Source organism: Bombina bombina, chromosome 4 (assembly GCF_027579735.1).
Source record: "Bombina bombina isolate aBomBom1 chromosome 4, aBomBom1.pri, whole genome shotgun sequence".
NCBI lineage: Eukaryota > Metazoa > Chordata > Amphibia > Anura > Bombinatoridae > Bombina > Bombina bombina.
In genome coordinates this window covers 405,878,221-405,950,309 of record NC_069502.1, presented here as the reverse complement: position 1 = coordinate 405,950,309, position 72,089 = coordinate 405,878,221, and positions in this window count along the sequence as shown.

Below are 72,089 nucleotides of genomic sequence, written 5' to 3'. Positions count from 1 at the left end.
GATGTATGTAGGGTCGAGCGGACATGATTCGCTGTAGCGAATCATGTCTGCTTGACCTCGCTAAATGCCGACAGCATATGCTGTTGGCATTTAACATTGCACAAGCATTTCTTGTGGACCAGAAACGATCGGGTTCGGAAGCAGCATCCACGGCTTGTTAAATTGACCCATTGGCCTCAACAGAGGAGAGATAAGAGATTTTTAATAGGGTACAGCAAAATAATGAAGGAACATTAAACAGCTCTTATTTTTGTGTAAAAATAGTCCTTTATACCACACTCCTAGAGAAGCCCAAAAGCAAATTATATTACATAGGTTTTCCAAATGCTGCAAATTGCTTTAACCAGCAATTTGGTTTGCAGCATTTTCAGATTATAGATTTGCTTTGTGGTCTCCTAGGAAGTGTGGAACAAACACAATTTTACACAAAAGCAAGAGGTTATTGAAGGGACAGTAAACACATTGAGATCTTTAGATAAAATATTTAGCTATGCATAATAAAACAACTTTGAAATATATTGTCATTATTTATTTTGCCCCCCATTTTCAAGTATTTTAGCAGCCAGTTGCCTTCTTAGGGCTAAATCTGCTACATATCTGTCCATGATTAGCTTTATAAGATAACAACTGCAAAACAATTAATTTTATACTAATTGTATGACCATGGCTAGCCTTGTTGTCTGCAGGCTAAAGCCCAGATTGGCTCCTCCAAATATGGCAAATAGTGGGTGGAGTTTGACTATTGAAAACTAATTCCAGTAAAAAGGATTTTAATGTCCCTTTAATGTCCTTTTAATCTTTTTACTTTAACAGCAATTCTTGATTGGCTCCTCTAAACAAGGCAGATGTTCTTTCCCTATTAATATGTACAAGACATTCATATTTGTAAGCAACATTTTCCAGACCTTTCATTACAATCTCCTAACTATGGGCTTGATTACAAGTGGCACTCTAATTTATTGTGCGCCCAAAAACGGCAAATTCACCCGTTTGCGAGAGTGCGATAAATAACCAGCCATTACAAGAAATTGGTTTTTGCTACCGTGAACTCATGGTAGCAATTGGCGCTCTGAAAATTAACGAGAGATCAGAACTCTGGTTAATTTTCAAAATGTGCCCCAATTGGCCCCAAACTTTAGTTTGAGGTTGTGTTTAAATAAAAATAAAACATAGCATATTTATTTTATTTATTTTTAAAAAATGCATGAAACAGTTTTATGGGGTTAAATGTGGTGAGTGTGGGGTATTAGAAAAAAAGCGGCACTGAAAAGTGCCTTTACATTGCAGTCTATGGGAACTTTGTGTTCCCTGTAAATATATATACACTCAACTGCCACTTTATTAGGTACACCTTGCTATTACCAGGTTGTACCCCCTTTTGCCTTTAGAACTGCCTTAATTGTTCGTGGCATAGATTCAACAAGGTGTTGGAAACATTCCTCAGAGATTTTGGGTCATATTGACATGCAGTTGCTGCAGATTTATCGACTGCACATCCATGATGCAAATCTCCCGTTTCACCACATCCCAAAGGTGCTCTATTGGATGGAGATCTGGTGACTGTGGAGGCCATTGGAGTACAGTGAACTCATTGTCATGTTCAAGAAAGCAGTTTGAGATGATTTGAGCTTTGTGACATGGTGCATTATCCTGCTGGAAGTAGCCAACAGAAGATGGGTACACTGTAGTCATAAAGGGATGGACATGGTCCGCAACAATACTCAGGTAGGTCGTGGCTTTTAGACAATGCTCAATTGGTACTAAGGGACCCAAAGTGTGCCAAGAAAATATCCCCAACACCATTACACCACCACCACCAGCTTGAACCGTTGATACAAGGCAGGATGGATCCATGCTTTCATGTTGTTTATGCCAAATTCTGACCCTAGCATCTGAATGTTGCAGCTGATAATGAGACTCATCAGACCAGGCAACGTTTTTACAATCTTCTATTGTCCAATTTTGGTGAGCCTGTGTGAATTGTAGCCTCGGTTTCCTGTCCTTAGCGGACAGGAGTGGCACCCGGTTAGGTCTTCTGCTGCTGTAGCCCATCTGCATCAAGGTTCAATGTGTTGTGCATTCAGAAATGGTATTCTGCATACGTTGGTTGTAATGAGTGGTTATTTGAGTTACTGTTGCCTTTCTATCATCTGGAACCAGTCTGCCCATTCTCCTCTGACCTCTGACATCAACAAGACATTTTCGTCCAAACAACTGCCACACACTGGATATTTTCTCTTTTTCAGACCATTCTCTGTAAACCCTGGAGATGGTTGTGTGTGAAAATTCCAGTAGATCAGCAGTTTTTTAAATACTCAGACCAGCCCGTCTGGCACCAACAAGTATGCTATGTTCAAAGTCACTTAATCCTCATTCTTCCCCATTCTGATGCTCGGTTTGAACTTCAGCAAGTCGTCTACACCACTTCTAGATGGCTAAATGCATTGAGTTGCTGCCATGTGATTGGCTGATTAGCAATTTGTGTTACCAAGCAATCGAACAGGTGTACTTAATAAAGTGGCCGGTGATTGTATATATACACGGCATGAGAACGAGGCTCCTGTTCGAGCCTATGGAAGCAAGCTCTATTGAGCGCATAGCTTCCTAGCAATGTGAACTCAAGGTCAGGTTTGCATTTCTGGCCACTTAAAATACCAGCACACAATTGCGTGCGCTGGTATTACGAGTGGAGCACAAATATTTTGTACCTTGTATTTATGCCTCTGTAGACTGTCCCCGTTATTTCAGTTCTTTTTACAGACTTCCATTTTAGCCAATCAGTGCCCTCTCATATGTAACTCCATGGGTGAGAGCACAATGTTATCTATATGGCACACATGAACTAACACCCTCTGTGAAAAACTGTCAAATGCATTGAGATAAGATGCGGCCTTTAAGGGCTGAGAAATTAGCATATGAGCCTACCTTGGTTTAGCGTTCAACTAAGAATACCAAAAGAACAAAACAAATTTGATGATAAAAGTGAATTGGAAAGTTGTTTAAAGTTGCATACCCTATCTGCATCATGATCGTTTTATTTTGACTAGACGGTCCCTTTAATAATCTATTACCTTTTTTGGGAATGCTATTAATATTTTCAAATGTTCTAGTTTTGTCATGCCAATGGCATTTGTGACGAACCAAGGTTATCCAACCCTGCGCCAGTCACTTATTTGGCACAGAAAGGGTTTTCAGCCCCCTTTTCTGTCACCTATAGGTCACAATCTAGCCACACCAGGCAAGCTTGTGATTCAGTTTAGTGGGTGCAAGAGTTAATTCGCATTCCCTTAATCTGTACTAGACGTAAGAGAAATGCCCTACACTCCTTTGTAATGCCACCCACAATAAACTATAAATCCTATAGCTCAAATGCTGCCACCACTTAAAATTTATTAAAGGGAAAATCTTAAGGAAAACCCCAGACTTTACACATTAACTCTAGAAATACAATTTAGCAGAAAATAACCTAAAATTATACAGTTCTAATATTCCAGTCTCTTTCAGTAACGTGGTTCAATTATTAGACAAAGGCCAAACTTAATAAAGGAATTATTTATTATGCCAAAAATATTATGCACAATGCATTATTAATAAAAAGTTGTTACAAATAAAATTACACACGCAAACAGTATTTTAAAATAAAAAGGAGAAAAACAGAATTGAATACTTTCCTAGTCTTCAAGATCTGCGCCAGGGGCTGGCATGAAAATGATGGCTCCTTACTTCTGTACAGCAGCTCCCCTTGTAAGAATGACAATCTTATTGTTAAAAAATAAGAATCTTAAACCTACTTCTCAGAGATCATGTTGCTTAACCACACCCTCCTGGGCGGGCTAAGAAACCCCACTGTCTTTACAAACTTCAATAGACTAAATTTCTCGCCTGAATTTATACAATCCATTATCATTCCTGCTAGGTAAGAAATTTCTATATTTACATATTTAGAACCTCTTAGTTTTATTGGGAGAACCAGTTTGATATCAAATATGCCATAGGTTGTCATATTTACCTGCCGTTAAGGTTATAACACTTTTAACCCACATATGTACATAATATACCAATGTCCTGTCAGTGACCTGGTCAGTTTTTGTAATGAAGGGCCTGTTTTGCATCATGCATTCTATTGACAGCTTAAGCCATAAACTTTATCCTGTGTATCTCTGTGACTAAGAGCTTCAGTGATTTTATGACTCAATGCATACACACTAGCATTTGGTGGCTAGTTAGAGGGTTCTGGCACTTCAAAGAAAATACAAACACAATTCTTCTTGAAAACAAATAACTGTTTTGAGTGCAAGCTGCACAAAGTTAACTCCTTAGGAGCTGAATCCTGAGATATTTGTGACAGCATTATGTCAGCCTTTGTTTGCAGATGTTTTTCTGGTGACTTCTATTTTTGTTTGATGATCCAGTATTCTGATATTACTAAGACTGTACAAGCCCATGAGTTTTCCTTCTTCATGCTTATTTCCCCCTCAGCTAAGTGTTATATGAGGTCTAGCTGGAGCATCATAACTTCTATTACTATCACCAACCAAATATGTATGTGCAATTTGTTTTTCATTTAGCTTAGAAGCTAGTTTGTTGTCGACTTTATGCTTCCAAAGCCCTTTAAGTTTTAACTGTATCTTTTAATGTACATGACGAGAGCAATAAAATAATGTTTAACTATAATGTGAAGGAGAAATTTATATTTATTAGTGGCTGCCACTATAATGGCCTTACAAGACTGTTATTGGCTTTCAAACCTTTAAATAATGCCAGCTGTTACTTAGAGGAAGTCATATGAGACTGTGTTTTATTGATCCTTTTTGTTCATTTGTTTTCCTCTTTTAATTTTATGCTTTATCCTTTTAGTACAATGCAATCCCAGCAAAAATTTCCAAACGTTTGCTTGCTGCGTATTATCTTAAAATATCTACTCTTGTTATTTTAGGACTAAAATAGTACAGAATATCATCTGATGTACGCGTCACATAACAAAAATCAATTTAGTTTCAGACAGTATGAATAAGTGATCCTAAAACAGTTCTCAACTTTGCTCAGCTATATATTGCCTGGTGTGTTTGTAGCTTTAGTCTCTCCAAGTCTGTCTATAAATCTTCTCAATCCCTGTTTCAGGGATAAATAATCAAAGTTTCTGGTATTTTGACCAAAGAGTGCTATTGCCATTTTTAAATGAGTGGTAGAAGAGTATAGTCAAAGAAGGCTGCACAGACAATCATCTTTTTAAAATATGACCTAAATCGTGAACATGTAACAAACCCCATTAATGTTACTTATGTATGGGTTAATTTCAATAGGCTTTGGCCTAATTTCTTGTGCAGCTACAACTCACCTCAACTATTGTTCTCGTTTTGTTACATCTTTTGGAAACTGGCTATGCATCTTACTTAGGGCCAAATTATGAGTGGAGCGCAAACGTTGGTGCCCAAGCGATAAAGGGTTTATCGCAGGGGTTTGCACTAGTCAGGCTTAACGTCAGTTGAAAGTAAACGCGATCGCTTGAGCACAATCACGATTTACAATAGAATGATTACCGTGACTTCAGAGCTCTGGTTAACTGTTTTGCAAAACAAAACAAACAAAAGTTGCACAAAAATACATTACTAAGTACACATACACTCATAATAATGTCATTTAATAAAAATGATTAAAAAATAAAGACGTGTCAAAGATATAAGGCAAAGGGCTTTAACATAGAGATACATACATATACATGTCTAAATATGTATATGTATATATATATATATATATATATATATATATATATATATATATGTACATATGTATTTACAGACATATATACACATACAAAAAAAAAAATCCCTTATAGTTAAATCAGAGAGGTAAGGGTAAGCAAACAATAACCCAGATCCCTCCTATAGTAGTATATACATAAGGGAGGGCAGTGCCTAGTGCCTATATATTGAATTACTAGAGAAAAGGAAGAAGAAGGAAGCACTATTGTGGAACACTTGGATATTGTTGGGGTGATAAGTTGTACCATAACAAAGAGAGAAGATGGGGCTAACCAGTTAAATAATTAAAACTTAACTTTTACTCATAATGTATAAAAAGGTCAATACACAGACATTTAAAAACAACTAAAAAACATATAAAGATGACTGCTCCCTGAGTGTATGAAGGGATACTATAAAATACCAACCCGGTTATCCCAGAAAAAGGAGCATACCGGCAGATATACGGAGGAAGTTCACAAATGTTTAGCGACAATATTTAACTATTAAATCTTCAGCCAAAACAGCTGTTACCTATTTAAGGGACATAAAACCCATTTTTTTTTCTTTCATGATTTAGATAGAACATAACATTTTTAACAACTTTCTAATTTACTTCTATTATAAAATTGTCTTAGTTTTCTTGTTATCCTTTGTGGAAAAGCACAAATGTAAGCTCATGAGTGTGCACGTGTCTGTAGCACTATAAAGCAGCAGTTTTGCAACAATGTTATACATTAGCAGGAGCATTAGATGGCAGCATTATTTCCTGTCGTGTAGTGCTTCAGGCATATGCACGCTACCTACCTAGGTATCTCTTCAAAAAAGAATAACAGAATGAAAAAACATTGATAATAGAAGTCCCTTTAACGTTTATTATCTCTATTGAAGCTACCAGAATTCCAACTGAATTAATTAAGTTTAAGCTATATAGAGATATGTAGGTAGTGCAAATATAAACCTATAAAAGTCCATAGCAAAGATAACTCGTACTATTGACCATTTATTACCGTGATTAAAGCTACTAAAATAACAATTATCAAAGTAAAATAAAGCTTAAGCTGTATTGTAATGCAATGTCAATAAATATATGTGTGGTAAGTTCGCATGTAGGTAGCGAAATATAAAACTATAGAATCTGCAACCAAAGTGGCTGACACCTATTACCTATTATTACCGTTATTAATGCTACCAGTGCCACAACTCCTAAGAATAAGGCTTAGTAATATAAGGATAGTACTGGGATAGTACTCATATATGTTGCTAGATTACACGTAGGTAGCAAAATATAAAGCTATAGAATCTGTATCTAAAGTGGCTGGCACCTATTGCCGGCGATTATTACCGTTATTAGCTGGGACTGTGTACCATTTATTACCATTTAGACGCTACCAAAACAACAGCTATCTAAGTAAGCTTAAATAGTGAGAAACAATAAGGACCGGAACCGCATAAATTCCACAGCAGTTATGGGAATATATCAATTATGGTGGACACAGACAGGAAGCAGTGCGAACGCCTGACGCACATTTTGCAACTGCTTTTTCAAAGGTGCCGGCCACCCCCGATCTCTACTCTTGTTTACTTGTTTAAACGTATTATAGACTATTCAGTAGTCATTTCTTAGGGTGAAATATGGCTTCCATAAATCAAATGGAAGATTTTCTCAGTAGAGAAAAAAATAGAGAAGCCAATATTAATAAAACATTTGCTAACATTGGGAGTGAAAATAGTATACCTACTGAAATTGATGACTGGGAACAGGGTTTAAAAGCATTAGGAGACCTAATCAGAAAACATACAAGGTCTACCTGGAACAAAAGTACTTATGACAGATACCTTGCAATACACATCATACCAAGGGGCTTAAGGGTGCACCTTTTTTCCACTTTCAGTTTCCACATTGAGAACTATAGGGAAGGTTGGGAACAAGCATTAAAGGGACAATTTACTCAAAAATTTTCTCCCCTTTAATTTGTTCCCAATGATCCACTTTACCTGCTGGAGTGTATTAAATTGTTTACAAGTAGCTCCTTTACCCTTATATTGGCATTTGAAATTGTTGATTTAGCATGTGGTATCTCCACCTATTCTGAAAGTTTGTGGCCGCGCGTACCAGCTATAGATAAGCTTTGTAAACACAGCCAGCAGAAGAAATTACACTCCCAGTCGAATATAGCAGAGATAAGGTAATACAATGTTGATTTTCCATTGTTCTCTCAAAGTACTGGTGATTGTTTTAAGGACAGATATAAGATAAAGAAGCAGGTATATGTGCACAATGTGATACAGTAATGAGATCTGATTATAACTACAAGCTCAACCCATTTTATTAGGTTGTGGCTTCAAAACACAAAATCAGAGCTTTAATATACACAAATAAGCCTTAAAAAGCTAATTTTCATACATTTTTTACTCTGCAGTTGGTAAAAAAAGCAATTGTAAACACATTAAGGGAAAAACTATTTTACAGTATACTGTCCCTTTAATAAGATGTTCAGAGGTATTAGTGGCAATTCTCTCAGATTATGAACATAAGATCATAGACAAACTTAACAAAGAAATTGCAAAAATAAGCCTCAAATTGAATAAATTTGAGAATTTAGAAAATTTTAAAACAGCGTATAAGAAAATGAGAGATGAATTAGATGATAAGGAGAAAGAGATAATTAAGACTAAATGTGATAAATTAAACAGAGAGACTTTGAGAAAGGTAAGTTTTTTACATGGGATGAAAAGAATCCCTGAAGAAGAAGGAACCAAACCAGAGATGATATCCAATCCAATGTGAATCCTTAGAGGAAGGTATAGGGAATAGAACACTGTTAGTACCAAGTGCTAGTGGCAGAGAAGCAATTCTGTCAAAAAACGAAATAACCCAAAACCAAAAAAAAGGAGAAGGGTTGGAAAAAGTAGAAAGGAACCTGAGAAACAGGAACAGATGGGGGTACAGACAGAACAGGGAAGATTGGTCCAAGAGACCGAAATGGTAGATGAAGTAAACTTACAAATCATCAATCTTTCTAAAAAACAACTAATATCTCATCACATTAGTGTCCTCGCAAGAGGTCTCTTTTTCTCTCCCACTAAGAAAATGAATACATTTGAAATTATAAAAGATCTTCACTTATTTTTAAGAGAAATGCTTTAAATAAAATGTATAGCAAACATGAAGAATCTAATAAGGATTATCAAGCTATGTTGGACTTGGTATCCCTATTAAAAGACAGTGAGGCTGAAAATGTCACCACTCAAGGGTGGATTAAGGGCCTTAATAAGAAATCTAAATTTATGCTACAATGGTCCCAGTACCCACAATTAGATATCTATTCAGAAATAGTGACGATAGAACTCCTAAAAATTCTCAGAGGATGATAGATCTAACTTGGCGGCCAAAGAAAGTAAGGCCCTTTATGAAATACAGGGGTGGCGGGACGTGGTAGTAAAGCCCTCCGATAAGGGGAGCAATGTTGTTATCTGACCTATTGACATGTATCTAATAGAGGCATTACGACAACTGGGGGACAAAAAATGTTATAAAAAACTTTGGGGGAACCCAACTGAGGATTATCTCACTACATCCAGAAAAATCATTAACAGTGCAAAAGCGGATCTTATAATATCAGAAAAGGAACTTAAATTCCTACAAGTTAACAAAAAACGCAACTCTGTACCTATTCCCCAAAATACGCAAAAATAAAAATATCCCACCAAGGAGACCTATTGTGTCGGGAATGGGCAGCCTATGTGAACAAGCATCCAAATATTCTGAGCACTTGAGGATGGTATTGGATGGCTCCATATCCTCAAGTGCTCAGGATCGGTCAAAGTTATGGCAGTCTCCTATAGTTGAGCTTTGCATAAGGAGTTATGTTGCACATTCTGTGTGAATGGTGTATCCGCTTGTGCATATAGCATAATAGCGCTGATTGTACTTGCGGTGTCAAGAGTTTCAGCTACCTCTGCAGTCAATGTCTAACTAACATCTGCTAGTTACTTAGAATCTCAGCGTAGGAGAGTCAGCACTGATGTAAGTCTGCTCTCAAGAAGTTGAAACTCTGTATACTCTGCTCCAACAACTCCACAGCAGCCATTATGTCAGATCTATTTCCAGTAGTTGTCTCTGTATTCATTGCGGAGAATATAGATATGGTGGTTCGAATATAGATATGGTGGTTAGTGTTGTAGAAAAAAAAAAGTTGAGCTCAAGAAATTTTTAACAGCACCATCTGAAGCAACTCCTCCTTCAGTGATATCTAGCACTTATGTAAGATGCCGCTTTTACAAGGAGATAATTGGTGGATTATCCAGACTTTAAACAGAGCTTCTAATATTGTCACCTGACATGGCCGCTACCCGGACACGCCCCCAGCTTTCTCTTTTTATAAATGTCGTTTTACAAAAAAAAAATATTTGAAACTTTTGAGAGAGAGGTATAAATTGCAGTGCATTAATTATCAAAAGAATAAAAACATATTATGATCGGTATCATAACAAAACTGTGCTCATATTCTTCACAAATACAGAGAATCAGGCATTTATATATCACTGACTGAAACATGGAAATTAGTTTTGAAAATCATTTCTCTCTAATCTCATTGGAGTATTAACTAAAGCACAGACCATCATATCGCTGCCTGCCCGGCACTCACTGCCTCTCATTCTCTGTAACACACAGAGCACAGCATGGATGAGAGGCAGTGAGTGCCGGGTATGAACAGCTGTTAGCTGAAATTGCAGGAGCGTGCAGGGACGAGACTAGAGAAAAGGATCCTGTACTAGTGCAAGCTTTTGATAGTGGAGTACTCTTGATAAAGGTCTCTTTGTGACCGAAACGCGTCGACTGGTAAGCACAATTTCATTTTCTATTGATCTAAAAACAATCTACACCATCATATCTTTCTTTTACAGAAGGATCATCCAGGGATTATAACAAAATATTTGCCAAGAAGATAGAATTTTGGGTTGGAAAACGGCTAGCAAGTACTGACACTGCTATTCAGTATAAAACACTTGGAAAATCACCATAACTATTGCTGTTAGGATTCACAACACTTTAAGGATTATTGTTTTTTCTTAAAGAGACACACTACTTATTATAATTTATTGTTGGATTATTTTTTCTATTAAGTTTTCACTGTTGGACTATTTTTTGGACTATTATTTACATTTATATAAGTTACTATTGGAACACACCACAATGTTTTTGTAAATTTTTGGTTTTTCATTTTTCACAATCTTTGTTCTTAATTCACGTTTTTTGAAGATCAACCTTTTTTTTTTTTACCATTAATATCTTTTGTACACTAATTTTTGCACACAACTTTTTTGATACACATTCTTTACATTGGCTTATTGCTGTCACAATATTTTTTACTTGACAATGCGTATGTGGTAAACACACAGTTAAAGGTCTTACTCAGAGCCTTACACATTAGTCACTATTGGCAATATTTAGTATTGCATAGAATCGAGAACATTATTGGTTCGATAATATTATATAACTGACTAATATATTTCACCTATTATGTGCATGTGGTAAACACAAAGTTGAATTTTTGTTGTGAGCCTTATACTTAATTTGGAATTTTTTAGGAATATTTTTTAAGAGCATTGTTTGCACAATTTTAAATGCCATATCTGCTATTTAACTATTTGTTTTAAATATTCATTTAGCTATTATTGCTGTACAAATTTGTGTATGTGTATATGGTAAACACAAAGTTGAATTTCTGTTGTGAGCCTTATACTAAATTTGGAATTTTTTAGGAATATTTTTAAGAGCAATGTTTGCACAATTTTAAATGCTATATCCGTTACATAACTATTTGTTTTAACTATTCATTTAGCTATTATTGTTGTATAAATTTGATTGTTTATACATGGATCCATGTTTTTAACTTATTTGTGTACTCAATAAATTGTTTATTGTAATCGTTTGACAATATTGCATTAGGTCCAGACCCAGCCTTTGTATAGTTGGCGCTTTGGTATACCTTACTAGTGCAAGCTTTTGGAAGACGTCAGAGAAGGAGGGGTCAGACGGCCATTTCAAAACTGCAAGATGAGATCTAGTAAGTTTATTTTCTGCCAAAGTTTATTTAGATGGAAATTTGGCTACAGTTTACTGTAAAGATTGTTATTTAACTAATCTAAATAAGTTACAGTAATTTTTGGGTTGACTGTCCCTTTAAGTCACAACTACTTTGTATTTAATGACAGTTTCTACTTGCAGAAAAGGGGAACTGCCATGGGCACTGCACGTGCACCAACATATGCAAACATTTACTTAGGATGGTGGGAGCGAGAAAATGTTTTCAATGAATTAAATGAGGCCTTTACTGAGCATATATTGCTGTGGTTAGGATACATTGATGACATCCTTATACTGTGGAGAGGAGAGAAAAATGTATTTGATCAATTTATCGATACCCTCAATGAAAATTATATGACTCTGAGATTAACCAAAGAAATCAACTATGAAAAGGTTAATTTTTTGGACCTCACCATCTCACGAGATATGTTTGGAAGGGTTAAAACTGATCTCTTCCATCCTGCGCTATGAGAGTAAACATCACATATCAACTAAAAACAGTATCCGCTTTGATGAATTCCTTCGTTTACACAGAAACTGTTCAGACATGCAAACATTTAAAGAAAAAGCAAAAACTATGAAAGAGAGACTAAAAGAGAGAAAATACTGTAATAGGATTCTTAAAGAGCTTACAATAGGGCACTCCATACATCTGGAGTTGATCTGTTAAAACCAAAAATTAAACAGGTAACAGATACCCGTGTGAGATTCATTAGCACTTTCAATAGTGCTAATCAGGAGATCACCCTGATTTTAAATAAACATCTCCATATCCTACAAACAGATGAAGATATAGCTAAATGTGTGGGTGATAGGATAGCAATAACCTGGAAACAGGCCTCCACTGTAAGGGACAAAATTGTTAAGCGTCATTTTGTCAAAAACATTGCAGGAAGAAAGGACAAACTAAAAGGTACATATCCCTGTGGCACATGCAAGCTCTGTGTATACATGCATAATGTAAAGGAGATGGATATCTTTCCCAGTGGAAAAAGATATATGACAGAACTGTATAATTGCAGGACATATAATAGCATATACTGTATTGAATGCAGATGTGGTATGAGGTATGTAAGTATGTCCTCGAGGTAATTGAGAACAAGACTTGGGGAACATATCAGCAACATTAAAAATGCTCAAAAAGATCTTGAGAAAGACAAAAACAAAAAGCTAATTACAGTTGCCAGACATTTTTTGGAGTACCATAATGGAAAACCAGATTTCAAATGCTGGGTACTACAGAGAATAAAACTGAGCATACGCGGAGGGGATATTGAAAACTAACTACTCAAAGTAGAGAGCAAATGGATCTTCTGGTACAAACCATGTCCCCTATGGGGATGAATGAACAAATAAGTTACAGTACCTTTTTATGATAATCGGTCTGAAAACAACAGAGATCTGATAGGGCTACTATACCATCTGGACCTTTTGGTCTCTTCCTTTCCTCCCCCATTATTAAGGAGTGCCAAACAACCATTGATCTAATAGCTAATTAGAACACCTGAGGTATCTCATGGATGCTCCTGAGGGGTTTTCCACTTCCTTTTCTTTATTCAATCCTGAACCTTTCTATTGTATAAATGGTATCAACATGTGAATGATATATTTGCATACTTGATAATCTTTGATCTACATATGTCTCCAGTTCCGTATCCCAGGTATTAGATATTCGCCATAATATATTACAATAAGGCGATTGAATAGGGTGACAAGATACCCATATGGACAGAGACGAATATGAGTAAATAAATTGAATAATGAAAAGTACTGAATGTATTATAAACATTATTCATAGATAAAGACCATATGTGATTAAGATACACTCTGTGGAAGATATAATACAGTATTTTATTCTGTTCAGAATAATGTCAGTAACTTCGTAATAATAAGACTTCTATGTTGAATTTCTAATAATAATTTATCACAATACTGATACCATATGCAATTCATGTAAATAAACTGTGCATGACTGCACAAAAGTATATATATTTTTTGCCCACAATGGGGCTAAGTACTTATGCGATTTGGACATATATCTGCACTTATCACGAAACTTCCATCATATGTAAATTAGGTGATTAGACTGTGTCTGACCGCAAAAAAAGGTATACCGAACTTCTACCCATATTGATTTAAATACAGATACGATGTATGCATACATGTATATCTGTGCACTAATCACGATATTGTTACCACATATGAACATTGTAAATAGACTGTGCGTGATCGTACAAGAGTACATGGATTCCCAGCCCACAATTGGGCAAAATATAGATACGTTTGCAGGATATTCCTCAGTGGTGTATTTAGGTTTTGTGCTTCCCTAGGCACTCAAAATTCTGCTACCCTCCCTCCCCAAAGGTTTTAGGCCTTTTTTCCCCTTAATATTTTTTGGGGTCAGTGTGTAAAATGTTTTTGTTTGGTTTTTTTTCATAACAATTTAAAAGAAAATGGGCTAGCAAAACACTTGCATACAGGTGGGTTGAACTGCATGCATCTCATACCATTTTCTCCCTGACAGAATTGAGAGAAAAGGAGAGGGGAGAAAAGGGAGGGAAAGGAAAGAAGGGAGGGAGAGAGAGAGAGAAGAGGAAAGTGGGGAGGGAGAAGAGAAAATGGGGACGGAAAGAATGGAGTGAAAGAAGGGAGCAAGGGAGGGAGTTGAGAGAAAGAAGGGAGGGAGGGAAAGAAGGGAGGGGCGGAGGGAAAGAAAGAAGGGAGTTGAGGGAGAAAGGGAAAGAAAAGAGAGAAGAGGGAGGGAAAGAAGAATATACTTTGAAACAATTATTGCCCTTCGCATGCAACAACATACAGTAATTACCATCATTCAAGTAATGAAACTTTTTAAGTGTCTGTTTACTATTTACTCCGTGGGTTCATGAATGCAGAGAAAGCTAGCTATTAGAGTTTATGATTAGACATCACAAGCTGATCTTAGCAGTGCACACACGCATCCAGTTTGTTAGCTGCTAAGACCTGCAATAAGCACTGTGCTCGCAGACCCACCACAGCTGACAAGGGGAGTCAGCATATCGACACAAGGTCTTCTCCAGCCTCCCCTTGTAAACATATCCCCGGCCAAGTTTCTCACCAAGAACGCTTCCACTGAAAAAATGCCAGTGGCTCTAAATGAAGCAACGGTTTAAAAGGAGCACTGCCTGTGAAGAGCGACCTTAATCAGCGCACGTGCATTGTCTTCTCTGTAAAAGCTTGCATTTTATCGCTCACTGTACTGTGCGCTGGCTTTTAGAGAGAGGACAGGGCAGATGTGCTGCCCCTCCCAAATCTGCTGCCCTAGGCAACGGCCTTGTTGGCCTAGGCCATAATACGCCCCTGGTATTCCTGTCATGTCAATATCTGTCCTGATTGGTTTAAACTTGAGAGTGTGTGTCTACACACCGATTAACCCGATTGGTGCCAACACCATCTCCCATAGCTAATCAAATTGACATTTCCTTTATCTAGGGCATCACTTGGTCAGTGACGCTCTATGCTGAGCAAATCCTTTTGGCTGTCTGATAAATAAAAGAGTAGAGATCTGGGGCGGCTGGTGCCTTTCAAAGGAGTTGCAAGGCATTCGAACTGCTCCCTGTCTGTGTCCACCATAATTGATATATTCCTATAACTGCAGTTATGCGGTCACGGTCCTTATTGTTTATCACTATAGTTTAATCTTACTTAGATAGCTGTTGTTTTGGTAGAATCTAAATGGTAATAAATGCTAAACAGTCCCAGCTAATAACGGTAATAATCGGTAATAGGTGCCAGCCACTTTGACTGCAGACTCTATAGCTTTATATTTTGCTACCTACGTGTGATCTAGCAACATATATGAGTACTATCCCAGTACTTTCCTTATATTACTAAGCCTTATTCTTAGGAGTTGTGGCACTGGTAGCATTAATAACGGTAATAATAGGTGATAGGTGTCAGCCACTTTGGCAGCAGATTCTATAGTTTTATATTTCGCTACCTACATGTGAACTTACCACACATATATTTATTGACATTGCATTACAATACTTTATTTTACTTTGATAATTGTTATTTTAGTAGCTTTAATCACAGTAATAAAAGGTCAATAGTACCAGCTATCTTTGCTATGGACTTTTATAGGTTTATATTTGCACTACCTACATATCTCTATATAGCTTAAACTTAATTGAGTTGCAATTCTGGTAGCTTCAATAGAGGTAATAAACGTTAATAGGTAACAGCAATTTTGGCTGAAGATTTAATAGTTAAATATTGTCGCTACCCATTTGTGAACTTCCTCCCGTATATCTGCTGGTATGTGCCTTTTTCTGGGATAACCGGGTTGGTATTTTATAGTATCCCTTCATACACTCATGGAGCAGTCATCTTTATATGTTTTTTAGTTGTTTTTAAATGTCTGTGTATTCACCTTTTTATACATTATGATTAAAAGTTAAGTTTTAATTATTTAACTGGTTAGCCCCATCTTTTCTCTTTGTTATGGTACAACTTATCACCCCAACAATATCCAAGTGTTCCACAATAGTGCTTCCTTCTTCTTCCTTTTCTCTAGTAATATATACTAGTGAAATACATAGGGGCATATTTATCAAAGCGTCAATCTCAGTGCATTCGCCGGCATCAATACGCTCACCAGACATCGCTGACGCGGCTCCACATACGATCCCCTTATTTCTAAAAAAAAAATAATCAAAAACACAAACGTCAAGTACAGCGCGATGAGCATCGGACTGCTGTTAACTAACAGTCATCAATGACGCTTTTATTCCGTTTTTTTCCCTATAGAGGAGAGACTGCAGGCTAATGAGCATGCGCTTTGGGGCAACTGGGAGCCTTGATTTTGTCCAGGATTTCCAATTCTGCAGCAGAGAAGCTGAGCTTGTGCCACATCCTCCGAGAGCAAGCGGTGTCCAAGAGGGGATTTAAAGCAAGCACGGCTGGGATCAGTTGTCAAAAACTCCCCCTCAGACCCTTTCCAAGCCCATCCGTTTCCAAGGAAGATCTGCACAGAGTTAAATGTAAGCGTTGCCATCTGCTGCAGAAGGGTTATGTCCATTTATTTACAATGCTGCAAATATACGAGAAGGGGTAGATGGATGTCCCTCTATTTAAATTATATCTTGCATTATAATTGGAAATTTTCTTTTTTTCATTAAAGAAAAAAATATAGATTTAATATGCCCTTTATTTTTATTGGATATTGGTATTGATAATACCTATAACAGTTTATTTGTGGAGGGCGGAGCGAACGGCCGACCATAATGGCCGCAACACACTAAGGCTCCGACAACAAATCAGGTGTCATAGCTATTAACAGACACGGCCGTAACACAAGACTGCAAATTTAGATCGGAGGGTCTAGTTAAAGAGCTCCGCAACTGATCTAGAGCACTTTTGTACCTGCCAGAACGGTAACTGACTAAAGGATTCGAGGCCTACGTCACTAGCAGACTGCGTCTAACATATGGGACGCGACCTTGCTTCCAATCGATCCTCTTGACTGCAAACCGGAGCTGCCTCTTGCGACAATCTGATCCGGTTACCTATCTCTGCCGCTTGCAGTGTAATATTTTTCTTTATAGGATGGCTCTTGAGGAGGACTGTAAGCATTCAATATAGTTTCCTTGTCAGCTTGAAGGGTAAGAAACCCTGCTTCAGCAATCAAACCTACCCAGAAGTAGAAGCCTTAGAACAAGCTTCCTTGTGAAAACAGCACCCACGAGGGAAATATACCTGAGTGAGTACCCGCCAAACTTTGTCATTTTAATGACACACTTACAATGGCGCCACATATACCTACACAGAGTCACTGAGGTAATGCACACACATGGCCCGGATCGGAGGGTAAATACTAACTGTGTAAACACCACCTTCAGAGATCTGCTGTTAACCTAATGTTGAGTACCTAAATATGTGTAATCTTAAAATATGCTAGATGGGCGCTGTTTTACACTGCAAGTCATCTGACATGGAAATAAAAACTTTTGCAGCTCTGTGGATTTAACTGCACCTTTACCTATACTACCATCTCTCTGGTATGTTTAATTTCCCCCTCCCTTTCACGTTGTCTGCCGTGGCATACCCCCTAAGCCTTTTTCCGTGATCGCCCTGTGAGGGCAAACTCCCTGGGGGGTATAGTGGACTTGGGAGGTGTGCAGGAGTCACGTACAAACCACCAGCAGTGAATACCTCTCATCTCACCTGTATACTGCTGCATAGCCTACAAAATGTCACAAAGAAGGGCCACAAGACAAAATGCAAAAACCGTCAAAGTACAGTAAATACTTTCTTCAAGCATACAGAACAAGCTAAAAGTAAAAAAGACTCTGGAGTAGCACAGTTACCTGCAGATGACAATTCATGTGATTTGGCGGCTAATTCTAACTGCCCTTCTCCATCAACTCAGGAAAATTGTGAGGACACCCCGATTACTTATAGAGCTATGGAGGCACTCATTGAGCAAGTTAAATCCTGTATTAAAGATGAATGTGCAGACCTGAAGAAAGAGATCAATGATCTTGGCCACAAGGTGGATTCACTGTAAGAGCACACATTTGTTATGTCACAAAAAATAGCGGGCCTTGCATCTAAACAGTCACAACAAAACCAACATATAGCTGATCTCCAAGACAAACTAGACGACTTGGAAAATCATTCTAGATGAGGCAATCTCCAATTCAGAGGAATCCCAGAAACAGTTTTGAATAATGAAATCCAAGACTACCTACAAGCCTTCTTTGCAGAATTAACAGGAGACAATACAGATGAATACCCCATAATACAACTTGATAGAGCTCAAAGAGCGTTCTACGTGCTAAACCATCAGATGACTCTCCACCAAGAGACATTGTTGTCCACTTTCAAAATTATAAACAGAAGGAAGAAATATGCAACATTGCCAGGAAACGACAAACGATAATGTTCTGAGGTTACCGAATCCAAATATTTCAAGATATCTCCCTAAGAACACTTCAAAAGAGAAGTTAATTAAACATCCCTTACAGATGGGGTTTCCCCATGTCTGTAATCACTGTGAAAAATGGCAAAAAGTTTGAATGTTTCTCTTTATCTGACATAGGCAAATTTTGCAACCTGATGAACATTTTGCAGCCGGATGATGGTGACCATCCACCTTCTCACAAACAACTAAATGGACAGACCACCTCTAAGCCCCAAAGGCGCCCTGGACCTGACATGTCAACTAGACAACACAGACGTAGGCAAACCATTTTGAACAACTTGGAGGAAATGGATACAGAACTGTCAGCTGAAAAATGTAACTGCGTGATCCTTTTTTGGTGCCCTTTGAGTGCATAGATGCTACTATGTATTCCAGGGGTGTATGTAAGTCTGAAATAAATGTACTGAGTAGATAGGTTGAGGTTAACTAGCACAATGTTGGGGGTTCCTCTCTATCTTGAAGGACTTGGTTCAACTTCAACCTGTTCCGAAGTTGCTGCTTAAGTTAAAATGTGTTTATTTCTAGGTTACGTTAATTGTACTCAAAAATAGGTATTGCCTCACTATGACTCTTAATGGTTATCTCCATAGTCAAATAAGTAGAATTATTGTTTACCTAATTTTATTAGTTATCACTCTTAATATGCTACATATCTACTTTCTATGTTTTAAGTTTATCTTTGCCGCATGTCTGTTTATAGGCTCTTACGCAATGGTCAGGAACACAGACAATTGACCTCCTCTTTTTCTAAGTCATAACGCAGTGAATTCACTGCATTTTTCTTAAGATTATATGTTACTCCATATGACTATATACACTCCAGATTTGAGCCACAATTTAAGTTAATGTTAAAAGTTAATTTGTTAGATCATCGTTTTTATGCTCTTGAACAGGGCCGGCGTTTGGTAATAGGCAACCAAGGCAACCGCCTTAGGGTGCCCCAGATGGGGGGGGGGGGCGCAAGTTAGAGTGACTGCAAGCAGCCTGAATTTTTATTTTTTACTTTTACTTTTTATGTGATTGACAGTTGACTTTCTTTTTTGGCTCAGGCCGCTCAGCCAATTTGCATTCATTTTTAATGTAACAGTGCACCGTTGCAGTGCATGGCACTTGACACACCCCCTACGGTCCGACCTAACCAATACCGATACCGCCCAGCACACACTGACCCACCCACACAGGCACGACGGTGTAAACTCCTGGCTACCGCGGCACCTCCCGGATACTCAGGACCAGCGCGGGATTTCTGAAGTAACTTGAACTCTGACTGGGGTCTGGGACGGTCCAGTGGAGGACAATAAGTTTTACCGGTGAGTTCCGGACGTTGTGTCTATGGGGCCGCAGATGTTTCTTTAATATTCTTCCTGAAATGAGTAGCTGACCATTATTTATTATATTTGTGGTCCCTTGTCTATTAGATATTTCTACTCATTCTTATAATTTCCTATTTTGCCTAGGGTGCTTAACCATTTTTAACCCAGATTTGGCATTTGATGACTCAGTGGCACTTGCTTTTATTGCAAATAAGTTTGGAAGATATGATAGCAAAAAAAAAATATTCTATGACTTCCTGCCTTGTCTAAATCAGGGTTTGGAGACTAAAATTATATAAAAGATATTAATTTGCATTTTATATTTTTCTTCTTCCAATTGTGGGTAAGGACATAGAAGAATATGTGTTGCTTTAGTTTGCACTTAAATGAATACTATACACATTTGTTTTCATTGATTCATATTAAAAGAAGGGCTTTTCTATTTTTTGGGGGAAATACTTTTCTTACCAGATGTGTGGAGGTATTTTCCTGTCCACCAGTAAATAGCAGTCTCAAATCAGCCAATAAGAATAAATACTGCAGTATGCATTCTGTTTTTTTTGTTTGTTTTTACTTTACATTTGATAATACAAAAATCATTTAATACATTTAATAGTTGTTATGATAGACAATTACATTTTCTGCAGCTGTCCATCCATCTTGGCACACATAAAGCCTTATTTTGTGTAATTCTGAGGTCACAAAGGTTTGTGTGTGTGTGTATGTATATATATATATATATATATATATATATACACATATATATTTGTATATATATTTGTGTATATATATATATATATATATGTATATATATATGTATATATATATATGTGTGTGTATATATATGTATATATATATATATATATATATATATATATATGTATATATATATATATGTATATATATATATATATATATATATATATATATATATATATATATATATGTATTAATTTTTTTTTTAAACTTTATTTATAATCCAGATTCATCACAATATGGAAATCACAATATCCAATACATCAAAATTTACATTTGTATGATACAGAAAGGGAATTCGACAACCCTCATCCCCCAAAATCTGAGGGAGAGAGCCTTCCCCATGTAGGTTATCTCCACACTGAGACGTCAATCTGGTTCTTTTCCTTTTTCTATAAAACATCAAACAACTAATACAAACCATAAAACAGTAAGTGTATGGCCTAAACAATCCTATCAAATCCCTCCACTCCAGGGGGGGGGAGGGGGGGCAGAACTCCCAGACACCTTTATCAAAGGGAGAAATGGTCTACTATGGAGCAGGACATGTGTGGTCAGATTGACAGGGGGGGGAGGGGGGGCAGCGATGGAGAGAGACACCACTTCCCTCGCAAGTTTTCCTCCAAGATAAACGTTGAGTTGCGAAAGGGATAAAGTATTTTATGTCTTACTTCTGGAGAGATGTACAATAAATATGGTTCCCATTTGTGAATGTAAATTTTTATTCTCCTATCAAGGTCTCCCTGTACGTCCGCCTGCTCCAACAGGGCCTGAGTGTGTATCGCCCCTATCAGTTTCTTGAAGGGTGGGGCCTTATCCTTTACCCAATATTGCATGATTAGTCTCCGAGAGAGCAAAATCACAGAGTTTAGAAATTTCTGATGTTGAGGTGTAACCCCCAAATCAGTCAGGAAAATAATATTGGAGGGAGTTAAAGCTATCTCCTGCTGGAGTACCCTCTGGAGCCAAAACCTAATTTTCCCCCACAGTCTTTTTAGTTTGGGACAGTCCCATATCAAATGTATGAGGTCAGGTGATGCAAGGGAGCACTTGTTACACTTGTCTACTGCCTGAGGGACCCATCTAAGTCTTAATTTGGGGAGAATATCTGCATGATGCATTAATTTAGTGTGTGCCTCTCTTGAATAAGCTGAAAGGGTGGCTGCCCTAACTCTCTGAAAGCTATCTGTGATCTCTTGTGTCGTAATCAGTATGTTTCTTGTCTCTTGCCATTTGTTATGTATTGCTTGAAGGACAGACTGTTCTAAGTGATTTGTGATTTCGTTGTATATGCGAGTTATGGAGTGTGATCCCTGTTTCGTCATGCGGACTAACCTATCCACGCTAGAGTTTACGTTAGTGTGCTGGTTATCTGAAATGAGAGCCCTAACAAAGTGCCTACACTGAAAATATGCAAACATGGTATCAGCAGGGATGGCAAAGGTTTCTCTTAGCTCCTGGAAGGGGAGAACCTGAAGCGGGCTAGGATTATTGAAATGCACAATAGAAGTCAGGCCAGAGGCCTTCCATCTCTGAAAGTCCCGAGTGGTGAAGCCAGGTATGAACCTAGGGTTTCCCTGTATAGGTAGGTATTTGGTCACTTTATGATCTATGTTCCAGAATCGACATAACTTGTGCCATGCCCTCAGCGGGTCTCTAAACAATATGTTCTGAGAGATGTGATGGGGCAAAGCAGGCAAGGTAGAATGTGGGAGATAGGCTAAATTCAGCGGTGATGCACAGTCCGCTTCAACAGCGTGGCTAAAGTATTCAGATCCAGTCAACCAGCCAAGAACTAGCTTAGTTAATGTTGCCCAATTGTACCACTGAATGTTTGGCAACCGAAGGCGCCCCGCCTCCAGTGGCATAGATAGTCTGGTTATGTTGATCCTATGCTTTTTTTGATTCCACACAAAAGAGGCAAAAGTAGAAGAGATGACCTGTATGTCCCTGTTGTGAAGCAGAAGAGGAAGCATTTGCAAGGGGTACAAGATTTTCGGTAGAATTACCATTTTCAATAGGTGGATTCTACCATGGAGGGAGAGGGGAAGACCCCTCCAACCCCGGATGGTGTCCTGTGAACTGAGTATGACTTTTGGGATATTGAGGTGGTAAATACGTTTGGGGTCCACATGTAAGTGAATCCTGAGGTACTTAAAGGACCCATCTGTGATTTTAAGACTTGTGTTCTGTAGGGAAGTACCCTTCTGGTTTTGAAGCCAAGTGACCTCAGATTTGTCTTCGTTTATTTTGTATCCAGTAAAGGTACCAAACTTTGATATTATCTCCAGTATTTGAGGAACATTAAGATCAGGATTGCTAATGTACAGTAAGAGGTCATCAGCGAATAGCGAGATATGTAAACACTGTGCATGGAGTCTGAGGCCAGCGCAATGCTGACGGATATAGCATGCCAGCGGTTCAATGGCAAGGTTGAATAGGAGTGGGGACATTGGGCAACCTTGCCTTGTGCCCCTTTCTAGCCTAAAGGAGGGGGAAAGACCACCATTAATAATGATGGATGCCGAGGGTGTATCATATAGTCTACGTATAACATCTAAGAAGTGGCCTGTGATACCGAATTTCATAAGAGTAGTGTATAGATGATCCCACTCCACCCTATCGAATGTATGTATTAATTTATTTGATACCTGGAGGACAGTAAATACAACTAAGAAGGATTACACTTTTTTCTCCCACCCACAACATTCATATTCTAGACTAGACTATATTCTCTGCAATCAGGCACTTCTATCAAATCTCATTCATTCTAAAATATCTCATACATCCTGGCCTGACCATAGTATCGTTATCACTAAATTTAATTGGTCCAACAAATCTCGAAACACATTTAACTCGAGACTTAATGACTCCATCCTCACAAACCAAGAAACAGTAGACGAAATTAAAAAAAATTCAGATGAATATTTCCTCATAAATAAGTCTGAGGACACGTTGGCCGCTAATAACTGTGAGGCATATAAATGCTACATACGTGGTATACTGATAAAACATAGCGTTAAGCAACGGAAACTTAGATCTTCTCAATTTACTTCATTGACAGATGATCTAGCCACACAAGAAGCTATCCATAAATCTGACCCAACATCCACTCAAAAACTATCTAAATTAACAGAAGCCAGAGGCAATCTTAACAAATTCCTCATACAAAACGCACACATGAGAGCCCTAACCACTAAATCAAAATTCTTTGTAGAGAGTAATAAAGCAGGACGCTTACTAGCTAGGTCACTTAAAAAACAAACATATACCACATTCATTAAATCCCTCACACAAGACGCAGGTGAGTCTATCTCTAAAAATGAAGATATAGCAGACTCCTTTGTTTCCTATTACTCTAAACTATACAATCTAAATAATACCATAAATCCGGATAAAATAAATAAAATAGAATCATACTTAGCAACATTGGAAACTCCTTCTATTACAGACGAGGTCAGGCAATTTTTGGACTCCCCCATAACATTGCGAGAAATTAAAGCCACTATAAATGCACTCCCGAATGGTAAGTCCCCTGGCCCTGATGGTCTTACAGCAAAATTCTACCAGCTCCTCCAGGACCAAATCAGCCCACACCTTTACACACTATTTACCGGGGTTGATCAAGGCATTGGGGCCTATCTATCAAGCTCCAAATGGAGCTTGATGCCACGTGTTTCGAGAAACAGCAGTTATGAAGCAGCGATCACAAAGACCGCTGCTCCATAACCTGTCCGCCTGCTCTGAGCAGGCGGACAGACATCGCCGGAAATCAACCCAATCGAGTAAGATCGGGTTGATTGACACACCCCTGCTGGCGGCCCATTGGCCGCGAGTCTGCAGGGGGCGGCATTGCACCAGCAGCTCTTGCGAGCTGCTAGTGCAATGCTGAATATGGCGAGCGTATTGCTCACCATATTCAGCGAGGTATGGCGGACCTGATCCGCACTGTCGGATCAGGTCCGCCAGACTTTCTTAAATAGGGGCCATAGCCTTTTCTCAACCTCTACTAGATGCCCTAATTACTGTCATCCCAAAACCATATAAAGCAAAAGACCAAGTGGGCAATTGTAGACCAATATCATTAATAAACATTGATATAAAGATTTACGCTAAATTACTTGCAAACCGATTGAATGTAATCTTACCAAAAATAATCCACCCGCATCAAGTAGGATTCGTTAGGGGCCGAGAGGCAAAAGATAATACCATAAGATTACTGCACTCCTTGCAGCACGCCCATGATAATCACACTCCCCTAGCCCTACTCTGCACTGATGCAGAGAAGGCCTTCGACAGGGTTGACTGGCAATTTATGTTAAAAACCCTGTCGAAATTTGGCTTTTCTGATACGTTCATCACCACAATCCAAGTCTTATACTCCGAACCCAGAGCCAAAGTTAGAATAAATAATAACACCTCACAATCCTTTCCCATCTCTAACGGCACACGCCAAGGATGCCCACTTTCTCCCTTACTATTTGCGCTAACAGTAGAAATTCTAGCAATACAGATAAGAAATAACCCAGATATACAAGGCATACAATATGATAACATCACTCAAAAATGCCTCCTGTTTGCGGATGATGTGCTCCTCACTTTACAATCGCCAGCTACCACATTACCTGTATTAATTGAGACCCTAGAAAACTATAAACAAGTCTCTAATTTTTCCATTAATATGGGAAAATCAGGGCTAATACCAATTAATTTGCCATCACAGGATATAGAAGCTATAATGCAGCATACAAAATTCACTATTACAGATAAGCTTAAATACCTAGGATTGATAATCCCAAAAAATGTTCACAACCTATTCTCTGACAACTTTACATCTCTCCAATTGAATGTTAAAAACCTGTTGGAAACATCGCATAGGCAAGGACATTTGTCCTGGTTGGGTAGAATCAATACGGTAAAAATGATGATAGTGCCTAAGTATTTATACCTTTTCCAAACACTGCCGATGGCCCTGCCCAACGCCTAACTCAGGACACAACAAAAAATGATAAATTCATTCATCTGGTCCTATAAAAGACCTAGAGTAGCTCAATATACCCTGTATCTTAGCAAAGAGGATGAAGGACTTAATGTCCCTAATATAACTAAATACTATAGGGCAGCGCATTTATCAAGAATAATCTCATGCAATCACTCTCCCCCTACCACCATGTGGGAACAGATTGAATGCCACCTGACTCAAGTCAAACATATGAGGGATATAGCCTGGCTTCCAAAAAACTCTAGACCCCATACTTTACAGCGCAATAGTAATGTCAAAGCTACCCTTGAGGTATGGGATTATATAACTACTCATGTGAAAAGGGTGTCCACCATGGTATCCCCTTTGATTCCGATATTACATAATCATTTGTTTTTGCAACATAGTTCCTTCATCCATAATAATGCAAATAAGCTGTTACAGAACCTCCCGATATACAATGAGGAACTAGGTCCTCCTTTCCATAATTGGTATGCATATTTACAAATTCGACATCAACGACAGTCCATATAAACAAGATATACTGAGACCATTAACGCCCTTTGAACAGTTATGCATTAACCCAAATATCAAAATGGCACATCTCTCTATGACATACAAAATTCTTAGAGGTTCCTTCCCCGAAAATCGACCTGCATACTTGTCGAGGTGGAACGAGGAGCTATTAGGAGATATGGATGATGAAGATTGGAAACGTTGTTTCCTCCTGACTCACTCTTTCTCCACCTCCTTAATTATGTCTGAATTAAACTATAAAATACTTGCCTGTTGGTATCTAACGCCCCACCGTTTACTAATTATCTATCCTGCCACTTCCTCTAGCTGCTGGAGGAGATGTGGTGATGTGGGTACTATGACCCATATCTGGTGGGCCTGCCCTCAGTTGGTGGATTTCTGGATACAGGTAGAACAAAACATAAATCACACCTTGGGCACAAACATTTCCCTCAACCCTCATTTTATTCTTCTCAACCAATTTTCCACGACTACCTTGTGTATACCGTAAAAAAATTACTTCTCATAATGATAACTTGCGCCAAGAGGTTAATTCCAAGATTGTGGAAGTCACCAGAAACACCCACTTTTGCCCAATGCATCTCAGAGGTGGATCATACTATCTCAGTTGAAAGAATGCATTATTGTTATATAGGCAAACAAGACTTCATAACTAACATACTTTTCTTATGGGAACAAAGACTTTAAAATACTGATTGACAACTCAATACTCTTTCACTAGATACTTATATACCGGACTACACTAACTGGCCTAGTTATGTTTTTTCAGACCTTGAGACATATTTATACCTGAAGATATAAAACTACTCAGAGATACTGTAAATAGGATAGGACTTCTATACCCCAACCCTATTCTACCCCCTCCCTGAGCACCTTCTTCATTTCCCTTAAACCACTCTATTCCCTTATTTGTATTTACATTTTTTTTTAAACTTGTTAACCCTAAAAAATGATGGGTCATTGTTATACTATATTGTGTATTTCTTAAAAATTGCTCACTTTTTAAGATGAATCTATGTCACTCTATTGTAAAATTGATTTACCCAATAAAAAATATTTAAATAAAATAACATTTTATTTGTGTGTACTTTTTTTTAAACATGCATATGTATCAATTTCACATTTTTTATGGGGGCGCCCTTCTTAGATTCTTGCAACTGGGCCCTTTGGTTTCTAGTTACGCTTCTGCAGCAATCTCTGCTAACACCCCCATCAGGCAACCAGTGTTAGTTTACACTGCTTTCCTTTCTACTTCAGGTCCCTGTCAGAAGTCTAGATTAAGCTGTTAGACCTGAAAGTGCTGTGTCTGCCCCACAGCAAAGGCTGTAAGTGTCCTTTACTTCACAGGGTGGATGGTATATGGCACTGTGAGGGCGTAACGCCCTATTGCCTTTATCAGCATCTGGGGACACTTTGTATTACCTTTGTTAAGGGTATATTTATCTTTGGCCAGTTGAATAAAGCAGGGTTGCTTTGCTTTTTTGCTGATGATCCAAATCAGAGATGATATCAGCATTGGGACATGAGGCTGTCTGGGCTAGCTATTAAGGGCTCTGAATGTGCTCTTTATTCAAGGAGGTGCCGTTTTTTACTTTGACATGTATTTTGGGACACAATCTACTGCATTGAATATTGCAGTACATAAAAGTTTTTTCTTTGCCTGATAAGGCGTCATAGGGTTTTGCTTGCTTCTCATCGGCTCTACGGACCTTCCGTAGCGTGGCGCACCACATGGCTACTGCTCGCATCGCTTTTCCTTTGTTTCCTGTATAGCACAGACTATGGAGGTAGGGAGCAGCGCAGTAGTCATATTCAGACGGCTGTCCTGTAAGAGGGAGGTGGTAAATCACCCAAGACTTTGCTGGGGTCTAGAGGTGCCATTTCTTTTTTGAGGAAGGTAACGTTTTTGTTTCAAATTGTTAAGTATTTGCATATATAAGAAATAAAAGTATTCTTTATTTATCTAGTATTAGATAGTGTTTTTTTTTTTTCCCAAAGTATTTTTATTAAGAATCAATGATACAACAAGATTGATAATATGAACACACAAAAATGAAAAAAAAAGAATGCCATAATACCAGTCAAAGGATCAATCTTACAATGAAAATAACCAAATAATTATCTTGCATCATAGACTCTTGTTTTAACATTTTTAACAAAATAAACTAATAAATATGAAATTGGAGATACCTCAATGCTTGTCTCTTTATGTGATAGCGTCTACCTATGTAAATGTCCTAGAAATCGTGGTTGTGCTTAATTAAGAATAGATGATTTTAGTTGGCCTAGTGACTTTCAGGTATTGACAAGTGGATTATGTGGGGGCTCAAGAGACTTGTTATAGTTCTCCCATGTTATCTGCACTTCTATGAAATGTTCTTTTTTGTCTTTAACCATGAAGCCATACTCTTCTAGTTCAATTAGATCTGTGACCTTGTTACGCCACATGGCTAGCGTGGGGACCCTTGGCGATCTCCAGTTCTGTGCTATCAGAACTTTCAAACTATTTATCATAATTTTTAGCAAATATTTGAAGTGGGGTTGTGGCAGCTTAAGTGATTTATGTAGTAACCAAACAAGTGGGTCTAAGGGAATGTTCATTTGGAAGATATGTTCTATTTCCGAGATTATTGCCCTCCATAGAGAGTTCACCTGGGAACACCACCACCACATGTGACCCATGCCGCTACCCACATGTCCGCATCGCCAGCAGCGGTTATTGGTATGTGAAAAGAGCCTATGAAGTCTTTTGGGAGTTAGGTACCATCCATGTAATATTTTATAATTGAGTTCTGTAATTGCTGCCGACATGGAAGTCGATTTGATATTGTGAAAGATGTTTGTCGCTGTCTGAGGTGTAATGGTGATACCCAATTCCCTTTCCCACATCTCCATAGAGCAGGGAAGGTTGCCAGGGGGTGCCTGAGTGATGATAGTGTTGATATATGAAAGGCTGTGTTTAACAGGTGGAGTCGACGTGAAAAGTTTCTCAATGTTAGTCAAAGGTCGTAACATATTTAGGTGCTGTTGATGGTTGGTGATATAGTGGTGTATCTTTCTATAAGTGAACCAATTATTGGCCCAGTTGTGACCCAGTTCAGTAAGTTCACTTTGGGATTTTATTCTGTCATTAGTGTTTAAGGTCATGAGTTGGATGTCTGAGTCTTTATATTGGGTATTCATACCTGCAGTGAGGGTGAGCAATGAAAATTCACTGTTATGAAGAAGTGATGTCAGGGGGCTTGGGCAGGAGGAAATATAAGGATTTGTCCTGTTTGATGAGTCCCAGATTCTCAAAGTTTCTAGGGTGATGGGATTGTCTATTTGTCTATGAAGTGACTGGAAACCTGGGTCCCAGCATATAGTAGGGAGGTTAGGATTTGGGCTGAGTGCCCCTTCTAATGAGACCCATCTTTTGTGTTCCCTATGGATTCTCCAATCGAGAATCCTTTGGAGGAATATAGATCTACGATATGAATCTATGTTCGGGACTCCCAAGCCTCCCTGAGAAGTAGGGCGGGACATTGTGAGTTTATTAATCCTGGGTGGGCGTCTATTCCAAATAAACGAACTAAATAGTTGTTGCATTTGTGGGATGTATGTATTAGGGAGTTGGATAGGGAGGGTCTGCATAATGTAAAGCAATCTTGGGAAGATATTCATTTTAATTGTGTTTATCTTTCCTAGCCAGGACAGACGTTTCCTGGTCCAGGATGATAGATCTCGCATTAAGTTATTCCTTATATTCAAATAATTCAGTCTATACAATAGGTCAGAATTGCCAGATAGGTAGATCCCTAAATATTTTATTGAGTCTTTGCTCCATTTAAATGGGCAGATTTTTGTGATTAGGTCTTCGGTTAGAGGGTCAATAGCTATCCCTAGCATCTCAGATTTATTATGGTTAATTTTATAATTCGCTAGGTTTTGAAATGTCTCTAGTTCCCTAAGGATGTGAGGAATAGATTCCACGGGTGATGTCACAGTAAATAGGACATCGTCTGCAAAAAGTGACAATTTGTACTCTTCCCCCCCTACTCTCAGGCCCCGGATATTATTATTGGATCTAATTTTAGTGGCCAATGTCTCAATGAGGCAAGTAAAAAGCAAAGGGGACAAGGGGCAACCCTGCCTGGTACCGTTGGTAATTTGAAATGAGGGTGAAAGAATTCCATTAAGTGCTATTCTGGCATTGGGTTCGTTATATAATGCAAAGATCATTTGCAATATTTTGTCACCAAATCCAAAAGCCCGTAATGCTGCATGCAGAAAAGGCCATCCGACTCTGTCGAAGGCCTTTTCTGCGTCAGTGGATATCCATAGTGTAGGAATACAGTTTGTCCTGGCATGCCACATCAAGTGCAAGTTGCGCACCGTGTTATCTCTTGCCTCACGGTATGGCACAAAGCCAACCTGATCACGATGTATAATGGTGGGTAAGATTAGATTAAGTCTATTAGCAATGATTTTGGCGAAAATCTTAATGTCTGAATTCAGTAAGGAAATCGGCCTATAATTTGACATGGATAGGGGTGATTTGTTGGGCTTTGGGATTAGCGAAATGTTGGCTTGCAGGGCTATAGGCGGGAACGGCTTATCATTATCTAAGCTTTGGAAGTATGCCAGCAAGTGTGGGGATAATATATCTCGAAAGGTTGTGTAATAGGTGTTACTGAGTCCGTCAGGGCCTGGGGATTTCCCTGTTTTGAGTGTTTTTATGGCTAATTTAATCTCCTCAGCCGATATTGGAGCTTCTAGACTAGTTCTCTGTTCGTCGCTAATTTGAGGTAACTGAAGTTGTGACAAATAGCCTTGTATAATTTCCTGTGTTGGAGGTGGTGCATTTGTAGATAGATTATATAGTGAGTTATAATAATTCCTGAAGCTGTCAGCTATATCTTTTGATGAGTGTCTGTCTTTGCCTTTTTCATCTTTAATGTGGAGGATATATCTGCTGAGAGTTTTTTTCCTAAGCTGCCTAGCTAGAAACCTGCCTTGTTTGTTAGCACCCTCAAAGTAAGACTTCTTGAGGAAGAGAGCATTGCGCTTAGCTTCCCTTCCTAAGTAATAGTTGAGCTGTTGTCGTTTATGCTCGAGGCTATCTAGAAGAGATCGGTCTTTCGGGTATATTTTGTGTATGTCTTGGAGTTTGTTTAGGTCAGCCAGTAGGGACTTTAAGTAATGTTGTTGTTGCTTTGATCTGGTTATTTTTAGGGCAATTAGCTCACCTCTGATAACGCATTTGTGGGCGTTCCAGATATGCTGCTGGCACATACCTGGTGTATTATTAATTTCAAAATAGTTCTCTATAGCTTTAGAGATATGTATCTTTATTAATGGATCTCTCAGGAGGGATTCATCCATTCTCCAGGTACGTGACTGTGTTGTGTCTATAGGTAAATCGAATGTGCAGCTGACCATTGCATGGTCTGACCAAGTTATAGGGTGTATTTTGGAGTGACGTGCATGGGCCAGGTTGTTAACGTCTGTGAGTATGTAATCTATTCTTGAATAGCTTTGGTGTGGGTGTGAATAGAAGGTGAAATCCCTTTCGTATGGGTGGTGAAGTCTCCAGATGTCGTGTATTGCTAGTGTGGTCAGTTTAGACTTAATTAGCTTCAGGGTTTTGGGAGGGGTGGCCGACCTGCCTGCTGAACAATCTATCGAGGGGTCTAATGCTACGTTAAAGTCTCCCCCCACCACCAGCCCTCCCTTTGAAAACTCTAGAAGTTTGTTACTTAGTTGGTGAAAGAAAGTAGGGGCGTCTAGACTAGGGGCGTAAATGTTAGCTAAAGTCAGGGGTTTGCGGTTTAAAAATCCCGAAATGAATAAGTATCTACCCTGTTTGTCACTATCTATCGAGGTTACTTGAAAGGGAAAATTCTTGCTAATCATTGTGCATACACCGTTATGTTTAGAATTATTAGAGGAGAAATATGGTGTGCCGAACTTTTTAAATGAAGCACGGGGCTCCCTTCCCTTTTTAAAATGGGTCTCCTGCAACATCACAATATCACATTTGAGTCGTTTATAATCCTTAAAGGCAATAGTTCTCTTTTGAGGAATATTGAGCCCTTTCACATTATGGGAGATTAATTTGAAATGACACTTATCTGTTAACATTGAAATATTTTAGCATGTATGACATTACAATTGGTAAGCACAGTTTTGAATTGCATATCAGAGCATAAATGAACATTTGCTTGTAGACAGCATGAGGTATCCCAAAAATAACATGTGTAAACATAATAAAGAAATGTAAACATAAACAACACACTAAACCAACATAGAGTGTAATCGTGTAACTATACACCTTATTTGGGGGTTAAATGGTGTTGCCTGTAGCTCATAGTCGATGGCTATATAGTAATTGGAGTTTCAGGTGGGGACCTGTAGAAAGGGTATGGGTTTAGGGAAATAGAGAGGAGGTAGGTGGGTATAGAAGATGTTGGAGAGAAATGCGAGGGGGAGCAGAATATCGACAAGGGTGGGTAGGAGTTACATATATCATGATCATATTGTCACCATTATTTTACTAACATTTAAGCTCAGTCCCAGCATGAATAAGGCAATAGAGACTAAACTATAAATCAGCAAATATAGTTAGGACTAGTTCTGGTTATGATGAAGAGAGTCTATTGATGACAGGACAATGTGCTGGTGGCCATATATAACTAGGCCATATCAGTGACAGTCTCGTGTATGAACTTACAATTATTCTAGTGAAATGTTGGTCTTACCACACCTCTTACGGTCAGGAACAGTCCAGCATCTGCAAAAGTGAGAAAAAAAAAGGTTGTCACCTGGTGTTTGTTACCAGGCAGTTTTAAGGGCTAGGGGTCCTGAGATCTTGAGGGTCCTGATGTTGTATTGTCAGTCTTTCTCCTCTTAGATTGGACCTTGCTCCATTGTGATCGTTGTTCTCTGGGTGGATCTTTAGTTTTATCTGTAATTCTTTTTGAAGTTTCAAGAACATCTTCATCAGGAAGTTCAATATTAATGTTCAGTTTCTTGGACACTTCGTCAAGGTCTTGAAATGTTTTGTAGATGATCTGTGAGCCATTATGATTGATGATCAGGCTAAATGGAAATCCCCAGCGATATCTGATATTATTATCCTGTAGAGCTTTAGTGAGGAACCTGATTTCTCTTCTCCTCTGGATGGTCTGTGGGCAGAGGTCTTGGAAGATTTGTATAGTATTGTCCTTAAAACTTATAGATCTTCTAGATCTCGCTGCTTGCCAGATTTCTTCTTTGATGGTATACCTCAGAAATCTGAGAATCACGTCCCTAGGCGGGGCTGGGGGCTTAGGTGGGGGTCTCAGGGCTCTATGTATCCGTTCTATTTCATCATTTAATAGTGGTGGTGCTCTGGGAAGTAAGAAATGGAAAAGTTCTGTGACATAGGATTTTAGTTGCTCCGTTGAGACCTCTTCGGGTATGCCTCTGATCCTGATGTTATTTCGTCTCCCACGGTTATCCAGGTCCTCAATTTTTTCTTGTAAGGCCTGGACCATGGAGTCCTGGATGGAGAGTTGTTGGGAGTTAGTGCTAACCATGGTGTTAAGGGTCTCCTGGCCTTCCTCAATATAATCAAGTCTTGAGCTCATATCATTCAGGTCCTTTTTCAGATCTCTCATTTCGCCTTTTATGAAGGACTTCAATGATTCAAAGTCTGATTTAGAGGGTAAATCCGCAATCTGTGATGGCAAAGTCAGTAATGATTTATATTGCGAAGGGGTATAGTCCGTTGGCATATCTATTGAGGGTTGCTCATGTGATTGAGTATGCTCTATTTGACCGGTGTCAGAGGACTGAAAAAACGTGGACACTGATGGGGTAGTTGCCATTGCTTTATTGCATTTATCTGGTTTGGGCCCTTTGCGCTGTGACATCTTTTTCTGTTCAGTATAATCAATGTAGAAAATGTGCAACTTTCAGTCCCTCTCAGAAGAATTTTTGCCAGTTATATAGAGTATGTTGGTTATTGGCTTTTGTGTGAATAGTCAGCTTGATTTCACTGAGTATGCTCTTGAATTTCAAGGGGACTGCAAATGTATGGAATCTTGTGAAAGGCTGCAAGCTCCTATATTTGTGCACCTTATTTATACACCAGGTAACGTATGATGGGTGAGGAAGCTCTCTTGTGTTCTGTTGAGAACCTATAGTCATCACAGCTCCTTTGATTATTGATAATACATGGGCCAGAATTACTCAAACGCCTCTAGTCTTGGCAAGGTGTCTTTAAGTACTCAGTACTGTTTGCCCTATGAAGGAATCGTTTAGTTTGTAAGCCTGTATGTGTTTTAGGCCGCTCTGTATGCCTCCCCCAGGCTTGTCTAGATGGATATTAAGGATCCAGACCCCCTCTCTCCCGGCCCGTTTAGGAAATCAGTACCTGTGAGTATTCCGGTGATCTGGTTGTTGCCGCTTGTATTTGTGCGTTGCTGTTCGGCTTTTCAAGCTAGCGGCCACGTGGGAGCGGCGCGGGTCAAATGAAGTCGGGCTCCGGTAAACACTCGGAGGCAAGTTGTAGTGATCCCTGGTCAGTAACCTCCTAGACCGGAGGTATAGAGTCCGGAGTCTCTGCTTTACTAAAGGGTGTTAGGCTTGATCTGCCCGGAGGCTGTATCACAAGCTGGGAGAAAAGTGTGATCCGGCCCAAGATGGCGACCGGATTATGCTGATCCTCTGGTGTTTGCTGTGATAGAGTCGAGCGGGAGAGAAAAGGGGGATTAGAGAAGGGATCAGGGACACCCTTTTGCTGTTACCGGTTAGTTAGGCTGAGAATAAGAGCAAATTAGGTCCCCACCATATCAGCTCCTATGTTTTGAGCAGCAACAGCTCCGGAGCTTCACAAAAAAGCAGCCATGTCCCAGCAAGGCTTGGCTCCGCCCCCTAGATAGTGTTTTTTTATTACCGTGGGATCAGTTTTTAGCCTTTAGGGAGACAGAATGGATCTGGGCAATGATAACTTTCAATTACCTGTTGGCAACAAATGCCTGTATTGTGAAGAGGCCCATGTGATTCCCCTGCACAGTTGTGTTCCACATGTTTATTGGCTATGTTAAAGTCTAAATCTCACAAATCTGCTGTTTCTCAGAAAATTAACCTCTCAGAGCCCTCTACCTCTCAGTACTCTGTTGCCCTTGACATGCCTTATCTATCTCCTTAGTCCCTGTCCCAAGTAGTTACACCGGCAGTACCCTGCGGCTCAGCTCAGTCTCTTTCTGGGGGTATCTTTCTTCCTGGAGACTTTGCAGCACAGCTTCAGTCAGCTGTCGCTGCTGCGCTGAGTGTCTTACCCACTTCAGGCAGGAGGAAGAGAAAGATTAAGCATGTTTCACCTAATGCTGGAATCTCTTCTCCTCTTGAGACTGCTGTGGTCAGTCTATCTGAAGACTCTGAGGATGTGAGGATGAACAGACCTCTTTTGCCTCTGAAGGTGAGATATCTGACTCAGACTCTGTGGAAGACAGACCAGCGGAGTCTGAGGATATTAACTTCAGATTCAAACTAGAACACCTCTGTTGCTCAAGGAGGTTCTATCTACTTTGGATGTTCCTGAGCCAAAACCATCTGTGAAACCTAGATACCTAAACTTGACAGGGTTTATGATGTTAGGCACAGTGCTCCGGAAGTTTTTCCGGTTCCAGCCTGTATGACGGACATTATCACTATGGAGTGGGAAAAACCTGAAATTCCTTTTTCTCCATCAGCTAATTTTAAGAAAATGTTCCCGGTTCTTGACTTAAAGTTATGGAGTTCCACTCCCAAGGTGGATGGAGCAATTTCCACTTTTCCAAAAGAACTATTATTGTCCTTGAGGATTGTACCTCCTTTAAGGACTCTATGGACCGAAAGCTAGATGGTTACTTAAGGAGGAGTTTTGATCAACTTGGACTAACCCTGGCAACCGGCTGCAGGCATTGCTGCTGTGGCGGTTGCCGCCACTTATTGGTGCGACTCCTTATCAGAAATGATTTTGGAGGAGACTCCTTTGGAGGAGATTCAAGATAGGATCAAGGCTCTAAAATAGCTCATTCCTTTATTTGCAATGCTAACATGCAGATAATTTGCCTGAGTGCTAAGTCATCTGGCTTTGCGATTTTGTCGAGAAGAGCCTTATTGTTGAAATCATAATCCACTGACATGGTTTCTAAATCTCAACTTGTCCCTTTAAGGTGAAATCCTTATTTGGGCCAGGCCTGGATTATATAATCTTTACAGTTACAGGTGGGAATGGCACCTTCCTCAGGACAAGAAGGCTAGATCCAAGGGTCGACAGTTTGGAAACCGTTCCTTTCATTCTTCCAAAGGACAGAGACCCTCAACCTCCTCCAAGTCAGATTAGCCTAAGAGTTCCTGGAAACCTAATCAGACTTGGAACAGGAACAAGCAGTCCAAGAAGCCTGCCTCCGACAATAAGTCGTCATGAAGGGGTGGGCTCCAATCCGGGACCGGATCATGTAGGGAACAGACTATCCTTCTTTCAGGATGCTTGAATTAGAGATGTTCCAGACCCGTGGGTTTTGGATGTGGTTTCCCAGGGGTACAAGATAGGGTTCAAGTCTTGCCGCCTGAGAGGCAGATTTCTTCTGTATCGACTCTCTTCGAAACCCCATCAAGAAAAAAGCCTTTCTAAATTGTGTAAAGGACCTATCTTTCCTGGGAGTGATTGTACCGGTTCCTCCTACAGAACGGGGCCTAGAGTTTTATTCAAACCTTTTTGTGGTTCCCAAGAAAGAGGGAAATTTCCGCCCAATCTTAGACTTAAAATGTCTCAACAAATTTCTCAAGGTTACGTCCTTCAAGATGGAGATCCATTCTCCCGTTGGTCCAAGAGGGTCAATTCATGACCACTATAGACCTAAAGGACGCATACCTTCATGTGCTGATCCACAGGGATCATTAGCAATTTTTGAGGTTTGCCTTTCAAGACAAACATTTTCAATTTGTAGCTCGTCCCTTTGGGCAAGCCACAGCTCCCAGAATTTTTATGAAGGTTTTGGAAGCACTCTTGGCGGTGTCCAGGATGCAAGGAATTGCAGTGGCTTCTTACCTGGACAATATCTTGGTTTAGGCTCCTTCTTTTCCCTTGGTAAGATCTCACACGGACTCTCTTTTGTCTCTTCTTTGAGTCCATGGGTGGAAGATAATCTGGACAAGAGTTCTTTGGTTCTCAACACCAGGATCTGTTTTCTGGGAACAATCATAGATTAAGTTTCCATGAAGATTTTCCTGATGGATCAGAGACGATCAAAGTCTCTCTCACCTTGCCTCTCCCTACAATCAGCTGCACGCCCCTCTGTGACGCAATGCATGGAAGTAGTGGGTCTCATGGTGGCAGCCATGGACAATATTCTTTTTGCTCACTTTCATCTGTGACCTCTACAACTATGTATGCTCAGACAATGGAACGGCGATCATTCAGACCTATCTCAGCAGAGGCATGTGCTTTTTGAGACGGTCTTCGGAGATTGTGACTATGGATGCCAGCCTTCTGAGCTGGGGGGCAGTCTGGGGTTCCCTGAGAGCTCAGGGAACTTGGTCATCAGAGGAATCTGTCCTCCCCATAAACATTCTGGATTTGAGATTTACAATGCCCTGGTAGCGTTCGTTCTGTCCGGTTTATAAGATTTCAATTGGACAACATAACATCTGTGGCCTATATCAATCATTAGGGAGGAACAAAAGGTTCCTTAGCTATGAAGGAAGTCTTGTGTATTCTTCAGTTGGCAGAGTCCCACAATTGTCACATTATCCCAGGAGTGGACAAATGGGAGGCGCACTACCTGAGCAGACAGACGTTCCACCCATGGGAGTGGGCGCTTCATCCAGAGGTGTTCTCCGAGATAACCCTCAAATGGGGTGTTCTGGAGATAGACCTTATGGCCTCTCGTCTCAACTACAAGCTGCCCAGATACGGGTCGAGGTTAAGGTACCCTCAGGCAACTTTGGTGAATGTGTTAGCGGTTCCCTGGAGGTTCAAGTGTATGACTTTTTTTTAAACTCTGTAAGATTTTACTTTGAGGACTTTTTATGCATTAAATAGACTTTTTTTCTTTCACTTTTTTTCTTTCATACAGGTGGTGAGAGTCCACTATCCATTACTCATGGGGATTATCTTCCCTACCACTCAGAGGAGACAAAGATTCCCAAACCCCAAGAGCTCTATATAACCCCTCCCACCTCACACATACCTCAGTATTTTCTTTGCCTCTGTTGAAGGTGGTTGAAGAATGAAGATGTGCATTAATTTCTTCAGAGAAAAGGGGTTTCAGTGTATTTTGAGGCCCAGTTTCCCCTCAGTGTGCAGTGCATGTCAAAGGGATGTATTTGGGGTATTGTTTATGCTTTTTTTATTCACCTAATGGGAATTTCTTCATAAACATTCCATAATCGGTCGCAGGATTTGTCTGTTGCCTCCCTGTATGGATCTACAATATACTCATATTCCATAACCTCTACTGATATGTTTCAGTACTGGTTTGGCTGTTGGCTGCTACTTAGATGGTGGACGATTGTCTACTGGTAAGTATTTTTCCTTGTTATATAAGACACTCTATGGCTATGTTATGGGCACTATGTGTTATAGTTATTTATAAATTATCCTTTATATATGGCCCTGGAACAAAATCATTTATTGCTATTCCCCCTTATACTTAGTTTCCCTGCAGCAGTTTTTGGGTGCCTAGTTTTGATTTTTGCACATCACCCTTCTGGTTTGCTTGTCGGGTTTTGTGCACATCAGAGTAGCATCTGTCGGTTTAGCGCACACGCCATAGGTTTTTTATTAGGGGTATATTTTGCTGTCACTCGTCGGGTTAGCGCATGCTCGTCGGTTATAAGCACGGCATGTTTTGTCACATGTTTTTCCCTTATAGTGGTCAATTGATTTTGTGTTCATTCCTCTAGTTGGATGTTGTATTTCTTCTGTCTGTTTTTATTTTTTCACAGTTCGGTTTTGCGCACATTATTACTTAAACTACTTATGAGGGGGTATGTTTTTTCCATTCATCAAGAGCTTATTTTAGGGGTTATAGTGCGTTAAGCATTATTTAATGCTATAATGAAGCCTTCTGATTCTGTTCCTAGAAACTGAGTACTATACTGTACTAACCTTTCTTTTAAAAGTTCAGGTTCTGTTAAAATTCCTTTTAAAACTAAGAATCAAGTTTTTGCTTCTAAGGATCCTGTTAATTGTATGGAGGTTTCTAAGAGTACAACGGATCTTGTTTCCTCGGGAGGTGAGGTTGTCAATATAGATTCTGAGTCTCGGTGCAACCTTCAAGTTTCTTTAGGTTTAGCCTCTGTTAAAAATAAAGTTTATTTTCCTCTTGCAGTTAGACAGGGTCAGAGTACTGACTTATATCATCCAACTGAGGGGAACTCTCAGTTTCCTGATAAGAGTCGGGAGCGGAACTACCATTGGTGAAGCAGGTGCAGTGGCACCGAGGCCCAGGTTCTGTAGGGGGCCCATAACAGCCAGCTTAAACATAGGCATGTGCAGAATGTGTACAGTTTTAATGCAGGGGAGCCTTTTTCAGTGCAGTTTGCAGGTCTTTCTATCTATCCTCAAAATCATTATACAGAGCAGCCTATTTATTATTACTATTATGTAGTACTATGTACTACTGAGTTATCTTTGGGGGGGCCCAACAAAATTTTGCACCAGGGGCCTCTGTTGAGTAGGTCCGCTACTGATAAGGGTAATGTTTTGAATTCCCTCTTAGCTAAATAACAGTTGTTGTCTAGCTTTGGTAGTTCTAAATCTAAGGATCATCATCTGAGAAATTAATTTTTACAGTCCTCATTTGTGTCTCCTAGAGTAGTGGATTCTACTTCAACATGTGTTCAAACAAATATTGAACAAACTTCTCAAGCACTTGGTAAGGACCAGGGTTCATAGTATTTGTAGCTTTTTCTACTACTTCTCTTGTTGTTTAAGCCTGTTTATCTGTTGGTACGTCTATGCAGAATAGTTTTCAAGCTGAGTCAAGAAAGAACATTAGTGGTCTTTGTAATCCGACTGTGATTTTACAGGATTTGGTATCCAAATCTAGTATAGAGGTTTAGTTACCTTCTTTTCCTCTGTCCTTGGGGCTAGGTCTCCTGTTCCTAAATTTGCTCTTCCATCTGTTTCTGTTTCTCAAGTGTCTGAACTTGATGGTATGGAAATTGAATGTTCAGTTCTTAGACATAGGGGTTTTCTCTGATTCTGTGATTGAAACCTTAATTCAGGGTCGGAAGCCTATGACTAGGATGAGTTGCTTTTTTTCCCCTCAAGCTATAAGCAACTAATTATGGGATTTTATTTAGGGACAGTGCCACACATGGTTATGTAATGATATTGACTATTTAACACTTCCTTGCTTTTTGGGCATAGAGTGCACTCTTATATTTTGTTCCTGTACAGGCCCGGCGCTTGCACAAGGCAAGTGGGGCGCAAAATTGGAGAGCAGAGCAGTGATTTTTTTTTCTAAGAAAAAAATTAAATATTTTTTTTGTACATTTTTTTTTTGTACTTTATCAGTGGCGGACTTCCAGGGTCCCAAAGGTCACATATTTGTTGTGGCCACCGGGCCCTGGAGATCTGCCACTTGTGAGGGCTCAGGCCAGCACCGTTCCTAACTTCCAAGTTCCAATTCTCTAAGGTGCCTCAGTCAGTGCCGTTAGCTCCTCCTCTTCCAACGTGCGTGCGGAGCTCCCTCTGTTACCCTGATGGTGATAGTGATTGACTACTCATGATCATCCCACTCTCCCCGGTGGCACGTCCGGCTTTCACTATTTGTAGTGTTACACACTAGCTACTGACAGTCCGGTTATTGGGGGGCTGTTCAACTTCTTCAAGAAGATGATGTTTGATCCGATCGCATGTAACCCTGCTCCACCTCCAGCCCTCTGTGAGTACCGGGTTGTTACTTGTTAGGGAAAAATGATGTGCAAGGAAGATCGCTTATTTACTGACATCTGGAATCCAGAGACCGCCTATCAAAATAAGTCACAATCTACACAGACAACTGGAACACACAACCCCCCCATCAGAATATCTAATTACCTATAACAAGAAATAATCACCATCAATGTGTGTTAAATAGTAAATTCTAATCTGACATCAACGTCTTCCCCCCACCCAAGTCCATACATTATGTTTTAAGTTGTTTATGTGCTCGTGCATGATGTTTCCCTTTCCCTATATACTCCGTTGACACTACACAAATTAATTGATGGTTAAACTCCAGGCTTGTAAAGTCAACACATAAGACAATAGGTGCCCTGCATCAATATAGTATGTATATGTATATATATATATATCAGAAAAGAGAGAACGGCACTCCTGAGATAGAACAAAAGCTAGAATAACTTCCATGCCTGTTCATTTCAATTGCAACTCAGGGTGCGCATTCTTTTAGCACACGTTGATGCCTTTCCACAGAGAAAAAATATCCTGTAGCACAGGGGTGTCCAAACTTTGCTCTCCAGAGGTTTTGGAACTACATTTCCCATGATGCTCAGCCAGCATTTTATCTAGCTGAGCATCATGGGAAATGTAGTTCCAAAACCTCTGGAGAGCAAAGTTTGGACACCCCTGCTGTAGCATATCAGTCTGATCCTGCCCAATGACAGTCCAGTGCTGAAATACCAGGCAATTCTTCTCTGAACAAGAGAAACATCAACCCCAGATGATCGTTTCGGCCTTCTGTGGGCCTCGTCAGTGAGGTGCAGTTGTATCTCTCTAAGGGCATGTGTGCAAGGAGTCCACGTCGGGTTTTCCCCATTACTCTTAGGGAGACCTAAGAGTAATTTGCATAAATATCAGAAAAGAGAGAACAGTACTCCTGAGAGAACAAAAGCTAGAATAACTTCCATTCCTGTTCATTTCAATTGCAACTCAGGACAAGAAGGCTAGATCCAAGGGTCGACAGTTTGGAAACCGTTCCTTTCATTCTTCCAAAGGACAGAGACCCTCAACCTCCTCCAAGTCAGATTAGCCTAAGAGTTCCTGGAAACCTAATCAGACTTGGAACAGGAACAAGCAGTCCAAGAAGCCTGCCTCCGACAATAAGTCGTCATGAAGGGGTGGGCTCCAATCCGGGACCGGATCATGTAGGGAACAGACTATCCTTCTTTCAGGATGCTTGAATTAGAGATGTTCCAGACCCGTGGGTTTTGGATGTGGTTTCCCAGGGGTACAAGATAGGGTTCAAGTCTTGCCGCCTGAGAGGCAGATTTCTTCTGTATCGACTCTCTTCGAAACCCCATCAAGAAAAAAGCCTTTCTAAATTGTGTAAAGGACCTATCTTTCCTGGGAGTGATTGTACCGGTTCCTCCTACAGAACGGGGCCTAGAGTTTTATTCAAACCTTTTTGTGGTTCCCAAGAAAGAGGGAAATTTCCGCCCAATCTTAGACTTAAAATGTCTCAACAAATTTCTCAAGGTTACGTCCTTCAAGATGGAGATCCATTCTCCCGTTGGTCCAAGAGGGTCAATTCATGACCACTATAGACCTAAAGGACGCATACCTTCATGTGCTGATCCACAGGGATCATTAGCAATTTTTGAGGTTTGCCTTTCAAGACAAACATTTTCAATTTGTAGCTCTTCCCTTTGGGCAAGCCACAGCTCCCAGAATTTTTATGAAGGTTTTGGAAGCACTCTTGGCGGTGTCCAGGATGCAAGGAATTGCAGTGGCTTCTTACCTGGACAATATCTTGGTTTAGGCTCCTTCTTTTCCCTTGGTAAGATCTCACACGGACTCTCTTTTGTCTCTTCTTTGAGTCCATGGGTGGAAGATAATCTGGACAAGAGTTCTTTGGTTCTCAACACCAGGATCTGTTTTCTGGGAACAATCATAGATTAAGTTTCCATGAAGATTTTCCTGATGGATCAGAGACGATCAAAGTCTCTCTCACCTTGCCTCTCCCTACAATCAGCTGCACGCCCCTCTGTGACGCAATGCATGGAAGTAGTGGGTCTCATGGTGGCAGCCATGGACAATATTCTTTTTGCTCACTTTCATCTGTGACCTCTACAACTATGTATGCTCAGACAATGGAACGGCGATCATTCAGACCTATCTCAGCAGAGGCATGTGCTTTTTGAGACGGTCTTCGGAGATTGTGACTATGGATGCCAGCCTTCTGAGCTGGGGGGCAGTCTGGGGTTCCCTGAGAGCTCAGGGAACTTGGTCATCAGAGGAATCTGTCCTCCCCATAAACATTCTGGATTTGAGATTTACAATGCCCTGGTAGCGTTCGTTCTGTCCGGTTTATAAGATTTCAATTGGACAACATAACATCTGTGGCCTATATCAATCATTAGGGAGGAACAAAAGGTTCCTTAGCTATGAAGGAAGTCTTGTGTATTCTTCAGTTGGCAGAGTCCCACAATTGTCACATTATCCCAGGAGTGGACAAATGGGAGGCGCACTACCTGAGCAGACAGACGTTCCACCCATGGGAGTGGGCGCTTCATCCAGAGGTGTTCTCCGAGATAACCCTCAAATGGGGTGTTCTGGAGATAGACCTTATGGCCTCTCGTCTCAACTACAAGCTGCCCAGATACGGGTCGAGGTTAAGGTACCCTCAGGCAACTTTGGTGAATGTGTTAGCGGTTCCCTGGAGGTTCAAGTGTATGACTTTTTTTTAAACTCTGTAAGATTTTACTTTGAGGACTTTTTATGCATTAAATAGACTTTTTTTCTTTCACTTTTTTTCTTTCATACAGGTGGTGAGAGTCCACTATCCATTACTCATGGGGATTATCTTCCCTACCACTCAGAGGAGACAAAGATTCCCAAACCCCAAGAGCTCTATATAACCCCTCCCACCTCACACATACCTCAGTATTTTCTTTGCCTCTGTTGAAGGTGGTTGAAGAATGAAGATGTGCATTAATTTCTTCAGAGAAAAGGGGTTTCAGTGTATTTTGAGGCCCAGTTTCCCCTCAGTGTGCAGTGCATGTCAAAGGGATGTATTTGGGGTATTGTTTATGCTTTTTTTATTCACCTAATGGGAATTTCTTCATAAACATTCCATAATCGGTCGCAGGATTTGTCTGTTGCCTCCCTGTATGGATCTACAATATACTCATATTCCATAACCTCTACTGATATGTTTCAGTACTGGTTTGGCTGTTGGCTGCTACTTAGATGGTGGACGATTGTCTACTGGTAAGTATTTTTCCTTGTTATATAAGACACTCTATGGCTATGTTATGGGCACTATGTGTTATAGTTATTTATAAATTATCCTTTATATATGGCCCTGGAACAAAATCATTTATTGCTATTCCCCCTTATACTTAGTTTCCCTGCAGCAGTTTTTGGGTGCCTAGTTTTGATTTTTGCACATCACCCTTCTGGTTTGCTTGTCGGGTTTTGTGCACATCAGAGTAGCATCTGTCGGTTTAGCGCACACGCCATAGGTTTTTTATTAGGGGTATATTTTGCTGTCACTCGTCGGGTTAGCGCATGCTCGTCGGTTATAAGCACGGCATGTTTTGTCACATGTTTTTCCCTTATAGTGGTCAATTGATTTTGTGTTCATTCCTCTAGTTGGATGTTGTATTTCTTCTGTCTGTTTTTATTTTTTCACAGTTCGGTTTTGCGCACATTATTACTTAAACTACTTATGAGGGGGTATGTTTTTTCCATTCATCAAGAGCTTATTTTAGGGGTTATAGTGCGTTAAGCATTATTTAATGCTATAATGAAGCCTTCTGATTCTGTTCCTAGAAACTGAGTACTATACTGTACTAACCTTTCTTTTAAAAGTTCAGGTTCTGTTAAAATTCCTTTTAAAACTAAGAATCAAGTTTTTGCTTCTAAGGATCCTGTTAATTGTATGGAGGTTTCTAAGAGTACAACGGATCTTGTTTCCTCGGGAGGTGAGGTTGTCAATATAGATTCTGAGTCTCGGTGCAACCTTCAAGTTTCTTTAGGTTTAGCCTCTGTTAAAAATAAAGTTTATTTTCCTCTTGCAGTTAGACAGGGTCAGAGTACTGACTTATATCATCCAACTGAGGGGAACTCTCAGTTTCCTGATAAGAGTCGGGAGCGGAACTACCATTGGTGAAGCAGGTGCAGTGGCACCGAGGCCCAGGTTCTGTAGGGGGCCCATAACAGCCAGCTTAAACATAGGCATGTGCAGAATGTGTACAGTTTTAATGCAGGGGAGCCTTTTTCAGTGCAGTTTGCAGGTCTTTCTATCTATCCTCAAAATCATTATACAGAGCAGCCTATTTATTATTACTATTATGTAGTACTATGTACTACTGAGTTATCTTTGGGGGGGCCCAACAAAATTTTGCACCAGGGGCCTCTGTTGAGTAGGTCCGCTACTGATAAGGGTAATGTTTTGAATTCCCTCTTAGCTAAATAACAGTTGTTGTCTAGCTTTGGTAGTTCTAAATCTAAGGATCATCATCTGAGAAATTAATTTTTACAGTCCTCATTTGTGTCTCCTAGAGTAGTGGATTCTACTTCAACATGTGTTCAAACAAATATTGAACAAACTTCTCAAGCACTTGGTAAGGACCAGGGTTCATAGTATTTGTAGCTTTTTCTACTACTTCTCTTGTTGTTTAAGCCTGTTTATCTGTTGGTACGTCTATGCAGAATAGTTTTCAAGCTGAGTCAAGAAAGAACATTAGTGGTCTTTGTAATCCGACTGTGATTTTACAGGATTTGGTATCCAAATCTAGTATAGAGGTTTAGTTACCTTCTTTTCCTCTGTCCTTGGGGCTAGGTCTCCTGTTCCTAAATTTGCTCTTCCATCTGTTTCTGTTTCTCAAGTGTCTGAACTTGATGGTATGGAAATTGAATGTTCAGTTCTTAGACATAGGGGTTTTCTCTGATTCTGTGATTGAAACCTTAATTCAGGGTCGGAAGCCTATGACTAGGATGAGTTGCTTTTTTTCCCCTCAAGCTATAAGCAACTAATTATGGGATTTTATTTAGGGACAGTGCCACACATGGTTATGTAATGATATTGACTATTTAACACTTCCTTGCTTTTTGGGCATAGAGTGCACTCTTATATTTTGTTCCTGTACAGGCCCGGCGCTTGCACAAGGCAAGTGGGGCGCAAAATTGGAGAGCAGAGCAGTGATTTTTTTTTCTAAGAAAAAAATTAAATATTTTTTTTGTACATTTTTTTTTTGTACTTTATCAGTGGCGGACTTCCAGGGTCCCAAAGGTCACATATTTGTTGTGGCCACCGGGCCCTGGAGATCTGCCACTTGTGAGGGCTCAGGCCAGCACCGTTCCTAACTTCCAAGTTCCAATTCTCTAAGGTGCCTCAGTCAGTGCCGTTAGCTCCTCCTCTTCCAACGTGCGTGCGGAGCTCCCTCTGTTACCCTGATGGTGATAGTGATTGACTACTCATGATCATCCCACTCTCCCCGGTGGCACGTCCGGCTTTCACTATTTGTAGTGTTACACACTAGCTACTGACAGTCCGGTTATTGGGGGGCTGTTCAACTTCTTCAAGAAGATGATGTTTGATCCGATCGCATGTAACCCTGCTCCACCTCCAGCCCTCTGTGAGTACCGGGTTGTTACTTGTTAGGGAAAAATGATGTGCAAGGAAGATCGCTTATTTACTGACATCTGGAATCCAGAGACCGCCTATCAAAATAAGTCACAATCTACACAGACAACTGGAACACACAACCCCCCCATCAGAATATCTAATTACCTATAACAAGAAATAATCACCATCAATGTGTGTTAAATAGTAAATTCTAATCTGACATCAACGTCTTCCCCCCACCCAAGTCCATACATTATGTTTTAAGTTGTTTATGTGCTCGTGCATGATGTTTCCCTTTCCCTATATACTCCGTTGACACTACACAAATTAATTGATGGTTAAACTCCAGGCTTGTAAAGTCAACACATAAGACAATAGGTGCCCTGCATCAATATAGTATGTATATGTATATATATATATATCAGAAAAGAGAGAACGGCACTCCTGAGATAGAACAAAAGCTAGAATAACTTCCATGCCTGTTCATTTCAATTGCAACTCAGGGTGCGCATTCTTTTAGCACACGTTGATGCCTTTCCACAGAGAAAAAATATCCTGTAGCACAGGGGTGTCCAAACTTTGCTCTCCAGAGGTTTTGGAACTACATTTCCGATGATGCTCAGCCAGCATTTTATCTAGCTGAGCATCATGGGAAATGTAGTTCCAAAACCTCTGGAGAGCAAAGTTTGGACACCCCTGCTGTAGCATATCAGTCTGATCCTGCCCAATGACAGTCCAGTGCTGAAATACCAGGCAATTCTTCTCTGAACAAGAGAAACATCAACCCCAGATGATCGTTTCGGCCTTCTGTGGGCCTCGTCAGTGAGGTGCAGTTGTATCTCTCTAAGGGCATGTGTGCAAGGAGTCCACGTCGGGTTTTCCCCATTACTCTTAGGGAGACCTAAGAGTAATTTGCATAAATATCAGAAAAGAGAGAACAGTACTCCTGAGAGAACAAAAGCTAGAATAACTTCCATTCCTGTTCATTTCAATTGCAACTCAGGGTGCCCGTTCTTTTAGCACACGTTAATGCCTTTCCACAGAGAAAAAATATCCTGTAGCATATCAGTCTGATCCTGCCCAATGACAGTCCAGCGCCAAAAAAGAACGTGCACCCTGAGTTGCAATATAAATGAACAGGCATGGAAGTTATTCTAGCTTTTGTTCTATCTCAGGAGTGCTGTTCTCTTTCTCTTTTTCACATTTATGTAAATTACTCTTGGGTCTCCCTAAGAGTAATGGGTAATCCAGATGTGGACTCCTTGCACACATGCCCTTAGAGAGATACAACTGCACCTCACTGATGAGGCCCACAGAAGGCCAAAACGATTGTCTGGGGTTGTTGCTTCCCTTGTTCAGAGAAGAATTGCCTGGTATTTTGGCTCTGGACTGTCATTGGGCAGGATCAGACTGATATGCTACAGTATATTTTTTTCTCTGTGAAGGGGGCATAGTGTGCTAAAAGAATGCGCACCCTGAGTTGCAATATAAATGAACAGGCATGGAAGTTATTCTAGCTTTTGTTCTATCTCAGGAGTGCTGTTCTCTTTAACTTTTTTCACATATATATATATATACCGTATATATATATATATATATATATATATATATATATATATATATATATATATATATATATATATATATATATATATATATATATATATATATATATATATATATATATATATATAGCAAAACAGGAAACGGCACTCTCTGGACTTAAGTAAAAAACAAGTAGTTTATTCAGTGAATAAACTACTTGTTTTTTACTTAAGTCCAGAGAGTGCTGTTTCCTGTTTTGCTACATTTCAACTACTCTAGCACCCTGGCCCTTGGAGAACTGTTTGTGAGAGTGCAACTGACTCTTTTTACTTATATATATATATATATATATATATATATATATATATATATATATATATATATATATATATATATATATATATATATAGTCCCAGAAAAGAAGCAGGCACTCTCCGTTAAAGTTTTCAAAAAGATGATTTACTACGTGACGTTTCGGGGTTTCACCCCCGTCCTCAGACTTACAACAACAGTGAACAAAAGCAAAGACATACTTATACCCTCCCAGCACCAATTATGTGTTCAGTAAACCAATAATGCAATAAACAGAAACATTCACCTAAACTCCATCATGTTCCGGCTCTCAGCGGTGCACACCCGGCGCTTCAATTGCGTCATCTGCAAGGAGACACCGCACACTAATGGGTCACACCCCCGGAAGCCGCCAACCACCTACCCGTGCCAACCACAGCAAATATACGTCATCAGAGACGTTGTATGTGGCTGGAGGTTCAATTCCCAGTGATCGTATAGCCAACAATGACATTCTGTGTAAAAAAACAGTGAAATTCTGTGTGAGAAAAAACATTGTAAAATACATTATTAATATACACTATAATACACGATTAAAAACAAGCAACATTTCACCATCAACTTCTAATTCTATTAGGATAATACATAGTCTCTAGATTACTAGGTATGCAGTTATTCTATTCTGAAACCTATATGGCCAAACAAAAGACAATAGCTGACATATGGGTATAGTTAGGATCCTCTGACTTAATTCAGTTTCGCCCTTTCATAGTACTATTCTGCACTATAGGGTAAAATGTACTTTATTGGAGGTAAACACATAGGTAAAGCTAAACTTAAAGAGCAATCATACCCGAAAGATAAAACCAGAAAGGTAAAAGGTACAATAAATACTAGATGATACTATAGGAATGGAGTGAACTAGATTCCCCATGGCAAAATAGAAAAAAATTTCAAAAAATATATTAGAAAAAATATATTAGAAAAAACACTAGAAAAAACACTGCCAATCCAGCTTCACATTCAGGCCCCTAGGGGTCAAGGTGTCCAATTCGTATGTCCATCTGGACTCTTTCTGTAGTAGAATATTGCCCCTGTCACCACCTCTTCTCAGTGCAGGAACATGATCTATTAGCGTATATCTTAAATCACAGACATTATGCCCACTTTCCAGGAAGTGGCGAGCAACTGGTTGATCCGACTCACCCTTCTTGATGGCCCTTCTAATTGAGCTCTTATGATTAGCCATACGTATTCGTAGGTTGTCATTAGTTTTACCCACGTAAAATAAACTACATGGGCAATGCAGTAGGTAGACCACATGACTGGTCGTACATGTCATCCTGTGCCTATGTGTATACCTTTTTCTGCTTCTTGGGTGGTGGAAGAATTTACCTGTTATTAGCCCATTACAGGTGGTGCAACCACTGCATCTATAACAACCTGGCTTAACATCCTCCAACCATGTTTTGTTGGTATAGCAGTGGACTGGATCCGTGAGCTGTAGGATATCCTTCAACGATTTACCTCTCCGGTAACCAATTTTGGTTCACCCATCCCTTTAAAAGGGAGGGCATCATCCAAGCTTAATATTTTCCAATTTTGCTTCAGGATAGTACTCAAACCATTCTTGTCAGCTGCATATGTAGTCACCAGGGTCATCTTGTCTTGTTCCCCCACCTGTCGCTCAGGGGCCTTTTCTGAGTATACTTCATTGATGTGTTTTTCCAGTAATCCCTTATGGTAACCTCTTCTCAAGAAGCGTTCCTTCATCTCCTCCGTTTGTATTGCTGCCTGTCCTCCATCCGTGTTGTTCCTTTTGACCCTCACGAACTGGGACTTTGGTAGAGCTTTCTTCAGCGCCGGTGGGTGACAGCTGGTCGCTTCTAGAAGAGAATTTCTATCAGTGGCTTTCCGGAACAGAGTGGTCCCAAGACCACCATCGGATTTGAAAATCCTTAGGTCCAAGAACTCTATCCCCTCCTGGTTCCAATTCATTTTGAATTTGAGCGTTCTGTGTTCAGTATTTAATTCATTGAACCAACTGAGTAGATCCTGTTCATCTCCAGATCAATAGGAGATCATCGATAAATCTCTTGAAGTAGAGGATCTCCTTTCTCTTAAAGCATTCGGTTCCATGGTCCTCAAATTCTGCCATAAACAGGTTTGCGTAAGATGGGGCCACATTGGACCCCATCACTGTTCCCATCAGCTGCTGAAAGTATTGTTGTTCAAATCTGAAATAGTTCTTCTTAAGACAGGTCTCCAGGAGGTCAAGGATGAATTCCACTGGGGGTCCTATGTACGGATTTCTCAACAGTTGCTTTCTTACAGCTGCCAGGCCTTCTTCATGGGGATCACCGTATACAGGCTAGTGACATCCAAGGCCACAAGCCATTCCCCTCCTTTAAGTCTGATCTTCACAAGGGAATCAATAACATCTTTTGAGTCCTTGATATAGGTTCTCATTCCCTGTACGTATGGTTGTAGCAGACTATCTATGTAGATAGCCAATGGCTGTAGTAACGAATCAACTGCCGAAACAATCAGCCTCCCAGGTGGTCTGTCCAAGCTCTTATGCACCTTGGGAAGCGTGTAGAAGATTGGTACTTTTGGGTAGTCCTTTGTCAGGTATCCCATTGTGTCCTGCGTGATAATACCATCCTCGAGAGCTTCCTTAAGGTAATCATCAACCTCCTTTTTAAACCTGTCAGTGGGATCTCTAGGCAGTCTGGAATATACAGTACCATCATCCAACTGTGTCAGGATTTCCTCCCTATAGTAAACATAATCAAGCAGAACAATGGCCCCACCTTTGTCCGCCTTCTTTATCACTATAGTTTTATCCTCTGTTAGTGCCTTAAGAGAATCCCTCTCTGCTTTAGTAAGGTTGAATCTTACCTGCTGTCTTTGATCTTGAATAGACTCCTGCATTTCTTTCTCCAGCACCCTGCAGAAAGCTTGGATGTTAGGATTATTGCTCCTAGGATCAAAGGAGCTCTTTTTCCTAAACTCCACCACCTGTTCAGTATTAGAATGGCAAAAATGTTCCTTGAGTCTCAGCATCCTCTGGAACCTTTGTAGATCAACATGTAGGTCAAAATAATCTGTGAACCCCGTGGGTACAAATGATAGTCCCCTCTTTAAGAGCGTCAAGTCTATTTCTGACAATGTCCTTTGGCTTAAGTTAATGACAATATTGTCCTCCTCTATCGCCTCTGGCGTGGTGGTCTTCCTTTTATGCTGCCCCCTCCTCGGGTGGGGGCGTCCCCTCCGGCGTTTTTTGACCTAGTAGTAACCCTGTCCTGGTACTGTGATCCGGTCTGTGGTCTTCCTTCAATTACATCCTCAGAGTCTGTTCCTGAGCCTGAGCTATCTACTGTGGTCAGATTAGCCGGTCTCCTGGCCCTAAATCTCCTGGGCCTAAATTCACGTATGCGCTGTCTCTCCTCAGGTTTTAGTGTCCATTTATATACCTTACATTCACGGTAGTCCTCCTGTACCGCCTCAAACTTTCTATTTTTAAATGCAGTGAGCTCTTTCTGATATTGGGTCAGTTGTGTTTGTAACTTTGTTGCCCAATCTTCCTCACCCCTTTGTATTAGTGTTTCATTATTGACAGCAGTATAGGTCTCAATTTCTATTTTCAGTTGTGACATAAGATTCCTTACTTCCTGTATAACCAGCAATATTAAATCTAAGGCACACTTATTTAGAATGTTACACCACCTTTCACAAAAATTAGGGTTATTCCTCCCTAACGTGGGCACATTTTTTACCCGAAACCCTCTAGGTATAAACCCTTTGCGGTAATATTCTGAAAGGTACTGGCCATGTAGCTCCAAATCCTTTTCTCTTTTCTTAAGCTTAAGTAGATGTGAAATTATTTGTTCAACCGGTCTTTCTACCGGGCCTGTGGTCAAAGTCTCAAATAGTATCTCTTGGGCATCCTCTTCTGTGTAGTGAAACACCTTAGCCCCCAATACTGCCTCACTATTTGATCCTTCAGCACTGGCATGTACCAGCTGTACCGGTTGTGACATGTTGCAAAAAAAGTGCTGAGTAATATAGGAGTATCGTATACTCTGCCCTGAGCTTTGGGTGCTTAAAGACAAAAATAACAGAACAGAATCAAGTGGTAAAGCACTCTCAATTGTAATCCGGGGTGCACAGCAAAAGTACAAACAGTCCCAGAAAAGAAGCAGGCACTCTCCGTTAAAGTTTTCAAAAAGATGATTTACTACGTGACGTTTCGGGGTTTCACCCCCATCCTCAGACTTACAACAACAGTGAACAAAAGCAAAGACATACTTATACCCTCCCAGCACCAATTATGTGTTCAATAAACCAATAATGCAATAAACAGATACATTCACCTAAACTCCATCATGTTCCGGCTCTCAGCGGTGCACACCCGGCGCTTCAATTGCGTCATCTGCAAGGAGACACCGCACACTAATGGGTCACACCCCCGGAAGCCGCCAACCACCTACCCGTGCCAACCACAGCAAATATACGTCATCAGAGACGTTGTATGTGGCTGGAGGCTCAATTCCCAGTGATCGTATAGCCAACAATGACATTCTGTGTAAAAAAACAGTGAAATTCTGTGTGAGAAAAAACATTGTAAAATACATTATTAATATACACTATAATACACGATTAAAAACAAGCAACATTTCACCATCAACTTCTAATTCTATTAGGATAATACATAGTCTCTACATTACTAAGTATGCAGTTATTCTATTCTGAAACCTATATTAGCGCTGCGGAATCTGTTGGCGCTCTACAAATAACCGATAATAATAATAATAATATGGCCAAACAAAAGACAATAGCTGACATATGGGTATAGTTCGTGAGGGTCAAAAGGAACAACACGGATGGAGGACAGGCAGCAATACAAACGGAGGAGATGAAGGAACGCTTCTTGAGAAGAGGTTACCATAAGGGATTACTGGAAAAACACATCAATGAAGTATACTCAGAAAAGGCCCCTGAGCGACAGGTGGGGGAACAAGACAAGATGACCCTGGTGACTACATATGCAGCTGACAAGAATGGTTTGACTACTATCCTGAAGCAAAATTGGAAAATATTATGCTTGGATGATGCCCTCCCTTTTAAAGGGATGGGTGAACCAAGGATTGGTTACCGGAGAGGTAAATCGTTGAAGGATATCCTACAGCTCACGGATCCAGTCCACTGCTATACCAACAAAACATGGTTGGAGGATGTTAAGCCAGGTTGTTATAGATGCAGTGGTTGCACCACCTGTAATGGGCTAATAACAGGTAAATTCTTCCACCACCCAAGAAGCAGAAAAAGGTATACACATAGGCACAGGATGACATGTACGACCAGTCATGTGGTCTACCTACTGCATTGCCCATGTAGTTTATTTTTCGTGGGTAAAACTAATGACAACCTACGAATACGTATGGCTAATCATAAGAGCTCATTTAGAAGGGCCATCAAGAAGGGTGAGTCGGATCAACCAGTTGCTCGCCACTTCCTGGAAAGTGGGCATAATGTCTGTGATTTAAGATATACGCTAATAGATCATGTTCCTGCACTGAGAAGAGGTGGTGACAGGGGCAATATTCTACTACAGAAAGAGTCCAGATGGACATACGAATTGGACACCTTGACCCCTAGGGGCCTGAATGTGAAGCTGGATTGGCAGTGTTTTTTCTAGTGTTTTTTCTAATATATTTTTTCTAATATATTTTTTGAAAAATGTTTCTATTTTGCCATGGGGAATCTAGTTCACTCCATTCCTATAGTATCATCTAGTATTTATTGTACCTTTTACCTTTCTGGTTTTATCTTTCGGGTATGATTGCTCTTTAAGTTTAGCTTTACCTATGTGTTTACCTCCAATAAAGTACATTTTACCCTAGAGTGCAGAATAGTACTATGAAAGGGCGAAACTGAATTAAGTCAGAGGATCCTAACTATACCCATATGTCAGCTATTGTCTTTTGTTTGGCCATATAGGTTTCAGAATAGAATAACTGCATACTTAGTAATGTAGAGACTATGTATTATCCTAATAGAATTAGAAGTTGATGGTGAAATGTTGCTTGTTTTTAATCGTGTATTATAGTGTATATTAATAATGTATTTTACAATGTTTTTTCTCACACAGAATTTCACTGTTTTTTTACACAGAATGTCATTGTTGGCTATACGATCACTGGGAATTGAGCCTCCAGCCACATACAACGTCTCTGATGACGTATATTTGCTGTGGTTGGCACGGGTAGGTGGTTGGCGGCTTCCGGGGGTGTGACCCATTAGTGTGCGGTGTCTCCTTGCAGATGACGCAATTGAAGCGCCGGGTGTGCACCGCTGAGAGCCGGAACATGATGGAGTTTAGGTGAATGTATCTGTTTATTGCATTATTGGTTTATTGAAACGTCACGTAGTAAATCATCTTTTTGAAAACTTTAACGGAGAGTGCCTGCTTCTTTTCTGGGACTGTTTGTACTTTTGCTGTGCACCCCGGATTACAATTGAGAGTGCTTTACCACTTGATTCTGTTCTGTTATTTTTGTCTTTAAGCACCCAAAGCTCAGGGAAGAGTATACGATACTCCTATATTACTCAGCACTTTTTTTGCAACATGTCACAACCGGTACAGCTGGTACATGCCAGTGCTGAAGGATCAAATAGTGAGGCAGTATTGGGGGCTAAGGTGTTTCACTACACAGAAGAGGATGCCCAAGAGATACTATTTGAGACTTTGACCACAGGCCCGGTAGAAAGACCGGTTGAACAAATAATTTCACATCTACTTAAGCTTAAGAAAAGAGAAAAGGATTTGGAGCTACATGGCCAGTACCTTTCAGAATATTACCGCAAAGGGTTTATACCTAGAGGGTTTCGGGTAAAAAATGTGCCCACGTTAGGGAGGAATAACCCTAATTTTTGTGAAAGGTGGTGTAACATTCTAAATAAGTGTGCCTTAGATTTAATATTGCTGGTTATACAGGAAGTAAGGAATCTTATGTCACAACTGAAAATAGAAATTGAGACCTATACTGCTGTCAATAATGAAACACTAATACAAAGGGGTGAGGAAGATTGGGCAACGAAGTTACAAACACAACTGACCCAATATCAGAAAGAGCTCACTGCATTTAAAAATAGAAAGTTTGAGGCGGTACAGGAGGACTACCGTGAACGTAAGGTATATAAATGGACACTAAAACCTGAGGAGAGACAGCGCATACATGAATTTAGGCCCAGGAGATTTAGGGCCAGGAGACCGGCTAATCTGACCACAGTAGATAGCTCAGGCTCAGGAACAGACTCTGAGGATGTAATTGAAGGAAGACCACAGACCGGATCACAGTACCAGGACAGGGTTACTACTAGGTCAAAAAACGCCGGAGGGGACGCCCCCACCCGAGGAGGGGGCAGCATAAAAGGAAGACCACCACGCCAGAGGCGATAGAGGAGGACAATATTGTCATTAACTTAAGCCAAAGGACATTGTCAGAAATAGACTTGACGCTCTTAAAGAGGGGACTATCATTTGTACCCACGGGGTTCACAGATTATTTTGACCTACATGTTGATCTACAAAGGTTCCAGAGGATGCTGAGACTCAAGGAACATTTTTGCCATTCTAATACTGAACAGGTGGTGGAGTTTAGGAAAAAGAGCTCCTTTGATCCTAGGAGCAATAATCCTAACATCCAAGCTTTCTGCAGGGTGCTGGAGAAAGAAATGCAGGAGTCTATTCAAGATCAAAGACAGCAGGTAAGATTCAACCTTACTAAAGCAGAAAGGGATTCTCTTACGGCACTAACAGAGGATAAAACTATAGTGATAAGGAAGGCGGACAAAGGTGGGGCCATTGTTCTGCTTGATTATGTTTACTATAGGGAGGAAATCCTGACACAGTTGGATGATGGTACTGTATATTCCAGACTGCCTAGAGATCCCACTGACAGGTTTAAAAAGGAGGTTGATGATTACCTTAAGGAAGCTCTCGAGGATGGTATTATCACGCAGGACACAATGGGATACCTGACAAAGGACTACCCAAAAGTACCAATCTTCTACACGCTTCCCAAGGTGCATAAGAGCTTGGACAGACCACCTGGGAGGCCGATTGTTTCGGCAGTTGATTCGTTACTACAGCCATTGGCTATCTACATAGATAGTCTGCTACAACCATACGTGCAGGGAATGAGAACCTATATCAAGGACTCAAAAGATGTTATTGATTCCCTTGTGAAGATCAGACTGAAAGGAAGGGAATGGCTTGTGACCTTGGATGTCACTAGCCTGTATACGGTGATCCCCCATGAAGAAGGCCTGGCAGCTGCAAGAAAGCAACTGTTGAGAAATCCGTACATAGGACCCCCAGTGGAATTCATCCTTGGCCTCCTGGAGACCTGTCTTAAGAAGAACTATTTCAGATTTGAACAACAATACTTTCAGCAGCTGATGGGAACAGCGATGGGCTCCAATGTGGCCCCATCTTACGCAAACCTGTTTATGGCAGAATTTGAGGACCATGGAACCGAATGCTTTAAGAGAAAGGAGATCCTCTACTTCAAGAGATTTATCGATGATCTCCTATTGATCTGGTCTGGAGATGAACAGGATCTACTCAGTTGGTTCAATGAATTAAATACTGAACACAGAACGCTCAAATTCAAAATGAATTGGAACCAGGAGGGGATAGAGTTCTTGGACCTAAGGATTTTCAAATCCGATGGGGGTCTTGGGACCACTCTGTTCCGGAAAGCCACTGATAGAAATTCTCTTCTAGAAGCGACCAGCTGTCACCCACCGGCGCTGAAGAAAGCTCTACCAAAGTCCCAGTTCGTGAGGGTCAAAAGGAACAACACGGATGGAGGACAGGCAGCAATACAAACGGAGGAGATGAAGGAACGCTTCTTGAGAAGAGGTTACCATAAGGGATTACTGGAAAAACACATCAATGAAGTATACTCAGAAAAGGCCCCTGAGCGACAGGTGGGGGAACAAGACAAGATGACCCTGGTGACTACATATGCAGCTGACAAGAATGGTTTGAGAACTATCCTGAAGCAAAATTGGAAAATATTAAGCTTGGATGATGCCCTCCCTTTTAAAGGGATGGGTGAACCAAAATTGGTTACCGGAGAGGTAAATCGTTGAAGGATATCCTACAGCTCACGGATCCAGTCTACTGCTATACCAACAAAACATGGTTGGAGGATGTTAAGCCAGGTTGTTATAGATGCAGTGGTTGCACCACCTGTAATGAACTAATAACAGGTAAATTCTTCCACCACCCAAGAAGCAGAAAAAGGTGTACACATAGGCACAAGATGACATGTACAACCAGTCATGTGGTCTACCTACTGCATTGCCCATGTAGTTTATTTTACGTGGGTAAAACTAATGACAACCTACGAATACGTATGGCTAATCATAAGAGCTCAATTAGAAGGGCCATCAAGAAGGGTGAGTCGGATCAACCAGTTGCTCGCCACTTCCTGGAAAGTGGGCATAATGTCTGTGATTTAAGATATACGCTAATAGATCATGTTCCTGCACTGAGAAGAGGTGGTGACAGGGGCAATATTCTACTACAGAAAGAGTCCAGATGGACATACGAATTGGACACCTTGACCCCTAGGGGCCTGAATGGGAAGCTGGATTGGCAGTGTTTTTTCTAGTGTTTTTTTCTAATATATTTTTTCTAATATATTTTTTGAAATTTTTTTCTATTTTGCCATGGGGAATCTAGTTCACTCCATTCCTATAGTATCATCTAGTATTTATTGTACCTTTTACCTTTCTGGTTTTATCTTTCGGGTATGATTGCTCTTTAAGTTTAGCTTTACCTATGTGTTTACCTCCAATAAAGTAGATTTTACCCTAGAGTGCAGAATAGTACTATGAAAGGGCAAAACTGAATTAAGTCAGAGGATCCTAACTATACCCATATGTCAGCTATTGTCTTTTGTTTGGCCATATAGGTTTCAGAATAGAATAACTGCATACTTAGTAATGTAGAGACTATGTATTATCCTAATAGAATTAGAAGTTGATGGTGAAATGTTGCTTGTTTTTATTCGTGTATTATAGTGTATATTAATAATGTATTTTACAATGTTTTTTCTCACACAGAATTTCACTGTTTTTTTACACAGAATGTCATTGTTGGCTATACGATCACTGGGAATTGAGCCTCCAGCCACATACAACGTCTCTGATGACGTATATATTTGCTGTGGTTGGCACGGGTAGGTGGTTGGCGGCTTCCGGGGGTGTGACCCATTAGTGTGCGGTGTCTCCTTGCAGATGATGCAATTGAAGCGCCGGGTGTGCACCGCTGAGAGCCGGAACATGATGGAGTTTAGGTGAATGTATCTGTTTATTGCATTATTGGTTTATTGAACACATAATTGGTGCTGGGAGGGTATAAGTATGTATTTGCTTTTGTTCACTGTTGTTGTAAGTCTGAGGACGGGGGTGAAACCCCGAAACGTCACATAGTAAATCATCTTTTTGAAAACTTTAACGGAGAGTGCCTGCTTCTTTTCTGGGACTGTTTATACTTTTGCTGTGCACCCCGGATTACAATTGAGAGTGCTTTACCACTTGATTCTGTTATATATATATATATATATATATATATATATATATATATATATATATATATATATATATATATATGGAGGCATATTTATTAAAAGTCCGCGGATCAGGACAACAAACACAGAGCTTTAAAGGTAATTTCTTCTACTGCTCTCTTCATCCATGTGCTGCCAGGGGGTCATATCCTGAAGTTATCCCAGAGGCTCTATTTCAGTCAGATAAGATCCTACCTGGGTTCTTGTTCCAGACTACAACAGATGTGTGACATGACAGGAGCAATTATGGTACAGGCCTAAGGGCAACACAGCATAACTTTCAGACAGCGTTGCACTTCTCAAAAAATAAATTGTAAGCCCATGTTGTCTGAGCTGCAAGTGACTCCTATGTTGACCATTTGCTCTACAATTTGATGCACATCTGAAACATCAGAATCTCTATGGCACAAAACACAAACACTATGAGAAAGTAGTAAGGTTATCTCATGTAAAGACTCACTAATGTACTCCCAACAGAGCTACTGGCTAAACCAATTCAAGAAAAGGTATAAACGTGGTTCATTTCTGAAGTCTGCACATATGGCTCCTTTAGCTTTGATTGACCAGGACAATACCAGGGAGGGTTCAATTAGACAATTGATATCCACTATTTTGACAATATATGGCAAAGCAATGAAGATGGTCAAAAACCTTGAAATATAAAACCTACTTTTTTAATAGATAACCTCAAATTTTGAATTATGTCCATTAAAGGGATACTGAACCCAAATGTTTTCTTTCATGTTTCAGATAGAGCATGCAATTTTAAGCAGCTTTCTAATTTAATTCTATTATCAAATTTTCTTCGTTCTCTTGCTATCTTTATTTGAAAAAGAAGGCATCTAAGCTAAGGAGTCAGCAAATTTTTGGTTCAGTACGATGAACAGCACTTGTTTATTGGTGCTGTCCAATAAGCAAGGACAACCGAGGTTGTTCACCAAAAATGGGCCGGCATCTAAACTTACTCCTATTATCACATTTTATTCATTCTCTTGGTATGTTTATTTGAAAAGCAAGAATGTAAATTAGAAAGTTGCTTAAAATTGCATGCTCTATCTGAATCACAAAAGAAAAAAAATTTGGGTTCAGTGTCCCTTTAAGTTTTACACATTACTGTTAAAGGGACATTAAACACTTAAACATAAAACATAAAGGGCCAGATTACGAGTGGAGTGCAAACATTTGTGCGCGAGTAATATCGTGTTTTTTACATTTGTTTGCACGCAGGTTAAATTTTGCTGGTATTACAAGTTCAAAGTAAACCTGATCGCTTGAGCACAATTCAAGCTCTGGTTAACTGTTTTGCGAAACAAAAAAGTGTCACAAAACACATAAAAAATACATTGCAAAGTACATTTTCTTATAACACTATCTAATAAAAAATATTTATAAAAAATATTGCACACAAAAGTTATAAGGGCTCAAAGATATTAGGTCTCAAGTGTTAGAAAAAAAGGCATGCAAAGGGCTTTACATTGAGAAACATACAATATCTCACAAAAGTGAGAACACCCCTCACATTTGTGTAAATATTTTATTATATCTGTTCATGTGACAACACTGAAGAAATTACACTTTGCTACAATGTAAAGTAGTGAGTGTACAGCCTGTATAAGTGTAAATTTGCTGTCCCCTCAAAATAACTCAACACACAGCCATTAATGTCTAAACCGTTGGCAACAAAAGTGAGTACACCCCTAAGTGGAAATGTCCAAATTGGGCCCACAGTGTCAATATTTTGTGTGGCCACCATTATTTTTCAGCACTGCCTTAACCCTCTTGGGCATGGAGTTCACCAGAGATTCACAGGTTGCCACTGGAGTCCTCTTCCACTCCTCCATGACAACATCACTGAGCTGGTGGACGTTAGAGACATTGCGCTCCCCCACATTCCTTTGAGGATGCCCCACAGATGCTCAATAGGGTTTAGGTCTGGAGACATGCTTGGCCAGTCCATCACCTTTACCCTCAGCTTCTTTAGCAAGGTAGTGGTCATCTTGGAGGTGTGTTTGGGGTCGTTATCATGTTGGAATACTGCCCTGCAGCCCAGTCTCTGAAGGGAGGGGATCATGCTCTGCTTCAGTATGTCACAGTACATGTTGGCATTCATGGTTCCCTCAATGAACTGTAGCTCCACAGTGCCGGCAGCACTCATGCAGGCCCAGACCATGACACTCCCACCACCATGCTTGACTATAGGCAAGCACACTTGTCTTTGTACTCCTCACCTGGTTGCCACCATAAACGCTTGGCACCTTCGAACCAAATAAGTTCATCTTGGTCTCATCGGACCACAGGACATGGTTCCAGTAATCCATGTCCTTAATCTGCTTGTCTTCATCAAACTGTGAGCTTTCTTGTGCATCATCATTAGAAGAGACTTCCTTACGGGACGACAGCCATGCAGACCAATTTGATGCAGTGTGCGGCGTATGGTCTGAACACTGACAGGCTGACTCCCCACCCCTTCAATCTCTGCAGCAATGCTGGCAGCACTCATACGTATATTTCCCAAAGACAACCTCTGGATATGACGCTGAGCACGTGCACTCAACTTCTTTGGTCGACCATGGTGTGGCCTGTTCTGAGTGGAACCTGTCCTGTGAAACCGCTGTATGGTCTTGCCCACCGTGCTGCAGCTCAGTTTCACAGTCTTGGCAATCCTATTATAGCCTAGGCTATCTTTATGTAGAGCAACAATTCTTTTTTTCAGATCCTCAGAGAGTTCTTTGCCATGAGGTGCTATGTTGAACTTCCATTGACCAGTATGAGAGAGTGTGAAAATGATAACACCAAATTTAACATACCTGCTCCCCATTCACACCTGAGACCTTGTAACACTAACGAGTCACATGACACCGGGGGGGGGGGGGGGAAATAGCTAATTGAGCCCAATTTGGACATTTCCACTTAGGGGTGTACTCACTTTTGTTGCCAACGGTTTAGACATTAATGGCTGTGTGTTGAGTTATTTTGAGGGGACAGCAAATTTACAGCAGAGAAAGGTTGTGCTGCTACAGGGAACTTCCGCAGGAAGGCAAAGGATAAGGGGAACAGACCAACTTCAAAAGGTAGGGGTGTGTGTAGCCAACCAAAAAGCGGAGGACAACCGCAATGACTAAGGCAAAAAAGAAAGGATGGCTACTGAGCAACAGATAAAAAATCAATGTATTCCTCTAAAAAAGAAAGACACAACAAGTCAAACGAGGGTATTAGCTATCTAACATGTTTCGCGCAAACAAGCGCTTATTTATAGACAGCAAATTTACACTGTTATACAGGCTGTACACTCACTACTTTACATTGTAGCAAAGTGTCATTTCTTCAGTGTTGTCTCATGAAAAGATATAATAAAATATTTACATAAATGTGAGGGGTGTACTCACTTTTGTGAGATACTGTACATATACATCTCTAAGATGTCTATGTATGTATATATAAATGTCTATATATGTGTACATATGTATTTATATGTGTATATATGTATTTACAGACATATATACACATATAAACACATAAACACATGTGTAGACATATATAGACATATATATAAGTCCATTGGAGCCCTTTGTAGATGAAAACATGTAAATTAATATTTATGCAATATTAATTTTTAATAAAGTGTTTTACTGTAAATATTTCACATTCCAATGTTCTACACAAGCAGAATATGTTCTAAGTATTTGTAAATAGATATTCCTATATCTATCTGTATCTATACCTATATATAATTATATATATATATATATATATATATATATATATATATATATATATATATATATATATATATATATATATATATATATATATATATATATATATATATATACAGGGAGTGCAGAATTATTAGGCAAGTTGTATTTTTGAGGATTAATTTTATTATTAAACAACAACCATGTTCTCAATGAACCCAAAAAACTCATTAATATCAAAGCTGAATATTTTTGGAAGTAGTTTTTAGTTTGTTTTTAGTTTTAGCTATTTTAGGGGGATATCTGTGTGTGCAGGTAACTATTACTGTGCATAATTATTAGGCAACTTAACAAAAAACTAATATATACCCATTTCAATTATTTATTTTTACCAGTGAAACCAATATAACATCTCAACATTCACAAATATACATTTCTGACATTCAAAAACAAAACAAAAACAAATCAGTGACCAATATAGCATCCTTTCTTTGCAAGGACACTCAAAAGCCTGCCATCCATGGATTCTGTCAGTGTTTTGATCTGTTCACCATCAACATTGCGTGCAGCAGCAACCACAGCCTCCCAGACACTGTTCAGAGAGGTGTACTGTTTTCCCTCCTTGTAAATCTCACATTTGATGATGGACCACAGGTTCTCAATGGGGTTCAGATCAGGTGAACAAGGAGGCCATGTCATTAGATTTTCTTCTTTTATACCCTTTCTTGCCAGCCACGCTGTGGAGTACTTGGACGCGTGTGATGGAGCATTGTTCTGCATGAAAATCATGTTTTTCTTGAAGGATGCAGACTTCTTCCTGTACCACTGCTTGAAGAAGGTGTCTTCCAGAAACTGGCAGTAGGACTGGGAGTTGAGCTTGACTCCATCCTCAACCCGAAAAGGCCCCACAAGCTCATCTTTGATGATACCAGCCCAAACCAGTACTCCACCTCCACCTTGCTGGCGTCTGAGTCGGACTGGAGCTCTCTGCCCTTTACCAATCCAGCCACGGGTCCATCCATCTGGCCCATCAAGACTCACTCTCATTTCATCAGTCCATAAAACCTTAGAAAAATCAGTCTTGAGATATTTCTTGGCCCAGTCTTGACGTTTCAGCTTGTGTGTCTTGTTCAGTGGTGGTCGTCTTTCAGCCTTTCTTACCTTGGCCATGTCTCTGAGTATTGCACACCTTGTGCTTTTGGGCACTCCAGTGATGTTGCAGCTCTGAAATATGGTCAAACTGGTGGCAAGTGGCATCTTGGCAGCTGCACTCTTGACTTTTCTCAGTTCATGGGCAGTTATTTTGCGCCTTGGTTTTTCCACACGCTTCTTGCGACCCTGTTGACTATTTTGAATGAAACGCTTGATTGTTCGATGATCACGCTTCAGAAGCTTTGCAATTTTAAGAGTGCTGCATCCCTCTGCAAGATATCTCACTATTTTTGACTTTTCTGAGCCTGTCAAGTCCTTCTTTTGACCCATTTTGCCAAAGGAAAGGAAGTTGCCTAATAATTATGCACACCTGATATAGGGTGTTGATGTCATTAGACCACACCCCTTCTCATTACAGAGATGCACATCACCTAATATGCTTAATTGGTAGTAGGCTTTCGAGCCTATACAGCTTGGAGTAAGACAACATGCATAAAGAGGATGATGTGGTCAAAATACTAATTTGCCTAATAATTCTGCACTCCCTGTATATATATATATGTATAGTATAGATATATATTGTACCAAAATACCATCATATATATATTATATATTGTTCCCGCCAGACAGTGGTCCTCACTTTGCGCATGCGCAGCAGGGAGTCAAACAACTCCGGTCAGTACGTTCTCCTGGTGCTGTCAATCACCATTGATCATACATGACTGGTGTTGATTGTCTGAGGCTCCCAGCAAAATAAGAGGCCTCACTAGAGATGCTTCTATAATAGGTTTTTCAGCCGCGCTGCAGCTATAAATAACCACCGGGTTGCGCAGCAGAGCGGCTAGTGATAAAAATGTATGCAAAATATTGCGCAATAGAGAGAAAGTAGAACCTGCTGCCTCTATTGCGCAATATTAGAAAATTTTGGAAAACATTTTATTTTTAATTTCAAGTTGCTCCAAATGGCAGGTGCGGCAGTGCCTCACCTGCCTCCTATGAGTGCACGTCACTATATATATTTATGAATAAATAGAACATATTCTGCTATGTGCAGAACATTGTAATGTGAAATATTTATATTTTCATATTGGGTTAGCGCACATGAGAATATGCGATCAGGTTTGCTCGCGAGTAGGGTGTTAGGTCCCCCCCCCTTTTTTCTCTCCATTGACTCTTATGGATGAATATGTTATCGCGCACACAATATTCTAAGTTCAGCTTTTTGTGCGCATTGGCTTTTTGCAAGAGTGATAACTGCACACGAAAAGTTTACTTCTAGCGCAATTAGCTCTTCAGCAAAAGCGCTAAATAGTGCTCCACTTGTAAACTGGCCCAAAATGTTTATATTTATATAAATATATATATTTGCAGTATACTCTCATTATTTATTATGTCCCATTTTCCTGTAATTTAAAGGGACAGTAACGTAATAATTAAACATTTGTGATGCAGATAGAACATGGAATTTAAAAAAAAAAATCGAATGTACTTTTATTATTACATTTGCTTTGTTCTTTGTTATCCTTTGTTGAAGCTTAAACCTAGGTAGGCTGATAGGAGATTAGGTGCGTACACGTGTCCTTAGCAGTCCATGCAGGCAGTATTTGCAACATTGTACAACACTGCAATAAACAATGTTGCAAACACTGCTGCAAGATGGCTAAAGACACGTGCACGCTCCAGAACTAACCTCGGATTACTCTTTAACAAAGGATATCAAGAGAACTAACCACAATTGATAACAAAAGTAAATTGGAAAGTTGTTTAAAATTCCATACTCTATCCAGTCAATGTGTTTCATTTTGACTTTACTGTCCCTTTAACTTCCACAAAGTGATTGGTTGCACCCTCTAATGTTTCATGTTTGTATAGTATATCCCTAACTGGCCTCAGCATTGAATTAAACATAGGTTATACATTATGGTGCCCATTGCTTTATGGACAGAAAGGGTTCCATTTATTAAGCAGCGGATACTGCTTCGGAGCCCCATCGTTTCGCCTGAAACGGAAGTTAAGAAGCAGCGTTCTTAAAATCTCTGCCACCCTTTAGGTGATTGATGTCCCTGAGCAGGGGGCAGCATTGCACAAGCATTTCACCAGAAATGCTTGTGCAATGTTAAATACCGACCTTTGTTAAGTCTACCCCTAAAACTTTACTTGTTTTTTTTTTTGGTTTTCAATATTTAAACTGATATAATTTTATAAATACTTCTTCATATTATTCTCATGCAAATCTTTAGTCTGACTATATCATTTTATCTAGAATATATTTAATGTGTAATATTCCTTATACTTTAGTTCTGACACTGACTCATGATGACACTCCGCACACTTACACGTGTTATGTCAAATAAAGCCTGATTAATATGCAATAACTTTGCAATGATAATTTATTCTTATCATACCCACAGCTGAACTTTCGCAGCATATATCATCTTGTAGTGAAAATTGGCAGTGTTAATAATTCTCAGAATACTTGCAAAAAGATTCCACAATAAGGCTCAGAGTTAATTCATATCCCTTGTGTTATCAGATTAATATACAACCTAATGCATAATGTTTCTGTTTTTGCTTTATTTTTTATCAGATTGGCAGATGGAAAGTGGGTGTTTTGCAAAATGATGATTAGGGGAGACAAGGGCATTTACGTAGAGAGAGTCATTTACTAGGAAAAAGAGCATCAGTTCTGAGAAATACATATAGTGGAATGAATATGATAGCAATGGCATTGCAGGCATCCTACTAAATAGATCACATTTCATAAACGTAACTATATTTGTTCCCCAGACCACAGAACCTTTATTTGCCACATATGCTGGTTTGCAGTATGATTAGAGGGATATGAAACCCAAACATTTTCTTTTGTGATTCACACAGAGCATACAATTTTAAAAACATTTCCAATTTACTTCTATTATCAATTTTGTTTTGTTCCCATTATATTCTGTTTTGAAGAGATACCTAGCTAGGCATCTGGAACACTACATGGTAGGAAATACTGCTGCCATCTAATTCACTTGCAAATGGATACAATGCTTGCAAAAAACATATAGTGCTCCTAGAAATGGGCCTGCTCCTAAGCATACATCCCAGCTTTTTAACAAAATATACCAAGAGAATAAAGAAAATTTGAAAGTAGAAGTAAATTAGAAAGTTTTTTAAATCACATGCTCTATCTGAATCATAAAAGAAAAAATTGAATGAAAAAAACCCTGCATCCTATCTCTGAACGTAAACGTTTAATTTTAAGTTTCATGTCCATTTAAGTCAGATTCACTGTAATTTACTTTAATGTAAATAATATTTAAAGTAGACGTGTGCATTTTCAGAGCCGGATTTAGTCTTGTGAAAGTTCAACACACTAAGATCAGGATTTGCTCTATCACAAGAAGAAATCTACTTTAAAGTATAGTGCGTACGTTATTTTTTTTTATTTTTTTACATATAGTCATTTTAATTATTTAAAATATCACATTTAGGGGGATATTTATCAAAGCCTCAACTTTTTTGCATTCACCCGGCACCAATATGCTCTCCTAACATCGTGGCCGTGTATCTCAATACGATCTCCTTAGTTATGAAAAAATCCGGCAAAAAGATGCTCACCAAGTACGGGGCGATGAGCATCGGACTGTTGTTAACTAGCAGTCATCGATCTCGTGTCTATTCGGCTTTTTCCAAACTTTATTTATACCCTGTCATAAACGCCGCCACTATACTAAAATGTTTAACCCCTATCCCGCCGCTCCCGACCCCGCCGCAACCTAAATAAAGTAATTAACCCTTAGAAGCAAAAATAGCAGGCACTAGGATAAAGTAAAAAATAGAAACATTTTTAGTGGCCCCCCTAGTGGCGCTTAAAGCGAAGGTAAACTTACCTTCATGTCGATCTAGTATTACCTTCTTTGTTCCAAATCAATAGGAGTTTAATTAATCAATTTTTTTCAATCTTATTGTAAAGAAAGTTATCGGCTTTATAAAGTGATTGCTGACACTTTATAAATCTGACCCTTTTTTTGTTGTTTTTTTGTAGAGGCTCAATGACGTTTTTACCTTGTCCAATTGAAAATCCGGATGGTAAAAAAAGGGATAACGCATGCGCATATCATCAAGGAGGCGGATGCCGTGGGGTGACGGCCGCCTAACGGCCAGATTTTCAGTTGGACAAGGTGAAAACGTGATCAATACTAAAAAAATAAATAAAAAAAAGGGTCGAATTTGTAAAGCGTCAGAAATCAATTAATAAAGCCTATAACTTTGTTTACAATAAGATTTATAAAAATTGATGAATTAAACTCCTATTGATTTTGATCAAAGAAGGTAATACTAGATCGACATGAAGGTAAGTTTACCTTCACTTTAATCATAGACTACAGGAGCAGGTAAGGGGCAGCCAATTTATGCACAAGGCAGTGATTGATTAACCCTTCACCGCTCACAGAAAATGTTAAAAACACACTCTACACAGAGTCAAAGTAAAAAAACAACATTTCTTGAGAGATATAATCACAGTGATGTGGTAGAATAAAGAATAATGCACATTGATATACAAGCATCCTATATATTAAATGAATATTCTAAATGATACCAAAAAATGGAGGCAGAGACATAATGAAAACTACAGCAGTAACAGAAATGGGAAAAAGAAAATATATATTATATATTGTATATACTGGTAGAGACATGGTAAGTAAAAGGGACTATGTAACATAACTGAAGATTAATATATATTATATATTGTATATACTGGTAGAGACATGGTAAGTAAAAGGGACTATGTAGCATAACTGAAGATTAATATGTATTATATATTGTATGTACTGGTAGAGACATGGTAAGTAAAAGGGACTATATAACATAACTGAAGATTAATATATATTATATATTGAATGTACTGGTAGAGACATGGTAAGTAAAAGGGACTATATAACATAACTGAAGAATAATATATATTATATATTGTATGTACTGGTAGAGACATGGTAAGTAAAAGGGACTATATAACATAACTGAAGATTAATATATATTATATATTGTATGTACTGGTAGAGACATGGTAAGTAAAAGGGACTATGTAGCATAACTGAAGATTAATAATTTATAAATCAAAATAATAAGAATAGTTGAACGGACATGTCATCAATAAAGTAACTGATGTCAAATTCTCTATTCATGCCTAAAGGTGTTTTGGTTTTGAGTTTGAGAATCCAAAACAGTTCTCGTTTTTATATAAAATGTTATGTTTGTTTGTTACCACCTCTGATTGGAACCCGTGCCAAGTCTATGGCTTGAACTGATATGTCTGATTTATTGGTAAAATGAATACCATTAAAGTGGCTTGCAACTGCAGATTCCTTCATACATTTTTTTACGTCCCTAACATGTTCTCATATTCTTTTTCTTAATTCCCTAGAAGTTTGTCCTGTATATTGATTTTTACATAGATTGCAGGTTAGCAGATATACTACCCATTGGGTGCCACAAGTGGCATAGAAATTAATGTCAATTTTTTTATTACTGACACTAGATGTAAATGAATTGCCTTTTAGGATCAGGGCACAAGTGTTGCAGTTTTTGCTGCGGCACTTGAAGTTTCCTTTATGAGTTAGCCATCTAGATTCCAACTCAGGTATATTGCTTTTAACCATGCTTGGAGAAAGAGACTGGGCCAAGGTTCTTGTTTTTTTGGGGACAAATTTACAGTTGCCTACAGAGGACTTTAGTATTCCGTCTCCCAATAGAAGGTGCATGTGTTTTTTAAGTATCTTAATAATTGAGTCAAATTGTGTAGTATATTCTGTGGTAAATACTACAGAATCTGAGAAATCACTATTATTTGGCATTTTCTTAGATTTCTTGTCATGATTAATTTTGAAGGTTTTTACCTGTTGGCAACACTTGGCTTTATACCCTCTTTGTATCAATCTATTTTCAAGCTATATTGCTTGTTGATCATAGACCCTATCGGAATTTGTATTGCATCTGAGTCTAATGAATTGGCCTTTTGGAATAGCTGTAACAAGATTTTAAGCAAAAAACTGACAGGTAGGTTGGGTTACCCTATCTGAGATAGACTACATTAATAGCACTCTGGGGATTACTTGATTACAAAAATTGTGGTAACAGAGAGAGTCGTGCAAGGATGTGCAAAGAACAAAGACAAAACTTTCAGAGTAAACTAAATTACATTAAAAATTTACTTCTAAAAACCACTTCTAAAAACCATAACTACACAGGGCTAAATACCGCAATAATATTGTCTCGTTTGGTAATGCTAAACTGCGACTTTATATATATTTCTCTATCAACTATGTCTGCTGGATTGTAACTTAACGCATCTACTGCACAGTCGATGTAGCAGCGGTCACTTTATTTACTACCCAGAGCATTTGATATCATGCCATCTACTCAAAGGCATATTTAGAACTTTTTACTATATCTGTCTGCTCTATATAGTAACGAGAACGTTATTCATTTAGAGGTTATCACTCGGTAACAACATCGATATTGATACTTTAATATAAGACTCTCTATAACTATTCAAATACAACAGCAACTATAAAGGTCCCAGTCCCAAATATCAGGCATTCTTGCACTTAAAGGGATAAACATAATGGAACCTTAATAATGTTACATTAATTACATCGCTTTATTTGTAATAGATTTCTTATATAAGATACAATAATATCGATAACAATATTGAAACATCTTATTACTAACGGTGATAATACCACTATTAAGGGTGACCCCTAATTTCATTTGATACTTTATATAACATGGTGCATATCCGCCAGACTCTGTATCTCCAAATATAGAAGACATTATTCAATATAGAGCATTAAGCCCTTATTTGTGTAGCGTAGGCTTGAACACAGCCACACATGTACATGCGTACAGGAAACTAAGAATAATTTAAAGGGATTCTATAGAAAATCCCTGACTTCACGCACAGTGAATTAAAGTGTATAATCATTCAAGCCTCTTAACCATACATGTAGAAGTGTATTGAAACCTAATAAGTAATTTAAAGGGACTCCACAGCAAGTTCACTATATCACTTTTAGTGAACCCAGGTGTATAACTATTCACCAATCACCAGCAACAACATACTGACCAAACATACTTGAGTTGTCATTCCTGGTGTACATTGAAAATATAGAGAATAGCTACTAGCCCCCATACCACATATTCAATTTATCTATAGATATTATCTACCCACTACACCAACCAATATACGATCAACAAGTAATAGTATCTTGGCTCCTATGAGTGTTTTTAAATGTGTGTTTTTCCAATTTTAATTAAGCCTTCAATAAAAGTTAATTTTTAATGTAATTTAGTTTACTCTGAAAGTTTTGTCTTTGTTCTTTGCACATCCTTGCACGACTCTCTCTGTTACCACAATTTTTGTAATCAAGTAATCCCCAGAGTGCTATTAATGTAGTCTATCTCAGATAGGGTAACCCAACCTACCTGTCAGTTTTTTGCTTAAACTCTGTTTCACTACATAGCACCGCCTTCCTCAACCGTACTTACGTGCTGAATGCACACAAGTCAATTAAGAATATAGGGGATAATCTTACTTCATCTTAAGTAGTGCCATTGGACACCCCTTTTTTTCTAAGCTGTAACAAGATGTTTAGGGTGCTCTGATGTAGCATGCAGTATAGTGTTCCCAGCAGTGGGGTTTTTAACAGTTTTTGTACATATATGGCCATCTTCAATATGTAGGGTCAAGTCTAAAAAGTTTACCTCTGTTCTGTTGTAAGTTCCAGTAAATTTTAACCCCTATGATATTTTTGTTTAGATAATGTATAAATTCTTGGCATGAGGAGTC